At 36.3% G+C, this 72,089-nt stretch overlaps 1 protein-coding gene, 1 long non-coding RNA gene and 1 pseudogene across 8 annotated transcripts; 1 reads left to right on the top strand and 2 right to left on the bottom strand.

Annotated features, from left to right (window-relative positions):
• Positions 1-13,204: 13,204 nt before the first annotated feature.
• On the bottom strand, positions 13,205-13,962 carry LOC125173003 (60S ribosomal protein L17-like; annotated as a pseudogene).
• Positions 13,963-24,539: 10,577 nt separating this feature from the next.
• On the bottom strand, positions 24,540-62,699 carry ODF2L (outer dense fiber of sperm tails 2 like). Of its 7 annotated transcripts, none has more exons than XM_047872007.1 (17): positions 62,491-62,688; positions 56,653-56,815; positions 53,766-53,898; positions 52,991-53,116; positions 51,252-51,311; positions 51,056-51,127; positions 50,199-50,315; positions 46,441-46,626; positions 43,856-43,965; positions 42,301-42,436; positions 37,086-37,196; positions 34,969-35,073; positions 32,526-32,684; positions 30,998-31,083; positions 30,753-30,915; positions 27,850-27,975; positions 24,542-25,419 (listed from the first exon to the last, which is right to left on the bottom strand). In XM_047872007.1, the coding sequence occupies exons 2-17, from the start codon at positions 56,763-56,765 to the stop codon at positions 25,291-25,293; spliced, it is 1,932 nt and encodes a 643-aa protein (XP_047727963.1). In that variant the 5' UTR covers positions 56,766-56,815; positions 62,491-62,688; the 3' UTR covers positions 24,542-25,290. The 7 variants fall into 7 exon arrangements, with proteins under 7 accessions (XP_047727969.1, XP_047727966.1, XP_047727963.1 ...); XM_047872008.1 differs by having other exon boundaries at positions 32,556-32,684; XM_047872013.1 differs by lacking the exon at positions 56,653-56,815 and having other exon boundaries at positions 24,540-25,419; positions 62,491-62,699.
• Positions 62,700-62,780: 81 nt separating this feature from the next.
• LOC125173136 (uncharacterized) lies at positions 62,781-68,384 on the top strand. Its single transcript, XR_007154935.1, has 4 exons — positions 62,781-63,185; positions 65,026-65,240; positions 66,774-66,862; positions 67,431-68,384. It is a non-coding gene; the product is annotated as an uncharacterized LOC125173136 (long non-coding RNA).
• Positions 68,385-72,089: the final 3,705 nt, after the last annotated feature.

The following is a 72,089-nucleotide window of genomic DNA, read 5'->3' as shown; positions in this document are numbered from 1 at the left end:
TGCATTCTGAAAACACCATGAAATGCCAACATAGCATTTTTGTACTTCAAAAAAATGTCTTCAACTTTTATGCCAAACTTGACTTGAAAATTGAAGCTGTTAAAAATACACACTTAATTTAGTAGCTTTTAATTCACAGGGCTTTTTCATGGGTGGGGTTGCAAAGTGGTAAGTTGAATTTTGCCACAGAGGAATATACTGCCTCTGTACAAGTCAGACTTTTTACTAAGAATAGACTTGTGGGATGCAGGATAATTAAAAAGTGCTTGGCATAATTGAAGTTCTGGTGAGGAAATGATTAAAGTCATGGCCTTGCATGTTGGGTGTATACAAACTACTTTAAAACTTGGATACTGGAATGTATGGCCTTAAAAGGATTGCATTAAGATGAAAAACATAAAATGCCACTGATAAACCATACTTTCATTTTTAAATAGAACTGAAATCACTAAAATTATATATTGATTTTTACATGAATAGTGAAACTTGCTACACCTATTATAATATAGAAAAATGTCTTTTTTTTTTAAAAGGGTAGTATGCTTTTACTTAAAATAGACAATGGAAAATAAATTACAGAAAAATGTTTACTTGGCCGTTTCAGCATTAACTAACATTTTCAGTGTTATTCAGTATCTCTAGCTTTGTGGGTCACTAAAATTTAAAAGCATTTAAAATTAATTCCTGTTATTTATGAAAGAACCAGATACTGTTTCTTTTTTGGACTAAATTACTTAAAGAATCAGGCTTTTTTTTTTTTTTTAATGGTTGAGCATTACGAATAGGCAACTATTAGCAGTGGTTACTTTGGGGAGTGGAATCCAGAGTAAGAAGCAGCTGAAGTAATACTTTTTAACATCATATTCCTTAGTACCATTGGAATCTGCTTTTAAATAAACACTATTACCACCATAATTAAGTTATTAATGATAAAATTAAGTTGAAAACCTTATTGAATCAAAATCACTTAAGAAACTGAAAAATAAGTCATGAAAAAAGAATTGCCTTGACTGAAACTTAAAAAATACCTTCACATATGATATGAACAAGTTTCAAAATAGACTGGACCTAGATCAGGAATTATCATCTTAAGATCATACAGGAAAACTAAAATGATAACATTTTGTTTTGTGTTATAGTATTTTTAAAAATCTATCCTAAAAATCAAGAAACCTCATATTCCTTATTAAATATCAGTTGACCTGTTAACAAAAAGAAAGACCAACTTTTTCATAGTCATTTTGAGGTCTCAAAACATGCTTTAATTACCAGTTTCAGGGTTCCCAGGTTAGGTGTGAACCCCATGAAATAAGTTAAAAATAAAAAAATATAAATTTAAATGATTGTTTTACATATGGCCACAACATTAGTTTTTATTTTAAAGTAATATTTATAGTGCACTATTATAAGACCAACAAGTGGTTTTATTATCAGCCTAAATTATCTTTTTTTTTAATATATGAAATTTATTGTCAGATTGGTTTCCATACAACACCCAATGCTCATCCCAAAAGGTGCCCTCCTCAATACCCATCACCCACCCTCCCCTCCCTCCCACCCCCAATCAACCCTCAGTTTGTTCTCAGTTTTTAACAGTCTCTTATGCTTGGCTCTCTCCCACTCTAACCTCTTTTTTTTTTTTCCTTCCCCTCCCCCATGGGTTTCTGTTAAGTTTCTCAGGATCCACATAAGAGTGAAACCATGTGGTATCTGTCTTTCTCTGTATGGCTTATTTCACTTAGCATCACACTCTCCAGTTCCATCCACGTTGCTACAAAAGGCCATATTTCATTTTTTCTCATTGCCACATAGTATTCCACTGTGTATATAAACCACAATTTCTTTATCCATTCATCAGTTTGTGGACATTTAGGCTCTTTCCATAATTTGGCTATTGTTGAGAGTGCTGCTATAAACATTGGGGTACAAGTGCCCCTATGCATCAGTACTCCTGTATCCCTTGGATAAATTCCTAGCAGTGCTATTGCTGGGTCATAGGGTAGGTCTATTTTTAATTTTCTGAGGAACCTCCACACTGCTTTCCAGAGCGGCTGCACCAATTTGCATTCCCACCAACAGTGCAAGAGGGTTCCCATTTCTCCACATCCTCTCCAGCATCTATAGTCTCCTGATTTGTTCATTTTGGCCACTCTGACTGGCGTGAGGTGATATCTGAGTGTGGTTTTGATTTGTATTTCCCTGATAAGGAGCGACGCTGAACATCTTTTCATGTGCCTGTTGGCCATCCGGATGTCTTCTTTAGAGAAGTGTCTATTCATGTTTTCTGCCCATTTCTTCACTGGGTTATTTGTTTTTCAGGTGTGGAGTTTGGTGAGCTCTTCATAGATTTTGGATACTAGCCCTTTGTCTGATATGTCATTTGCGAATATCTTTTCCCATTCCGTTGGTTGCCTTTTAGTTTTGTTGGTTGTTTCCTTTGCTGTGCAGAAGCTTTTATCTTCATAAGGTCCCAGTAATTCACTTTTGCTTTTAATTCCCTTGCCTTTGGGGATGTGTCGAGTAAGAGATTGCTACAGCTGAGGTCAGAGAGGTCTTTTCCTGCTGTCTCCTCTAAGGTTTTGATGGTTTCCTGTCTCACATTTAGGTCCTTTTTCCATTTTGAGTTTATTTTTGTGAATGGTGTGAGAAAGTGGTCTAGTTTCAACCTTCTGCATGTTGCTGTCCAGTTCTCCCAGCACCATTTGTTAAAGAGGCTGTCTTTTTTCCATTGGATGTTCTTTCCTGCTTTGTCAAAGATGAGTTGGCCATACGTTTGTGGGTCTAGTTCTGGGGTTTCTATTCTATTCCATTGGTCTATGTGTCTGTTTTGGTGCCAATACCATGCTGTCTTGATGATGACAGCTTTGTAGTAGAAGCTAAAGTCTGGGATTGTGATGCCTCCTGCTTTGGTCTTCTTCTTCAAAATTCCTTTGGCTATTCAGGGCCTTTTGTGGTTCCATATGAATTTTAGGATTGCTTGTTCTAGTTTCGAGAAGAATGCTGGTGCAATTTTGATTGGGATTGCATTGAATGTGTAGATAGCTTTGGGTAGTTTTGACATTTTGACAATATTTATTCTTCGAATCCATGAGCAGGGAATGTCTTTCCATTTCTTTAAATCTTCTTCAATTACCTTCATAAGTTTTCTATAGTTTTCAGCATACAGATCTTTTACATCTTTGGTTAGATTTATTCCTGGGTATTTTATGCTTCTTGGTGCAATTGTGAATGGGATCAGTTTCTTTATTTGTCTTTCTGTTGCTTCATTGTTAGTGTATAAGAATGCAACTGATTTCTGTACATTGATTTTGTATCCTGCAACTTTGTTGAATTCATGTATCAGTTCTAGCAGACTTTTGGTGGAGTCTATCGGATTTTCCATGTATAATATCATGTCATCTGCAAAAAGCAAAAGCTTAACTTCATCTTTGCCAATTTTGATGCCTTTGATTTCCTTTTGTTGTCTGATTGCTGATGCTAGAACTTCCAGCACTATGTTAAACAACAGCGGTGAGAGTGGGCATCCCTGCCGTGTTCCTGATCTCAGAGAAAAAGCTCTCAGTTTTTCCCCGTTGAGGATGATGTTAGCTGTGGGCTTTTCATAAATGGCTTTTATGATCTTTAAGTATGTTCCTTCTATCCCGACTTTCTCAAGGGTTTTTATTAAGAAAGGGTGCTGGATTTTGTCAAAGGCCTTTTCTGCATCGATTGACAGGATCATATGGTTCTTCTGTTTTTTTTTGTTAATGTGATGTATCACGTTGATTGATTTGCGAATGTTGAACCAGCCCTGCATCCCAGGAATGAATCCCACTTGGTCATGGTGAATAATTCTTTTTATATGCCATTGAATTCGATTTGCTAGTATCTTATTGAGAATTTTTGCATCCATATTCATCAGGGATATTGGCCTGTAGTACCCTTTTTTTACTGGGTCTGTGTCTAGTTTAGGAACCAAAGTAATACTGGCTTCATAGAATGAGTCTGGAAGTTTTCCTTCCCTTTCTATTTCTTGGAATAGCTTGAGAAGGATAGGTATTATCTCTGCTTTAAACGTCTGGTAGAACTCCCCTGGGAAGCCATCTGGTCCTGGACTCTTATTTGTTGGGAGATTTTTGATAACCGATTCAATTTCTTCGCTGGTTATGGGTCTGTTCAAGCTTTCTATTTCCTCCTGTTGAGTTTTGGAAGCGTGTGAGTGTTTAGGAATTTGTCCATTTCTTCCAGGTTGTCCAGTTTCTTGGCATATAATTTTTCATAGTATTCCCTGATAATTGCTTGTATCTCTGAGGGATTGGTTGTAATAATTCCATTTTCATTCATGATTTTATCTATTTGGGTCATCTCCCTTTTCTTTTTGAGAAGTCTGGCTAGAGGTTTGTCAATTTTGTTTATTTTTCAAAAAACCAACTCTTGGTTTCGTTGATCTGCTCTACCGTTTTTTTAGATTCTATATTGTTTATTTCTGCTCTGATCTTTATTATTTCTCTTCTTCTGCTGGGTTTAGGCTGCCTTTGCTGTTCTGCTTCTAGTTCCTTTAGGTGTGCTGTTAGATTTTGTATTTGGGATTTTTCTTGTTTCTTGAGCTAGGCCTGGATTGCAATGTATTTTCCTCTCAGGACTGCCTTCGCTGCGTCCCAAAGTGTTTGGATTGTTGTATTTTCATTTTCGTGTGTTTCCATATATTTTTTAATTTCTTCTCTAATTGCCTGGTTGACCCACTCATTCGTTAGTAGGGTGTTCTTTAACCTCCATGCTTTTGGAGGTTTTCCAGACTTTTTCCTGTGGTTGATTTCAAGCTTCATAGCATTGTGGTCTGAAAGTATGCGTGGTATAATTTCAATTCTTGTAAACTTATGAAGGGCTGTTTTGTGACCCAGTATATGATCGATCTTGGAGAATGTTCCATGTGCACTCGAGAAGAAAGTATATTCTGTTGCTTTGGGATGCAGCGTTCTAAATATATATGTCAAGTCCATCTGATCCAATGTCTCATTCAGGGCCCTTGTTTCTTTATTGACCGTGTGTCTAGATGATCTATCCATTTCTGTAAGTGGGGTGTTAAAGTCCCCTGCAATTACCACATTCTTATCAATAAGGTTGCTTATGTTTATGAGTAATTGTTTTATATATTTGGGGGCTCCGGTATTCACCGCACAGACATTTATAATTGTTAGCTCTTCCTGATGGATAGACCCTGTAACTATTATATAATGCCCTTCTTCATCTCTTGTTACAGCCTTTAATTTAAAGTCTAGTTTGTCTGATATAAGTATGGCTACTCCAGCTTTCTTTTGGCTTCCAGTAGCATGATAAATAGTTCTCCATCCCCTCACTCTCAATCTAAAGGTGTCCTCAGGTCTAAAATGAGTCTCTTGTAGACAGCAAATAGATGGGTCTTGTTTTTTTATCCATTCTGATACCCTATGTCTTTTGGTTGGCGCATTTAATCCATTTACATTCAGTGTTATTATAGGAAGATACGGGTTTAGAGTCATTGTGATGTCTGTATGTTTTATGCTTGTAGTGTTGTCTCTGGTACTTTGTCTCACAGGGTCCCCCTTAGGATCTCTTGTAGGGCTGGTTTAGTGGTGACAAATTCCTTCAGTTTTTGTTTGTTTGGGAAGACCTTTATCTCTCCTTCTATTCTAAATGACAGACTTGCTGGATAAAGGATTCTCGGCTGCATATTTTTTCTCTTTAGCACACTGAAGATCTCGTGCCAATTCTTTCTGGCCTGCCAAGTTTCAAAAGAGAGATCAGTCACGAGTTTTATAGGTCTCCCTTTATATGTGAGGGCACGTTTACCCCTTGCTGCTTTCAGAATTTTCTCTTTATCCTTGTATTTTGCCAGTTTCACTATGATATGTCGTGCAGAAGATCGATTCAAGTTACGTCTGAAGGGAGTTCTCTGTGCCTCTTGGATTTCAATGCCTTTTTCCTTCCCCAGTTCAGGGAAGTTCTCAGCTATAATTTCTTCAAGTACCCCTTCAGCACCTTTCCCTCTCTCTCCTCCTCTGGGATACCAATTATGCGTATATTATTTCTTTTTAGTGTATCACTTAGTTCTCTAATTTTCCCCTCATACTCCTGGATTTTTTTATCTCTCTTTCTCTCAGCTTCCTCTTTTTCCATAACTTTATCTTCTAGTTCACCTATTCTCTCCTCTGCCTCTTCAATCCGAGCTGTCGTCGTTTCCATTTTGTTTTGCATTTCGTTTAAAGCTCTTTTCAGCTCCTCGTGACTGTTCCTTAGTCCCTTGATCTCTGTAGCAAGAGATTCTCTGCTGTCCTGTATACTGTTTTCAAGCCCAGCGATTAATTTTATGACTATTATTCTAAATTCACTTTCTGTTATATTATTTAAATCCTTTTTGATCAGCTCATTAGCTGTTGTTATTTCCTGGAGATTCTTCTGAGGGGAGTTCTTCCGCTTGGTCATTTTGGATAGTCCCTGGCGTGGTGAGGACCTGCAGGGCACTTCCCCTGTGCTGTGGTGTATAACTGGAGTTGGTGGGCGGGGCCGCAGTCCGACCTGATGTCTGCCCCCAGCCCACCGCTGGGGCCACAGTCAGACTGGTGTGTGCCTTCTCTTCCCCTCTCCTAGGGGCGGGATTCACTGTGGGGTGGCGTGGCCCGTCTGGGCCACTTGCACCCTGACAGGCTTGTGATGCTGGGGATCTGGTGTATTAGCTGGGGTGGGTAGGCAAGGTGCACGGGGGCAGGAGGGGCAGGCTTAGCTCGCTTCTCCTTAGGTGATCCACTTCAGGAGGGGCCCTGTGGCAGCGGGAGGGAGGGAGTCAGATCCGCTGCCGGAGGTTTGGCTCCGCAGAAGCACAGAGTTGGGTGTTTGCGTGGAGCGAGCAAGTTCCCTGGCAGGAACTGGTTCCCTTTGGGATTTTGGTTGGGGGATGGGCGGGGGAGATGGCGCTGGCGAGCGCCTTTGTTCCCCACCAAACTGAGCTCTGTCGTCCGGGGCTCAGCAGCTCTCCCTCCCTTTGTCCTCCAGCCTTCCCGCTTTCCGAGCAGCGCTGTTAACTTATGACCTCCCAGACACTAAGTCGCACTTGCTGTCGGAACACAGTCTGTCAGGCCCCTCCACTTTTGCCAGCCAGACTCAGGGGCTCTGCTTGGCCAGCGAGCCGCCCCTCCACCCCGGCTCCCTCCCGCCAGTCCGTGGAGCACGCACGCCTCTCCGTCCTTCCTACTGAAACGCCCAGAGTCTAAGAGACCCCCAAAAATGAACCACCAGAGTCCAGAGTCAAAGCTAAGCAGCAAGGGTCATTTATTGCAGGTTCGAACCAGGACCTCTGCGCCCCCGTTGCCGGTGATGCCAAGAGGCCCTGAGAGAGGTTTTTACACCCCTTTTATAGACAGGTACAAACAAGTCATGGGGAAATCAGGAATTTTCCACAGTTACAGAGCTGCGATTGGTTGGTGTTTAAAGTTGGACACTTAACAGTATTCGATTGGTTCCTGCCTTTAGATCAGACCACAACTGGGGGTACGGGTATCACAATGATTGATCAGGAATACACGGATGTGCCAAGCAACAATGATTGATCAGGAGTACACGGATGTGCCAAGTAACAATGGTTGATCAAGAATATACGGATGTGCCAGGCAATAATGATTGATCAGGAATACATGGGCATGCCAAGCAATTGTACAGAAGCGGAACAAGCTGGTTAAGCTTGGTTAGGTTTCAGTTTCCCATAACTTAAGCTTTTAAGTTTCAATTTTCTCAGGCCTCTCACTACCCTCTTCCGTGGGCCTCTCGTCTGTGGTTGGCTCCGGAGACTCCGTTCTGCTAATCCTCTGGCAGTTTTCTGGGTTATTTAGGCAGGTGTAGATGGAATCTAAGTGATCAGCAGGACGCGCGGTGAGCCCAGCGTCCTCCTACGCCGCCATCTTCCCTCTCTCCTCGCCAAAATAATTTCTCCAGAGTAATTAACAGGCGTTATCTACCCAAGGAATGGAACAAATAGGAAGTTCAGGTTCTAAGGAGCTGCCTTGTTTGTGCCAGTAGCCCCACACTAGCTCTTTATTAATTGCACCACCTGGGATGCTGATAGCGAACTGAGCTTTGGAACATTTCAGGCCTGGCATGGAATGCAGTTTTTACACAAGTGTCTTGTGGTTCACAAATCCGATTTCGCAGCTTATCTTCCGTTAGATGAAAGTGTTTACGGTGTGTCTGGAGCTGGAGTAAGTTCCTGCGGGTGCCCAAGAGCAGGGCCCTCCTCTCTCCTCTCATTAATTTGCTGATGCCTAACTGCACTGACGCAGCGGTGAGATACCGGGGAGAGAGCCAGACTAAATTATCCTATACTAAATTATTAAGGACTGGGAAGGGGAGAGGACAGAAAAAGTAGCAAACTCCTATCTCCATGAAAAGGCATTGAAACAAAAACAGTGAAAGAGGCACAAATTATCAGGCAAATATGAAGAAAAGGTGTGTAAAGGTAGCAATACTTACACTATCCAATTATAATTCAAGACAAAAAGGCATAGAAAATGAAGCCTATTTAAGTAGTATAATTTATAATACATCAGCTTTGTGACTACCCACAAAAGATTAAAAAGTGAATGGCCTAAAACCATCACTCCTTTTAAAAGGAGTAGATAATAATATGCAAATAATAGCATCAAATTTTGTAGAATAAAAATAATACATGTAGGAGGACAAATGATCAGAAACACACATGCAGTGGGAGACTTTAACGTACATCAGCAATAATATATGACAGATAAAACAGACAAAATAAGGAAAATTTACAAAATTTAGAAAAGTCATAATGAATAAATGCAGAATAACAGAATTAGAAAATCACCATTTTAAGATTCCCTAGTGAAAATAATGGATCTTGGCAATGATTATCAATGGCTGCCTAAAAGCTTTTGGTAAAAGTTGACATAATTCTTTTTAATGAATGAAGCAGTCTGATATCACTTGAATCCACAGATCCATTTTAATGGTAATAATGGTAGGAAAACCAGACATTACATTACTCTTAATGTGATGCAATTGAAAGAGTTTACAGTATCCACCTATGACGTATTCTTGCCAAAAAGATTTAAAACTGAATTCAGTCAAGATTTTAGACCTAACTACTGGTTTACAGAAAATATAGAAGATGCAGAAACATATTAAATAATGCCATCAGGATGTAATCAGCCAAATAGACTATAAGAAACTCTGTGAGGCAAATCATCCAATTTATTCTGTAAATAAATGTCATGAAAGGGGAACTATTAGATATTCAAGAGACATGTCTAACCAAATACAGTGTGTGAATTCTGTTTGGATCCTGATATGAATAAGTCATTTGTAAAAAGACATTTTAAACACAAATTATACTCAATAAAATTACAGTGTTAGCTATTAATATTGTTAATTACAATCTTATACTGCCTATTTAAAAAGGCAAGAGTATCGATTGGAATACTAACAGAATTAATTAGTAATATAACTAGAAGATAAAAATGATACTTTTCATATATACTATTAATCACTAATAAGAAGGTAACAATTCTTGATCTATACAAAAAAAATCCAAAATTCTTAGAAATAATTTTACAATGAAATATGTGTAAGCAGTTGGAAAACTGTAAAACTTATACTGATAGATACAAATGCCTAAATTAATTGAGAAACGGGGTTATTTATACCTTCTCCTGTTGCCTTAATAATCATTAAACATTAAATGTGCTTTAATGCATCTTACAGTATACCTTGGTTCCTTATACTCTTATTAATCTACTAATTAATAATGTATGCCAGTTAACTTTATTATTTGTTTATTATAGTAAAAATGTCTCTTTTTACTTAGGAATCCCAAAATCATGAACTGAAGTATATAGTTACAGAATGATCTCATTATTAGCAGTTAAACAGAGAATCGTAATTGGATCCTTTGCCTTTAACAATTTGGGGTTTGCTAATTCATTTGTAAACTTTGTAGGACTGGGAAGTTACTGTAGCCCATAAAGTTTCATTCTTTTTCTGCTATGTTCCATTTATAAGGCTTCTACCACCAGCAGCAACCTGATAACTCTAAACCAGTTTAGGGAATATTGCTGTCCTCACCATTCCAGTATTCTTAGTATTTACAGTGATTACATTGTCCATATAATGTAATTGTGGCAGGAATTAATGCCATCACCATAGGCCATTGTTCTCTCTACATATTTACCATACCATAAAAGGACATCAAATTGAACCAATCAAACTTTAATGTGGGAATACATTCTAATAAGGCATCATTCCTCAGCTAAGTATCACAGTAAATTCTCAACATATTCCTGGTTCAACTATTTATAAATTAAACAAAACATTTGTTTGTGAAGTAGACCTAAGTTTACATTTTTATAAACCAAAAGATTTTCTAAGAACTGCAGAGGATCTTTATTTATCAACTGTAAAATACTAAGCTATCCAAAGACTTAGAATTTAAAGAGTTAAGAAAATAACAAATAAACAAAAACTCAACCATACATGTCATTTTGTTTCAGTCATTTTCCCATTGCAAATAATAACTTTATCTCAGCTATTACAAAACCAACTATACTGCACTCCTTACAATGGAAATTCTGTGTTCTTCTGGATGAGGAAAATCTGTAATACAGAGAAAGAACAGAAGAGAAACAGGTGGCAAACAGGCGAATAAGTTGCTAATTTATGTTTCCAATTAAAGGCTATTAGTAGTCTAGGTGAGCCATGGAATAGAGACACAGAATGAGGAAGGGTACAGGGATTCTGGCACACCTACATATCATCCCAGATCCAAAAGGCATCTAGAGTTAGTACTAGTTCTCTGACAAGGGGTGTGAGAAAGTATTCACAGAGTCTTTCATAAGAGAAAGACCAGAAAAAATGAATGAATTTATTAAGGCAAAGGGTCTCAACCAGTGCCACACATAGGTTGCAAATGTGAAAGTATTGATCTCAACTTGTAAAGTGGAGTGATCTGGCCAAGACCTATACTGGCAAGAGCTCTGGGCCAGAAATTTCTAGCTATTAACATCCTCCTCTATTTACTATAGTTTGACGTTTAAAAAATATTATTTTCCATATGTGTCATGGTTTGGAAAAGGTTAGGAAGCTCTGTTGTGTGGGAAGAAAATAGATCTTAATCATCTTTGTATGTTCAGTATATGGTAGCTATGTTTTGTGAGGGAGCAGTTACCAATGCTGGACATGGCTAGAAACTGGGAATTCAACCTTGTCCCCTGGGAGAAGACTGCTTCTGGGGGTCATAGAAAGCAGCAGAGCTTTAGTGGTTTGTGGAAAATGGGGGGCAAAGGGGTGGAGACTGAAGGGTGGCAAATAGACAGCATGTTTCCTCATCAAGCAATTTCTTGAATTCTGAAGACTGTGTGGGGTAACTGGCTAAAATCTTAACCTGAAAACCTGTGAACAGAGCAGAATTACCTGCAGTCATCAGTGCTTAAGAGGAAAACACCCTCACAGTCTCAGTTCAAATTCCAAAACAGATATGCCACTGGAAAAGGGATGACCAGAGGTCATTACCTGATTGGATTAAAGTAACCAGCCCATCCTCACTTAATCTGCTTAAAGAAAAAAGGTAGACCCTCTCTGGCAAAAAAATTAGTCATCTTTAATGTCTACAGCTCTTTAATAGAAAGAAATTTGGAATAAAACATATTTTATATAGAAGAAAAATCAAAGGAGAGAAAAAGGATAAAACAAGTAGTCCTAAGAGGGAAGTATATAGCAACACAGGCGTACCTTAAAAAGCAAGAAAAATCTCAAATAAACAACCTAACCTTACAACTAAAGAAACTATAAAAAAAAACAACAAATGAAGACTAAAGCCAACACAAGGAAGGATATAGTAAAGATTAGAGCAGAAATAAATGATTAAGAAACTAAAAATAAATCCGAACAATAGACCAGGTCAATGAACCAGAAGCTGGCTCTTTAAAAATAATAAAGTTGATAAACCTCTACCTAAACTCATAAAAACAGAAAGAAAGAAAGAAAGAAAGAAAGAAAGAAAGAAAGGGACTCAAATAAAATCCGAAATAAAAGAGAACAGACAACTGAAACCATAGAAACACAAACAACCAAAACCAAAGAGATAAAATTGTAAGAGAATATGATGAAAAACTGTATGTGAACAAATTAGACAACCTGGAAGAAATGGATAAATTCCTAGAAACATATAAACTACCAAAAGTGAAACAGGAAGAAATAGAAAACTCGAACAGACCAATAACCAGCAAAGGAATTGAATAATCAAAAAACTCCCAACAGACAAAAGTCCAGGGCCAGATGGCTTCACAGGTGAATCCTACCAAACATTTAAAGAGTTGATACCTATTCTTCTTTTATTTATTTATTTATTTATTTATTTATTTATTTATTTTTATTGAGAGAGAGCATGCGAGCATGTTGGGGGCGGGGAGGCAGAGAGAGAGAGAGAGAGAGAGAGAGAGGGAGAGAGAGAATCCCAAGCAGGCTCTACACTGTCAGTACAGAGCCTGATGTGGGACTTGATCTCACTAACCATGAGATCATGACATAAGCCAAAGTCGAGGGTCGGATGCTTAACCGACTGAGCCCCCCAGGTGTCCCAACCCATACCAAACTATTCCAAAAACTAGAAGAGGAAGGAGAACTTTCAAACTCATTCTGTGAGGCCAGCATTACCCTGATATGAAAACCAGATAAAAACTCCACTAAAAAAGAGAACTATAGACCAATATCCCTGATAAACATAGATGCAAAAATTCTCAATAAAATACTACCTAACCAAATGCAACAATATATTTTAAAAAATCATTCACCGCAATCAAATGGGATTTATTCCTGTGTTGCAAATGTGGTTCAATATTCACAAATCAATCAATGTGATATATCACATCAATAAAACAAAGAATAAGAACCATATGATTATCTCAATTGATAATCATTTTCTGTTATGCAGAAAAAGCACTTGACAAAGTACAACATCCAATCATGATAACAACCCTTAACAAAGTAGTTTTAGAAGGAACTACCTCAGCATAATAAAGGTCACTTTGAAAAACCCACAGCTAATATCATACTCAATGGGGAAAAACTGAGACCTGTTCTTTTATGGTCAGGAACAAGACAGGGATGTCCACTCTCACCACTATTTTTTTGCTTTGTTTCGTTTTCTGTTTTTACTTTTATTTGCATGTATTTTATGCAGAATTTACTCCTGGGCCATCAGTTTTCGTTTCTTCAGTTTCTTCTGGGATATCTTTTTCTTCTGTGCAACCTCCTCTTCTGGTTTAGGAACAATCTGCTCTTTTTCAGTAAAGATCATCTCAATGTGGCAGGGAGAACTCATGTATGGGTTAATCTGACCTTGAGCCCTGTAGATTCTACGCCGCATTTTTGGGGCTTTGTTCACCTGGATGTGCTCAATGACCGGGAATCTACATCTAAACCCTTAAGTTCAGCATTACTCTCTGCATTTTTAAACATGTGCAGTAAATATTCAGCACTTCTTTTTGGGCCACAGACCCTGTGTCCTGCCCCACTGTTTGGCCTGGGCACACCTACCAACTCCACCATTGTAGCATCAGAATGGCACACATTGATTCTGCGAAGTGACATTTTCAGATACTTGGTGGCTTTTTGGATATGCATACCCTTGATGGCCTGGGCAGTTTCCCATGTGTTCTTAAAGTGAACACAAAAATTTGAACCTCTTGATTTGCATGATTTTGTCGGGTTTTCTGGGTCAAGTGAATAGTGAACCATTTTCAGAGATCACCTCAGGCTGCTTAAGGAAAGAGCTCTCACTACTATTTTTTAACATAGTACTGGAAGTCCTAGCTGCAGCATATCAGAAAACAAAAAGAAATAAAAGGCATCCAAAATGGCAAGGAAAAATGAGACTTTCACTGTTTTTAGATGACATCATACTCTATACAGAAAATCTGAAAGACTCCATCAAAAAATTGTTTGAACTATGCATGAATTCAGTAAGTCACAGGATATAAAATCAATGTACAGGAATCTGTTGGCATTTCTACACACCAATAATGAAGCAGCAGAAAGAGAAATTAAGGACTCAATCCCATTTACAATTGTATCAAAAACAATAATATACCTAGGAATAAAACTAACCAGAGGTGAAAGATCTGTATTCTGAAAACTATGATACACTGATGAAAAAAATTAAAAATGACATGAAGAAATGGAGAGACATTCCATGGTCATGGAATGGAAGAACAAACATTGTTAATGTCAAAACTACCTAAAGCAACATACACATTTTGTTAATTTTTTGTTTTAATTTATTTATTTTGGAGAGAGAGAGAGAGAGAGAGAAAGACAGAGTATGAGTCAGGGAGGGGAAGACAGAGAGGGAGACACAGAATCTGAAGCAGGCTCCAGGCTCTGAGCTGTCAGCACAGAGCCCAATGCAGGGCTCAAACTCACAAACTGTGAGATCATGACCTGAGCCAAAGTCAGACGCCCAACCGACTGAGCCATCCAGGCACCCCAAGCAACATACACATTTAATGCAACCCCTATCAAAATACCAACAGTTTTTTTCACATAGCTATAGCAAACAATCCTCAAATTTGTATGGCACCACAAAAGACACTGAATAGCCAAAGCAATCTTGAAAAAGAAAAGCAAAGCTGAAAGCATCACAATTCCAGAGTTCAAGTTATATCACAATGAAATCTGTAGTGATCAAAACAGTATGGTACTGGCACAAAAATAGACCTATAGGTCAATGGAACAGAATAGAAAACCCAGAAAGGAACCCACAAGTACATGGTCAATTAATCTTCAACAAAGCAGGAAAAAATGTCCAGTTGGAAAAAGTCTCTTCAACAAATAGTACTGGGAAAATTGGACAGCTACATGAAAAAGAATGAAACTGGACCATTTTCTTACAGAATACACAAAAATAAACTCAAAATGGATTAAGGACATAAATCTGAGACCTGAAGCCATGAAACTCCTAGAAGTCAGCACAGGCAATAATTTCTCTGACATCAGCTATAACAACATCTCTCTAGATATGTCTTTTGAATCAAGACAAACAAAAGCAAAAATAAACTATTGGGACTACACCAAAATTAAAAGCTTCTGCACAGCAAAGGAAACAGTCAATAAAACTAAAAGATAACCTACTAAATGGGAGAAGATACTTGCAAATGACCTACCCAGTAAAGGCTAAACCCCCAAAATATATAAGTAAGTTCTACAACTCAACACCAAGAAAACCCAAATAATCCAATTAAGAAAGGGCAGAAGACATTAACAGACATTTCTTCAATGAAGAAATATAGATGACCAACAGACACATGAAAGGATGCTCAACATCACTGATCATCAGGGAAATACAAATCAAAACTACAATGAGATATCACCTCACACCTGTCAGAATGGCTAAAATCAACAACACAAGAAACAACAGGTGTTGGCGAAAATGTAGAGAAAGGGGAACCCTCTTGCACCATTTGTGGGAATGCAAACTGGCGCAGCCACTCTGGAAAACAGTATGGAGGTTTCTCAAAAAATTAAAAATAGAATTACTATACGATACAGTAATTCCACTACTGGATTTACCCAAAGAATAGGAAAACACTAATTCAAAGGGAAACACGCACCCCTATGTTTACAGTAGCATTATTTACAATGGCCAAAATATGGAAGCAACCCAAGTGTCCATCAGTTGATGAATGGATAAAGATGTGATATACACATACAATGGAATATTATTCAGCCATAAAAAAGAATGAAATCTGTCCATTTGCAATGACATGGATAGAACTAGAGAGTATAATGCTAAGTGAAGTCAGTCAGAGGAAGAATTATATTATACCATATAATTTCACTCGTAAATCAAATTTAAGAAACAAAACAAATGAGCAAAGGGGAAAAAAAACAGAGAGGGAGGCAAACCAAGAAATAGATTCTTAACTATAGAGAACAAATTGAAGGAAGTGGGTGGGGGAATGGTGAAATAGGTGATGGGGATTAAGGAATGCATTTGTTGAGATGAACACTGGGTGTTGTATGGAAGTGTTCAATAACTATTATTGTACAACTGAAACTGGTATTACACTGTATGTTAACTAACTAGAATCTAAATAAAACCTTGAAAAAAGGAGAGAGAAAATGTCATAGAAATATTAGGGAAAAAATGGATCGAATAGAAAAAGAAAAAAGACCATTAAATATAATTATGTTAAAAATTAAATATAAATAGGCTAAAATATATAAATGAGGATTGTCAAACTGAAAAGGCTGCAAGCAAACAAACAGAATATATTTTGTGGTTTACAAAATAAAATATAAAGCTATAGAAAGGTTGGGAATAATAGGATGGAAAAAGATATACAGTTGACCCTTGAATAGCATGCAGGTTAGGGGCAGTGACCCCCTGCACAGTCCAAAATTCATGTATAATTTTTGACTCCCCCAAATCTTAACTATAGCCTACTGTTGACTGAAAGCCTTACCAATAATGTAAATAGTCAACACATATTTTGTATGTCATATGTATTATGTATAATATAATGTATTTGTACAATAAAATAGGCAAAAGAAAATATTAAGAAAATCATAAGGAAGAGAAAATACATTTACAGTACTTTATTTATTGAAAAAAAAAAATACCTGTGGACCCATGCAGTTCAAGCTTATGTTGTTCAAGGGTCAACTGTCTATGCAAACACTAACCACTGAAAGCTGGCATACCTATACTAATATCAGACAACATACTTTAAGGCAAGAAGCATTATTAGAGATAAAGACATTTAATAATGATAAAAGGAGTCAACTCATAGGAAAACATCCCAATTCTAAATCTGTATGCAACAAACATAGGTCAAAATAGATACAGGAAACACTGACAGAATTAAAATGAGGAATAGAAAAATATACAATAATTATGGGAGATTTTTATATACCTTTACTCTTCACAAATTTAATATTATTCAGGGAGATAGAGAAAACTGCCCGCCTGCCTTAGGACACTGCCCCCATAACTAAAACTGACAAGAATGTTTTTAAGGAAAAAAAAAAAAATAACAGACCAAGCTCTCACATGAACAGAGAGGTAAAAATCATGAACAAAATATTAGCAAATTAGTTTAATCCAGCAATATACAAAAAAGATAATATAGGAAGAACAAATGGTTTTTTTTCAGAAGTGCAAAGATGGTTTAATATTTGAAATCAATTAATCTAATTAACACTATTAACCAAAAAGAGGAAATCATATAGTTATTTTGAAAAATATATTAAAATAGCAATTCATAAAATCCAATATTCATTCACATAATTAAAACCCTTAGCAAACTATGAATAGAAAGGCATTTCTTAATCTGATAATCTATCTACAATAACCCACAGAAAACAGCATACTTAATGAATTAGTGAAAGCTATTCCCCAAGATTTCAAAGAAGAAAATAGTATCTGCTGTCATTATCTCTATTTAAAATTGTATAGGAAGTCCTATCCAGTGTACTAAGGAAGAAAGATAAGAGAAAGGCATATGATTAGAAAGCAGAAATATGAGTCTTTATTTGTAAATGATACGATTGTATACAAAAAAAATCCAAAAGAACATATAAACTATTAGAATTAAATTTCATCAATATGAATGAATGAATATAAGGTAAGCATATAAAAATGAACTGTTGCTATGTCACAACATATATATAAAAATAAAATTTAAAAAATAATACTATGGATAGGAAGATCAAAAAATCAAATACCTAGGCCTAAAAAAAATATGGGCAAGGCATTTAATTGAAACTATAAAACATTACTGAGAGATTTTTCTAAAAATTCGAAGGGAAAGGATATACAATATTCTCAAATAGTAAAGATGGGGGCGCTGGGTGACTCACTTGGTTAAGGATCTGATTCTTGATTTCAGCTCAGGTCAGGATCTCACGTTTCAGGAGATCAATGCCCCATCTTGGGGTCCATGCTGAGCATGGAGTCTGCTTGGGATTATCTCTCCCTCACTCTCTGCCTCTCCCCGCCTCTCTCTCCCTCTCTCTCAAAATAAATAAACAAACACTACAAAAACTCAGAATGAAGAAAGTAAAAAAATAACTCACTAAGAAGTCAAAAATATTTTATATGTCTATCTCCAACAAAGATTTGAATCCAGAATTCATTGTATACTAACTACAACCTAACTTGACTTTTTTTTTTAAAAGAATGGTTGACATCTACTCATTTTTTTTAAGTTTATTATTTATTTTGAGAGAGAGACAGAGAGAGAGAGAGCATGCATGCGTGAGTGTGGGAGGGTCAGAGAGAGAGGGAGAGAAGGAAACCCTGGTTTCACACTGTTAGCGCAGAGCCCCATGCAACGCTCGATGCCACAAACCATGAGATCACGACCTGAGCCAAAATCAAGAGTTGGATGCTTAACTGACTGAGCCACCCAGATGCCTCCTAACTTGACTTTTAACAAGATAAAAAAATTTAAAATCGGGCCACCTGGCTGGCTCAGTTGGAAAAGCATGTGACTCTTAATCTCAGAGATGTGAGTTCAAGCCCCACTTGGGTGTAGAGATTATTTAAACTAAAAAAAAATTAATGCAAATGAATAGCAAATAAATAGACATGTAGGAAAATAAACAGCTTCAGGTATTACTTGAACTGACATCAACTAAATATTAGAAACAAAAGTATAGCACTTCTAAAATTATGAACAAATATTAATATTTACGATTTCAAAACTCCTTGTAATTTTCAGAGCATGTTCACATTCCCACTTTACAGTTTTAACTAAAATTGAAAGATGGCTTGACAACATTGCTGTTCATTTGAATGTCGAATGACAAGATTTAAGTGTTCTTACTAGGTGCCAGGCATTGGCTAAGCAATAGAGTGGCACAACAGAAATAGTTCCTGCCAGCATCTAATTATTACCTTAGAATAAATGCCTAAGTTGCAAATTACTGTAGCAAATGGCATAAACAATTGTGTTTCAAGAACTGGGAAATTTTTCATGGCATTTGATACTATAATTCATATCTAGGCATTTATCCTAAAGTAAGAATTAGATGCATGATGAAATTCACTGCAGAAGAGTTTGTAACAAAGAAAACATGCAAACAACATAACTATCCAACAGTGGAGCAATAATTAATATATTATGGTATCTCCAGAGATAAATGGAACAGTAAGTCCCATGAGTACCATGTGAGAATTCTCATTTTACCCCATCTTTTCAAAACTAGGAATAACCTTTTTAAAATTACTGTAGGGAAAGATGAGATTTGTTTTCATTTACATTTCTTTATGACTAAATCTGAACATCCTGTAAACATATTTGTTGGCCATTGGTATTTCTTATGACTTGTCTGTTTTTATCCTTTGGCCATTTTATCTGATGGACATTTGCATTTTATTAATTTGTAAGACCCATTTATATGTTGAGCAGGAAAAAGAAAAGTACAGAAATCTTTGTGTCTACTATATTCTCAAGGGTTAGGCTTGGTGTTTTAATAGGAGTCAACTCATTTAAAATTAAAATTCTTATCTCTTATTTTAACTTTATGAACACTATCAGAAAGGCTAAAATAGAATTCTCAATAAGCCAAGTTCAAAATACTAAAACTCAAGTTAGGCTCTTGGCATGGAAATGAAAATGTATGAAGTTTTAAAGAATTAACTGTGCTCATCTGTAGAAATAAAACAAAATATTTTAAATATAAAAAAGTTTTAGATAGTATTCAGGTGACATTCAAGAAGTTTTAGTTACCATTAATTACACAAATGAAATTATCATTCTAATATGCCTTACCATATTAGATTCAGATGCCCTTTCTATTCTGTTCTTTAAAAAAAATAGATTTTTTTTAAGTGATAAAGCTTTAAGTGACTTTAAGCTTAAGTGATAAAGCTTAAAGTGACTTTAAGCTTGCAAAAAGTGGTCACAGTTTGTAATTAAAATATTTATTTAAAATAACATATGACAGCAAGAGGCACCTGGGTGGCTTAGTCAGTTGAGCGTCTTACTCTTGGTTTCAGCTCAGGTCATATCCCAGGGTCGTGGGATTAACCCCGCTCCAGGCTCCACGTTAAACTTGGGAGTCTGTGTAAGACTCTCTCTCTCTCCCTCTGCCCCTCTCCCTGGCTTGCACACGCTGTCTCTCTAAAATAAAAATAAAATAAAATAAAGTATGACAGCTATTCACAGTTTTAATTTTTCTGGTTTAAAGCTTAGTGTGTTGTCAATATTAACTCTATCTAACAACAAACGATATGGAGCGCTTATAACAGTCCTTCTTCCCTCTAACCCCACCCCAAGCCATGCCAAAGAAAGAAGCAAGATACTTAATTTTTTAATATGCCTGAACTTTCCAATTTTAAGAAAATCTTAAATTTTAAGGAAAATATTTTTTATTTATTTTTAATATTTTCTTCTCTTGTGGAAGTGTTATTGAAAAGCACCACAACAGTTGTAATGTTAAATAAATCAAAAACAGTAAGTTATACCTAGCACTTAAGCAACTATCCAAATTCAGTAGTATCAGAAGAAAAGAAGACAACATATGGGATTTTTATTAATTTTTATTTAAAAAAAAAAATTCCTCTTCAAACTACCTGAAGCAACCTATTCCACCTCCCTGACTTACTCCCAACTCCCTCCCATTCGCCACTGTAGCCTATGGGACACACATGTGATTATAAATAAGGTCTGCATCCTGAGTCTCTTCAGACTCCACCTGCACATGAAAGGAAACCTGCCGCCTCACCCAGGAAACTGCTTCCCCTGCAGACTGCAGGAGAGAATGCTATTCACTCTTCTGGACCCTGTAATTTCCATACCTTTCCATACCCCTCCTCCTACCTTGAAGTTCAGAAGTAATGGCAGTATCACCATCCCTCCACCTACCTATCCATCCAACAAATATGTACTTAGTGTACAAATATGTACTTAGATTTAACAACCTTTAAAATCCAGTGAGACAAATGCAAAATGACCAAACAAATAAAAAATTGCCAATTATGAAAGAAAAGAGTAGGAAGCTATATGAGAAAATGAAGGGGATCTAGTCAGGCCAAAGTAGGAGAAAGAGTATTTCAAAAGAAAAAAAAGGAGTGAAGTTGGTCTTCGGGGAAATCAAGTGCAACTGGACATAGAGGGTGAGGAGGAGAGTGCTGGAGAGGGTGAGGAAGTGGGTAGAGCCTTGAGGCCATGGACATGAGGGCCAGAACATGCAAGACCTTAAGGGTCAGGTTGAGGACTTTGGATTTTATTCTAAATGCAACCAAAACCACCAGGAGAGTCTTAAAACATCCACTCCTTATCACAGTGACCTACTCATCTGCCCACATTTAACCGGGATGCTTGCTCTTCAGCTCTACCCCAATCCCTTCCGCGTTCTAGATGGCTTCAACGTCTATGCCTTCTCAGTTACACAGCATCCTGTGCTCCGGTGACCTCCACTCCACCTCAAGCAAACTTCTCCCTTTTTCCTTGTCCCAAACTATTCCACCTATGAAAATCCAATTCCAGTATTTCATTCTCAGACCAGTCCTACTCTTCCACTCCCTAGCATGCCTGTCCTCCAACCTTCAAAATTTTTTATTTGATTAGCCAAAAATTGAAAGTAGTTCAATCTCATTGGAATAGTGAAAACTTATTACTATTTCCTCCATCCCTACCAAGGCATGTAGGCTTCTCTACACCTTCCTCCATGCTCATACCAACATATGTGAACTCATTCACAAATAAAGATGCTTGATTATGGAAAGTGAATCATACCAAATACATAATTCTGTCACTCTTAAGGTTAAACATTTTATAAAAATAAAAGCTATGAACAAATCTCAAGCCAGCAGATACAGATCGAATCCATTATTCAAGTTGCCTTACACTACTGTAGGTGCACACACCGCCGGTGGTTCCCCTCCAAAGGGAACTTTCGCTTGTTGTCTGGTGCAACTTGCTAAGCCCTGAACACCTTGAAGTGGGCTCTTCTGTGGAGCAACGTGCTTCCAGTGTTGGTAGTTGAGGAGAACTGATGCTCGTGACTGAAAACATCTGGGAGAAGAATGGTTTTTCACAGCCCTTCAGCAGAGGGTAGCAGGTCTCAGGCCATAAGAACTGAAGCCATCCACCTTTCACCACCTGCTTTGCCACTGCCCAAGAAATGTGCATGGTGGCCTGCTGGCAGGTATTGAGGGAACCACCACCATGAGTAGGCGAGGAAAATTAAAACTCACTTATGGGGTTTGGAAAGAAAGATGGCCAGCAGGACAGAAACTTGAGATTCCTTCTGTAGTAGAACCAATGGAAGAAACAGATGAGAATTTTAATGAAAATATAATGGAATTACAGCACAAAAAACAAAAAAACAAAACCCAGTACTTTCAGGAACTAAAAAACATGATTAATTAGAAATTCAATATCCAACAAAAAGAGAATGACTGCCCTTGAGAACCACATTAGTGGTCAGAAAAGTCAGGTGGAAATACCTCACAAGAAACCCTGTGACAGACCCTGAGGGAAAAGGCAAGTCGTGCGGAGATCAGATCCAGGAGACAAAACAAGGAGGAGGAAAGGAACATGTGGAGAGGTAATAATCACATAAATAATGGAAAACAACTTTTAGCATTCAAGAAAGTCTTGAGTCCCTGAATATCAAGGATAAAGAGGAAACCCTGCTAGGCTGTCAGCACTGTGGGACAAGGACCTTGTGGGATGGTGGAAAGCTGGAAGTAGAGGTGCTGCTTAGGGACACCAGGGCACTGACTCCAGGCCTCCCTAATGCTGGGTTTGGTTCACACACCAGTAGAGCCCAACGTCTATACTTAATGCATCACATGGAAACATTAAGCACAAAGACTGCTAATGTTCTTCTAGGGTCTGGCAAGCTTCCTGTTGTCTTTTGTCACTAGCATCTTAGGACCAGCCTCAGAGACTCCACAGTAGTCATTTCCTTCCACAGTCTATCTGAAACATTGCAAGTGCTACTGTTTTTTTTTTTTGTTTTTTTTTTTTTTACTTATTTTTGAGAGAGCGAGAGAGAGAGCATGCAAGAGCATTGGCGGGGAGGGACAGAGGGGGGAGAAAGAAGATCCCAAGCAGGCTCCGCACTGTCAGCACAGAGCCTGATGCAGGGCTCAAATTCACAAACTCCGAGATCATGACCTCAGCTGAAATCAAGAGTTGGATGCTTACTTGACTGAGCCACCCAGGCGCCCCTGTAGGTACTAATTTTTAAATGTTATATGCCCAAACTACTTTGGTAAAAATTAGAAGTATAATAAAAAGAAAATATTCATAGATAAGGTAAATGCATGATTGTTAAAAGAAACCCTTACTTTTATTTATGACATGTATATGAAGGTAGTATGGTCATAGTTAAGGGCAGAGACTCTGGATGCCTACCACTTACTAGCTCTGTGATCTTGGGCAAGAAACCTTTTTGTGTTTTGGTTTCCTGAAAAATAAATGGAGTCAATAGCACCTACGTGTTAAATGTAAAGATTCAATGAGCTAGTACATGCTCGGCACCGGGAGCTTTGTCTGGCACATAGCAAACACTCGGTGAACAACAGCCGTGCTGCTGCTGCCACCATTGCTTGCGACAGGAAAACAGCACTGTACGTAGAACTTTAACTTCAGAATCAGAAGAGTTGAGCTCAGCTGCCAACTTTAAAAGTTAAGAGTTTTATACCACAGCCACAGTAGTTAATCCTTCTATGCTTACATTTTTTTCAAATGTAAAACAGGAATATGAATACTTTTCTCTTTCAACATCCATCTGTCTATCCACAAACATCACCTGAGCATTTACTATACACCAGCTATTGTCTAGTGGCTGGAATAAAAATCTGAATAAGAGCCCACAGTCTAGTGAGCTCGTAGTCTAGTGAACCATACTCAGGAACCTTAGTTTCCTTTCATGTGAGCATTTCTTAAAGCTCCCTTTGCTTTAGGAGGTGAAGAAAGGACCACAAAGGGTAAGTATGCGTTTTAGCAAAAGTACTATGATTTAAAAAAAAAAAAAAAGGCAACTTTAATGTTGTTAGTAATTGTTGGGCAAAAAATGTGGCCAGGTCCTGAAATTACTGTGTTGTGGTATTTTAAGAAAAATACTATCGAGCAGTTGGGTCATTGGCAAGTAACCCCTGTAGACCATATGGCAGTCTTAGGACTGAGGGAGACCGGAGAAAAGCAGAATCGCATTTCTGATCAGAGAAGAGGATAAAACATCTCGGGGAGACTCCTCTGTCCAGAGGCTGGACCATGTAGTAGACAATTTGCCTCTCTGAATGACCTTTTCAGACATGAGTGTCCTTTGAATAAACAGCTCTCAAGCCATTGTCTGAGAGGAGCTACTATTACTGGATTCCTTGTTGACTACATCGGTCCCCTTTGAGAGCGTCCTGCCTTGGCATATAGAGTGGGGGATAAAAGTGGGAACAAGCTCTTGGTATCTCTTCTATGTCATCACAATAATAAAGACCTTATCCTAAAGCTTCCTGGCATTAAGAGTGCTTATTTTGATCATCCCAAGGGAACTGTCTATAGGAAGGGGTGGGACAAGTTGTTCCCCTGTAATCTTTTAGTAAACTCAGGGGGCTTTAGAATGTTTACACTGATAACACCAGACAATCACTAATAAAAAATGAAACACAAAAGAGACTGAATTCACAGGAGAGCCCAAATGCCCATTCTTTATAAAGAAACAGTGCGGGACAACATGTTTTCATCTGTCACCATCAGTTGGCATTTAATAGCTATAATTTAAAATTCTATATTAAAAGCCTCACAGAAATTAGAATCGCATCATACTTGAAACAGTATTAAGTACATTGAGACATTTGGAATCTTTAGAAAGTATGTAATTATACCATTTTTAAAAATTAATATCCAGAATATTTTCCTTGATTATATATATATAGCGCCACAATGTAAAACAAACTATATGGGTTATTCAAAATCATGTATTTGGCTCATAATCGGCCTAGCTTTATTACAAATTCACTTAAATGGTGGCTATAAACAAGATTCTGGTTTCTTTTGTGTACGTGAAAAACATTCTAAAAACCAGTATCATTTAAATAGGTATTAAATTAAACTAGAGCTAAGTGGAAATTATCTGGCAAAAAGGAATACTGACATCTATATCTTAAAGTTGCAATTGGATAATAAATTATATTTTAAAAATGTACATAAAAACTCTACTACTCCCACCCATAAATTAAAGTTTATTTATTACCCAATCATGTTTTAGACTTAAAGTAAAATCCTATCGCTTATAGAAAATAAATCCAACAATTTATCCAAACATTGTTACATAAGAAGTTTTAAGAAACTGTAAATAATTCTTAATACTCTCATTTTGATTCTCCGACTTTTCAAGACTATGTTGTATTTCTTTCAAACATACTTCCTGGTGTTGTGCTTTCTAAATAAAAGAAGAAACAAACATAATCAATTATGGCATTCATATCAAAGGATCAATTAATAATGACATTCATATCAAAGGAGAGTCACAATGTAAAATTTATATATACAGTAATTAAATACACAATTTTAATTTTGAAGAGAGAATTCTAACATCTGATATGTTCATTATTCACTTATCTTAGAGCTCACTTTTCTTTAAAATTCAGCATGACTAAAGTACATACATGGTTGATCTTTACTGTGATACTATTTTATTGAAACTATCATAATTAATTTTCACTACCTTTAACATGACCTATTTTAATAGTAGTTTTTGCCATTTTCTCTGCCTAAAAATTTCTATTTTATACCATAAGACTTCTGCTGCCTTAAAAATTCCAGTTTTTATAATATGAACATTTTTAGAAATCTAAAAAAATAAAAAGAATTCTAAATACTATAGGTGTTCTTTATTTGAGGAAACAATTCAAAGCCCAATATATTTTTAAAAATATTCAGCTGCACACAAATTCCCAAATCGATCTGTTTACTGAAAATACTTCAGATAGATAAGTTGCAGATACCATCTAGCTTCCAACTAAAATGTACACACCTTCAAAAGAGAAAGAAATCTTTGCATTCCTTCCTATCAGGTATTCAATGATACCTGATACCTTCTGAAACTGAGTAATGCCCTTTGGGAGAGGGAAGTGGCATGGGATGAAACAATGTGTGAGGATGGGCTACACAAAATCATAGAATGAATATAGTGAATCTTTGCGGAACATCCGTTTTACTCAACAGTTTGGAGGGGAAAATATTAATATGAACACACTTATATTGTAGGGTAGAATGTGAAACGTTTGCGGATTATAGGATAATGCATTAGACTCCAGAGACATTCAGGCTTCAGGAAGGATGGCCTGGGTTAAGGGGGTGGGGCCATGCCTGGGTCTGCATATCCACTCTGCCCCAGGTGAAGCACTTGGGCAGGAAATCTGAAGAAGCCTGCTACCCTGGGCGGGGTGCTGTGGAAGACACCAGGATATAATCAACTATGGGACAGGCTCTCAGGGTGCTTCCAATTCAACTGGAGCTAAGATATGTATATAAAATAAATACTGACCTGCCCACGGAACTGTCCCCTGAAAGGACGAAATACATAGACTCATTTTTCAGTAATGTCTAAACCAATGTTTAGAATTCTAGATTTTTACTCCTGTAAAAATTATCAGATTTAACAGAACCTCAGATCTTAAACTTCTTTCTTTTGGAAGCTTTAACCAAGTACTGGGAAATTGTAGAGAAACCCAACTTATCTTACTATTTTTTTTAGAACTTTAATCACACATATTTTATAGTATCAAAAATTCTGATGGTGGGAAAAACATTAAAAAATCAATCTATAGATCTCGCGGTCCAGGAGTTCGAGCCCCACGTCAGGCTCTGGGCTGATGGCTCAGAGCCTGGAGCCAGTTTCCGATTCTGTGTCTTCCTCTCTCTCTGCCCCTCCCCCGTTCATGCTCTGTCTCTCTCTGTCCCAAAAATAAATAAACGTTGAAAAAAAAATTAAAAAAAAAATCAATCTATAAATAAAAGAGATTTAGAATAAAGGGAAGGCCCATGCTACATTAAAACTGAGAAACGTTTGTTCTGATTGAATTGCCATGGCACTTTTGATGGTGATAAAATGAAACTAAAATTGCATGCCAAAAATCATTTAACTTTTGAATCTTTCACGTTTTCAACTTTTAGACACTTGGGAATACAAAAATAGTTTTCGTGGTGTCTCCGGCTCCCAGAAAAGATAAAGCATCATCATTTTCTATGTAACCAAGTAGATAGTTTTCAAGTAATTTAGTCACGACTAGTGCTAGCTCTCATAGTGCCTTATGCCAACTGACTACTTTCATGAATATTTAGGAAAAGACATTAGAAGATTAATTAAACACGGCCAATTTGGTATTCTCATTTCATGGCTGAGTGGCTCAAAGCACCCGTCTCATATGCAGATATAACAATACTGAATATTTACTTAACACAAACTCATCACCTTCTAAAATATAATATTCATTACTCAAGACAGATATCAAAATCTAACTCATAATAGTTTAAATTGTGTGTCTTAAAAAAATGAAAAATTCATACCAGAAATTCCTAAGTAGATTATATCTGTAACTTTCATTAAACAGTCGTCATGCAAAAGTAATATGCAGGAAAGGGCCTGATGAGACTTGGGGAAATGCAATAGAAGCTACCAAGGATGCAGTATAATAATTCTTTGGCATAATCATGACATCTTAAATTTTTATGATTTATATAATTTGTTATTTTTAATATTACCAGTAAAGCAATCCCCTCACTTCATACTTTAACTAAACTATACAGTAAGAATGTTAAATGCTAATTTACTTTTTATGAAAATATATTAAGCCCTACAAATACTTACACTGTTCATTTTGCAAACAAGTTGACTTTGTTCTTCATTTTTCTTTCTAAGCTCAGTTTCCAGATCTAATATTTTAATCTGTAAAGCCCTCTCTCTAGATGACATTTTCTCTATTTCTTCAGAAACCTATAATTTTCATTAAGAGAGTAAAATAACTAAATATGCTTTCTTTAAAGTATGACTTAAACACTTGACATAGTTATACTATACCTCTTTTTTCTGAACAGATATTAACTGTATATTAGCTTAATTAGAAAATGTCTAAAGATGTTCCATCTTGAAAAAATACATATAGCGTAAGTATGTTTATTTCTCTTTGCAGTTAAGAATATCTGCAAAATTAGCTTGAGATGGAAGAAGTATACACATTCGCACTCCTCTGTGACTTGGGTAGGTGTTTTTCCCAATACTGTATTTTTTTAACCTACTGAGGCCAACTTGCCAGTTGCCATCCTACTGTATGGATATTCACCGTGGGGTCTAGAGTGCTGACAGAGCATAGAAGGTTCTCATCCAGTGCTACTCACAGATTGGATGGATGAGATTGGGACAGAGCAGGAGATGTATACATGTCACTCACACACAAGAAAGTGTTTTTTCATTCATTCACTTACAAAGTGGTCTGAATTTGAGTTTTCCATTTCTACGATGGTTTATTTTAGCAGAAAGTCTAGCTGAGCTATGTTCATCCAATGATTCAGATATGTGGGAGCCTTTCTGCAAGAATTCTGGGTTGGAGCCAGAAGAGTAAGAGTGGAGGCAGGGCTAGTTCAGGAGTAAGGAGCTAGTGGGAAGGACTGTCCTCTAACTATATTCCTACTGTAAATTTAGTTCTAAGTTATTGTAAAGTAATTTACAAAAATTTCTTTTGCACAAATTCCAAAGGTGATTGTGAGTGAGGGATGCTCGCAGGATGTAAAGCTGTAGGAGAAAGAGCCCTTGACAATGTCCTCAGTGTGGACAATGGTGACAGGGCAGTGCTGGCACCCTCACCTGGCAGGAACTAGAGACAGCCCCATGTTCCAGTGCAGCAGGAGAGAAAGGAGAACGTAGACACATCTCTGGGGAACTCTCAACACTTCTGAGAAGGAATCTGAGAACACCTACCATTTCTGAAGTCTACCTAGGCTGAACCCAGGATAAAGGCATTTATTTTCCTTTCAAAGGTTGATGGGGCTGAGAAATCTGGATTACATTCCTACCGTTGGCAATACATTTTGCTACCTAGTTTTTATTCAATGTTGTGCCTTTCAAAGTCAATTTAAATTGGTTTCCCACAATTAAAAAAAATCTAGATAGATAGATAGATGACACTTGCAATGTATGAGCCACACTTCAAGGACATCAGATTTTATCTAACTTATGTGGAATTGCCATTCACAAGTTCGTGAAAGACATGGGTGGAAAAGAGTTTAGAGGGAAAGATTCAGAATTTGGTAGTGGACATGTTAAGGTTGAGATGTTAAGTAGAGATGTCAAGTAAGTAGCAGAAAATCTGAGTCTAGATTTCAGGGGAGAGAGAAACCTGGGGAAGAGATACACATTTGAGAGTCATCATGGTAAAGAGGATCTCTTTTTAGCACCATTTAATCTGATGAGGAAACACATCATCCCCATTTACTAATTAGGAAACTAGAAGTTTAGAGAAGTGACTCACTCTGGGTCAGGGTGTAATGCCACCCTGAATTCAAACCCAGTCAGAGCCAGAATTCAAACCTAGTGCCTGTTGGAATCCAAAGACCACTTTATGCCCTTTCAAGATTACATTTTCAAATCATTTGATAAATGTATTTTTTCCTTAAGACCCTCCTGAATCATTTCCCAATGCCCCCAGTTAAACTAACGACATCCTCTGGTGTACCTTGCACCCTCCCTCTGTTGTAGCACCTACATGCTGGATGACGTTTGTCTGCTTGCCTATTATCTCCCTATTGGACTATGAGTGTCCTGAGAGCTGGGGCGAGGTCTGTTGGAGATGGTAAAAAAGACATGACCTCCAGGTAACCCATGAGCTGGACCTGGGCAATTGGAGGTTCCCCACCTTCTCCCCTGTCCTTGAGGTATGTGTTTTGCTTTCCTTTCCTGCTCCCAGTAGCTGCTCCAGGTAAATAGCCTTGAGAATGAAATGTGACGTTGAGATTTTCTGGTCTGGGTACATGACTGAACCTAGTTAAAGGGCTTCTTTATAAACTTAAGAGTCTGTCAGGTGGCTGTGGAAATCTACTCATCTTGTGGCTGTCCAAGACAACTCTCATGTTCCCTTGCTTATTAAACCTGCCATTTTCCAACCAGGAATGGTGCATCTCTTTCTACGGTCTCTCTCTGCCCTCCACATGTGGGTTTCTGATTACACCAGGGAAAATGCTGATGAGCTTGGGAACTAACAAGGTCTTATTCATCTTTGCATCTCGAATACTAGCAGAGTGCCCAACACACAGTAAGATATTTATTAAATGCGAACCAAATGGATTTAACTGGAATTCAATTTTTCTTTAATTCTTGTATGTATTTATGCAATAATATTAGGCAAAAAGAAAAGGGAGTGGAGCTTTACACCTCACCAGATCCTAACCAAAATGTTCGATAATTTGCACAACTGCTTTTTATTCAAAAAAACAAAACAAAAACAAAAAGGAGAGGGGAATTCTTTCCATGTTTTCCATCTCTGCCCTCTACCCTGCCACATCATCATTCACCTAGTGAAGTAATTCTGTACCAGTAATACAGCTGTTTAGCTCCAAAAGGGAAAAGTAGGTAAAAAACAAAAATGTAATTGCTCTCTTCACCCTGTCATCAGGATAAAAACAATAACTGTAGGTTTGGTAAGATGAGATATTGTCTGTTTAAAAAGACGACTCTTCGGTAAACTAATTAAAAAGTTTCTAAATAAAGGCCATCTGTACCTTTTGTCTTCCTTCTTCTAAAGCAGCTTCCAGCTGTCTGGCCAATGCTGTATGTTCTGCAGATTTCTCTTCAAACTTAAGATTGCTGTGCTTAAGACATTCTTCTTGGTTTGCCAGTTTCTTTTCAAGCTCTTTATTTTCTGCATCCATCTGTTCTAATTTTCTTTTTGCAGAAAACATATATTTTAAAATTATAGTGTATAGAGAAAAATGTAACACCAATTTTAAGTCAATTTAATACTTACTGTTTAAGGTTTTCACACTTCAACTGAATAAGATAATTTTCCTCTTCCAAAGAAAGCTTTTTTAGAAGATTATGATTTCCATCAACCTAAAAGAAGGGGGGAAAAAGTTTTCTTGGTTATTTTCTTTATAAGCAACTTCCAAAGAAATCTATGTACTTTAGTGTTAGAATAATCATTAAAGAAACAAGAAGGCCTAAATATTATTATTACTCCTACACAGAGACTCAAAGAAATAATTACATTTTTAAAACATAAGTTCTTAAATTCCCGATTAAGTTTTTTTTTAAAAAAGAACTATGCTGTCTCATAGGAAATCATCTACTAGAAGGTTTTTTCTGAAAGATGGCAATTAAAACATTCTGAACAATGCTTTGTTGAAAAAGGATGTTTATTTTATTAAGTAAATTTGAAGACTAAAAATCATTAATCTCCTATTGTTGCATATTTAGAGTTACTCTTACAGTTTCCTGCTTCATCTCAAGATAGTGAATGATAATTGAACATCTATGAAGTTAACTATGAGTGAAAACTGTATTTGTGAGAAGCAAAGTAAAATGAACAAATCAACTGAAGACAACTTGTTCATGCCAAGACCAAATACTCTTCCCATTGCTTCAAAAGCTATACTTATTTTAAGAAGCCTTGAAAATAATTTTTTTCTCATAATTTAATTTATAATTTGGGTTATCTATGTAGATTTGGCATTCTCCTACAAAAATCTCTTCTCGGGAATTGAAATTTAGCAAAGTTTTATTTGCATGTTTTTTTTAAAAACAGGATGCATTTCAAAATTAAAATCCCGGTTACATTTGGAAGATAGACAGGGAGTTGTTTTTGCAAATAAACAAAAAGACTTGCTACCTCCTTGCATATACTTCTTTGAAAGAGTAATTAATTAAAAAAATATTTGTAAGAGCTTACTCTGTGCTAGGTATTGAATTAGAAGATGGTATGTGGATTCTCTCTCTCCCTCTCTCTCTTCCCATGCCCTGCTCATGAGCATACTGTCTCTCAAAATAAATTAAAAAAAAAAAAAAAAGGAGATGGCTATGTGGTGACTAACAGGGCATCGATGATCCCTGTTCTGATGGGAGTAAAAAAAATAATAATAATTGAGAATAATCCAAATGAATTTGATGCACAATTCTAATGAAAATAAATTCTAATTTTTGTACAGTAAATTATGATAATTTGGCTTATCATGATATCAAAAAGATATATGTAAACATAGTATTGCTCCTCTCATGCTATTACTGTGTTCTCAAATGTCTAAATACAGATTTATACAAATAAAATGAGCTATTTTAGTTACCAATTTTCCACGATAAAATACTATAAGAATAGGTTGCAAAATATTACAGCATCTGCAATAAACTGATAAATTGACTTAAATGGGAGTTAAAAAAAACAAAAAAGCAAAACAAATCAACCCCTGACATGAGTGCCCTCAACTGGTGAAATCACTCCAGAGTATTCCTTTAACGTATCTAGAAGACAGCAAAATGACAGCAAAATGACAGCCGGACACCTGGCCCTGAAGCTCCCTAACGGTGTGCACCTTGTCCGCAAATCTCTCCCTGTAGTGCTGCACACTCTCCTGACACTCGTGAAGCCTCCGCTCCGCCGCCGTCACCGAATCGCGGACGTGCTCTAACTCCTTCAGATGAGACTCCGTCTGGCCTCTCATCTGAGTTGGAGCATTAGGGAAATAAGTGCAAGGTCACACATTCAGCATTAATGTCTTCACTACCTTACATACTACATATGCTCGTAATACAATGAGTATTTTAGGTATAATGGTTTTAAACAAAATGATTCAACCAAATAAATACGAATAAACATGAACTTGGACTCTGCCAACTAAGAACCTAAAACTCAAAAGCGGGCTGCAATTTAGTTTGCAAAAAGTCTGTTGAGTAACTAATATAACACTGTATGTTAATTATACTGGGATTAAAATTTAAAAAGTAGTTGAAAATAAGTTTGTTGAGTAAATGCATATAATATTAGCCTGCAGGGAGAATGTTTAACATACTGAGGAAAGCAAACTTCCTGAATCCTGTAATTTATACTCAGGCATAGTTATTACTAGTAAAGCTAGTGTGGTAGTTTTCTACTACCCAGCCATCAGTCTAAAGTAATCGTCACTCTCTGTCATTCAGTCTTGTAACTCAGATCTTTTAGTCAGAACAGCCTTGCTGCACTCATCTTCGTTCAGGTTGGTGGGGTTTACTATATATTATTTCTAGTTAGCTAATGTCATCAGTACTCAGTAGACCGTAACTTCATCCTTAGTGTTACTATGAGCAAGTCTCCCTAATTTTATCTACATTCATCCCTTTGGCTAGTGCGGTACCTCACTGTGGCATTTTTGTGGAAATGTGACAAGAAGCAAACCTAAGAAATGCTTACATGGCTAATTAAGAAAAAATAACAAGACATATGGCATTTAGGATGTTTATAGGAAGGAAAAAACAAGAGCCAGACTCTGTCCCTGAGACAGGGAACACGTAGAGCTACGGTGCATCACCTGGCACTCTTGATCACAAAAGGTCAAGCAAGAACAAAGTGTACCTCTGGGTCCCCAAACATCTAAGAGCCCATGAGAAAACCATGAGAGTCAACAGTGAAAAGGAAAAATCTCATCTTAAAAAATGACTTTTCTAGGGGCACCTGGGTGGCTCAGTCAGTTAGTGTCTGACTCTTGATTTCGGCTCAGGTCATGATCTCACATTTCATGGGTTCAAGCCCCATGTCAGGCTCTGTGCCAACAGTGCACATCCTGCTTGGGATTCTCACTGTCTCTCTCTCTCTGCCCCTCCCCTCCTTGTGTTCCCTCTCTCTCTCAAAAGTAAATAAACTTAAAAAAAAAAATGAATGGAAATTTCTTAAAAAAAAAAAAAAAAAAGACTTCTGGTTTAATACCAGTTAGAAGACATTGTGACCTCGTGGTATCTGAAAATTACAGGCTTCTGCCCCATCAGCCTTTTGAACAGGTTTTTTTAATAGGCTTTTTATTTACAGTGCTGCTTAGCAAAAGAGACCTTTGCAGTGGTATGTCTCATGAGAAAAAGAGACCAGAACACATGAAATGCTAGACATGCTGCTAAAAATAGATGAAAAGTAATTCTAAGAAAGTAATCAGTTGCATGTTAGGTGGGCTATCTTTATCTCTGTTTAACCAGCAGAATGCCCACTCTGGCTGACCTCTTCTTCACACTCATGCCTCACTCAGACATCTCGATCCCAAATGTGGGGGCAACCCAGAGATAGTCACCTTATTATACTCAGTTGGAAGTGACTGGTAACATCCCATGATCTCTCCAGCTAGGAGTCAGTGTCCTAGGACTTCCACTGCTTCCTTACCAAAACAACATGACAAGACCCAAAGAGGGATGAGGTTTCATTTAAAAAGTTAAAAATATTCGCAAAAACATCCTAACTTGCCAACACTGGCCTTCCCCTCATTCTGTTGCAATGGGGTGACAACGGGAAATGATGCTGTTTTTTTAATATTATTTTTCCTCCAAATATTCTCTGCATTTACCAGAGAATATTTACTTTGCTTTTTAGACACAAAAGATTTAGTACCAGAAACAAAAAGGTGGGATTAAAAACGAGAGATATTCAAGTTTGCATATTTATGGTTGAGGAAACTGAGGGATTAAGTGATAACCATTTTTTTTTGAGCTATGTTAAGTCTGCTCTTGTATCAGAAAAATTAAACATTTATGCTGTTTTCAAAATATTAAGGAAAAAGTAAAAAGATAAAAAAAAAAACTCATACAAACATTTCAAGCCTGGAAGAAACATTATCTCTTTAGAAAACAAACTCCTACAGAGATTTAAGACAGATAATTCCTAGGTCTAAACTAGAGAAAACAACCACAATGAAAGAATAGGTATAGTACTCATAAAGTACAAAACATATGAATAAAATATTATTTTATTGCTTAAAACATCAAACTCACCTTCTCTAACTTTTTATTTTTGTTTTTTGTTATTAGGTTATTTTCATGGAGCAAATTTTCACATCTGCTTTTCACCATTTCAGCTGCTTCTTGCAACTTTTGTATCTGAAAATAGAGTAACATATTTTATTATTAAGACCACAATGTAAGGGCACCTGGGTGGCTCAGTCTGACTCTTTGTTTTCGGATCAGGTCATGATCTCAAGGTTCGTGAGTTTGAGCCCTGCATCAGGCTTTATGTTCATTGCATGGAGCCTACTTTGGATCTTCTGTCTCCCTCTTTCTGGCCCTCCCCTGATCATGATCTGTCTCTCAAAAATAAATAAATGTTAAAAAAAAAAAAAAAGACTATAATGTAAAATAAAAAGCAAATCATTATTTCCCTATCAATACCCTCAGTATCTTTATCTAATGTTATTCCTGCTTTAATATAAGAATAGATCAGTGCTCTATTCCAAACTACAATCCTTTTATGACTTATCTGTCTTTTCCCATCAATACTTCTAGTCTCTCCCCTTAAGACTGAATATTAGAGAGATCTATACTTGCAGGTCAGTGAACTTTAAGGAGAACTAAAAAAAATAATAAAAAAAAATCTGAAGACTAAGGAGTAATTGAAATATGCTGACATGTATGTCCACATGCATATTTATTTGGGAAGAGTCAGATTTATTACAACAAAATAAAATGCGTTTTTCTTTTTTTTTAAAAAAAAAGAACATTTGATCCAAACTATACCAATTATTTTACACTCCAAAATTTAAAAATGCTCAAAAAAAAAAAGAAAATCTAAGCACTTCATACAAAGCCCAGAGCCTAGAACATGCACAGTATTCTTGCTGAGCGATTAAGCCAAACACACAGCTGGAGGATACAGATGTCATTCTCCATAATGTGTCCCGCAGTCCACTATGGCCTCCATCTTACCTCTGGTCTGGTAAGCTCCACATGACTGCAATATATATTCTTTAAGTTTATTTTTATTTATTTTGAGAGAGAGAGAGTGCAGGGGAGGGGTAGACAGAGAGGGAGAGGGAGAGAATCCTAAGGAGGCTCCATGCTATCACCGTGCAGCTCAACACAGGACTTGAACTCATGAACTCTGAGATCATGATTTGAGCTGAAACCAAGAGTCAGAAACTCAACCAACTGAATCACCCAGGAGCCCCATGACTACAATATTCTAACTGGATGTCTCAACTTTATTTTCCCATCTAAACCATCCAGATGTACTTCCTTCCTACCTATCTACACAATGCCCTGCTTAAGCTTTTACCTTTAGTTCATTATTCTTTAATTAAAATGCTCTCTCATCCAGTAAAATCAAGCTCTTTATTGACTAGTCTGTTACCATTGTTCAAGGACCTGCATAAGTCCCATCTTCTCATACATATTTTCTTGAATACTACATTTCCAAAACATAAGGTTTTCTATAAATCGCCACTGAACACATGCTGTATTCCATATATATTTTCATATGTTCTTTTCCAGGTCTTTCATGTGACTAAATCAGAATTTTACTTTTTTTATTGGGAAAGAGGGAGTGCTGAGCTTTAATGACCCTAGAAGGGAGTCATTATTCTACATCAATACCATGACATATATAAGATGACAAATAAATATAACTAAGTTTAACAAGATTGTACCTAAGGTTTACATTACACCAATGTAATTAATTTTAAATTGACTTTTAATTTTTTTTAATGTTTATTTATTTTTGAGAGAGACAGAGCACGAGCATGGGAGGGGCAGAGAGAGAGAGGGAGACACAGAATCCAAAGCAGGCTCCAGGCTTTGAGCTGTCAGCACAGAGCCCGACACAGGGCTCGAACTCACAAACTATGAGAATATGACCTGAGCCAAAGCCGGGTACTTAACCGACTGAGCAACCCACGTGCCCCTAGATCTACTTTTAGGAATACCCAGTATATACACAGTCAATGTATGAATCAGGAATCAGCAGAATCATCTACTTATAAAAATATACGAGGCGTTAAGAAATAGATGGGACATATATTCTATCACAAAATAATAGCTCCACCTTAATTTAGATCATTAAAAATGCAGTGTTTTAAACTGTCTACAAAATTTAACATTAAAATGAATGCAATAGTCACCTGAGTTTTATATACTTCAATAAGGGCTTTCTGTTGTTTTTCTACTTCTTGCAATTCTAAGAGTTCATTTTCAACAGAAACAACCTCATCCTTCAAAGCAGCAAGAGTAGTCTAGCAAAGAATATATAAATAGATTTTATAAATCATTAGAATTCACTTATACTCTGGTGCTACAGGGTTATAAAAACATAACTCATTTATCAACAAAGTTAATAACATAATTATCTTTATTGCATAAAATTACCATTTAAATTTAAGAAGTTTAAAAAGCTAGTAATAATGAATAACTATAATAAGACTTATGTAAGACATATATTTTTAAAACTTTTAAAATTTCCTGACAAAGAAAGACTTGGAAAATAGAAAGACCATGTTCTTTGATGGGAAGACTCAATACTAGTGACATATCAGTTTTTTCAAAACAGTAACACTTTAAGTGTAATTTCAACCAAAAATACAACAGTTGGGAGGAGGGGGAATATAACAAAATTAATTTTAAAATTCATATGGAAAAATAAATGGGAAAGACTAATACAATTCTGAAAGAAATACTAAGGTAGAGAATCTCAGTACTTACTAGATATTAGGATGTATAAAGAACTAAAATTTTTAAGTTTACTGTGTGTGTATGTGTATGTAAATATACATATACATATATAGATAATATATATATATTTAATTTTAGAATTTAAAAGTCAATGGAAAAGACAAAGAAAAATACACCAAAATTATATTTAGTATATGATAAAGGTTGAATTTTTAAGTCAATGAGAAAAATGTGGATCACTAAATAATGGTAATAAGACAACTGTTTAATTATTAGAAAGAAAATAGATTAACTATTTAACTCCACCCAATATTATTTTTTGTATTTATTTTTACAAAATATATTTATATACTTACTTAAAATAAAGCTTTAAAATTTTTCACAGAAGATACAGCTAAAATTTTGATTTTAGGATAGCAAAACCCCTACTAAGCATAGAATCAAAAAAAGATATCAAGCATTCTAAGGGTTTGGGATTTTACCTTCCAAGTTTACAAGTTAGCCTGGAACAGTTTCATGGATGCTAGCAAAGGATGTGAGACTCCTGGGTCAGAGACACAAAACTTCATTGCAGCAATAGCAGTAGCCAGATGCCAGATTTGCGGTAGCTTCCTAAGCCCCAGCTCCCACGGGGCAACACTGTGAGGGCCAGATGACACTCACACCTTTCAGGGGAGGCACTACAGAGGCGCAGCCCTGAGTTTAGGGAACCCAGATCTCTCATAACAGGCAGTAAGCATGTCTGCCCTTTGGTAAGGAAAACATTGCTATCTCCAAGGATGTCCATTATACAAACATCCTTGAAAAGATAGTCTGGATCTCAAGCAGTCAGTCCTTTCTACTTGTAAGATATGCAGAAATGTGATAGACTCAACAGAAGCCATAAAAGAAAAAAAATATGTATACATACATATGTGTAAATGCATCTCCCTGAACCTCATTGCCCCCTCAAAAAATTTAAGAGGCAAAGAAAATGTAAAAGAGAATAACAAATTATGACAAAAGATTAATACCTGAGTTCTTACATGTTAATTGGAAAAAAGACCTAAAGGATAATGAGTAGGTAATTCATAAAGGCAGAAATGTAAATGACCAATAAATACATGAAAAAACATATTTACTGGTCATTAAAACATACTCTGGGCAGTGGATATTCTTCTATTAATGAAGAAAAGAAACAAAAAATCCCTTCCTTCATGGGGCTCACATACCCCATGTATAGAAAGACAAAAACAAGGGATAGATGAACGCAAAACAAGAACATGAAGTAAAACACACCCTACATGAACTGTGGATGGGCCAGGGAGGTCTCCAGGAGGGACTTTTGTGCAAAACTGAAAGTGTGGGTCTTTGAGGGGAGGGAATTCCCATAGAGCAAGGCAACGGTGGGAGAAGCCCTGGCCAGTCAGGGAAAAACTGTAAGAAGGTCAATGTGGCAGGAAGGGAGAAACCAAAGGGGATAGTGGAAAGATGAGGCCCGAGAAGTAATGGATAGCCAGGTGGAATAATGCTTTGTAGGTATTTATTAACCAGGTATCACTGGAGGGTTTGGGTGGAGCAGTGGCATGGTGCGACTTACATTTTTATGGGAACGACTCTACTGCTGCACTGTAATCTGAGTGCAGGTGCAAGGGTGGAAATAAAGAGGCGTTGGGAAGTCACTGTAACTGTGAGACATGCTGGTGGCTTAAACCAGGACAGTAGCAGTGGTGCTGGGGAGAGATGGTCAAATCCTAGATCTAGCTGTAGTAGATCTGCTGACAGACGGGAAGCAGATGGGAGAGAAAGGAGTCAAGGATGACACCAGGTAAAAGAAGGGTGATTGCTGTTACCTGAGATGAGGACAACTGTAGGATGAGCTATTTGGGGGAATACAGAAGCTCTATTTTTGTTGTTGTTGTTGTTGATTTTCCAGAGGGGTGGGGGGGATGGGCAGAGAGAGAGGGAAACAGAGGATCTGAAGCAGGTCCTGCACTGAAAGCAGACAGCCCGATGCAGGGCTCAAACTCACGAACTGTGACATCATGACCTGAGTGGAAGTCTGACACGTAAGGGCTGAGCCACCCAGGTGCCCCTACAGGAATTCTATTTTAAACATGCTAACTTTGAGACACCTATTAAATACCCAAGTGGAAATTTCAAGTAGGCAGTAGAATACTTGTCTGGAATTCGGGGGCAAGGTCTAGGCTAGAGATATAAATTTGAGAGCCCCCAGGATATACCTGGTACTTAAAGCCCCAGCACTAGATGAGATCATCTATCAAATTTGGAGAGATCTCTTTTAAAATTGTCTAGTACTGGAAAAAATATAGGGACCTAATTATGATGGGTAATTTGGAAATATATAACACCAACACTAAAAATGAGCCTTCCTTTTGACCATATAATTACAATTCTATCCTAAATGTATCCTAAGAAAACAGATATGCAAAAAGACTCCAGGAAACTGTCCACATTTTTATTTATAGCAGCAAAACACTGGAAGTGGTCCAAAATCCCCAAAACTATATGCTAAAATAGTAACTTTAGTTTCAGTTATGAGATCACAAGAGATTTTTAAATGTTTCCCTTTATGCGTTTCTGTTTTTCCAACTCTTTATAATGAACAAATAGAACTTATAACCATCCAAATAAACTCTTGCAATTTCAAGGGAAGAGGTCACTGGGTCTTGAAAGCAATATCAGCTCAATTTTTTTTTTCATTTGAAACATTAAATCTAAAATTATTCTGGTCACTAAAAGTAACAAAATACAACATCTAGGCAATTTTGCATTGCAAATAACATATGCCAAACACACCTAAACTTCTTTCCTTAAACAAAACCCAGAGAATAATCAATTAAACATACATGTTTGCAAATTATTCATAGGATGTAAGATGTAAATTTTAACCCAATGATTTTTATACCAGGAAATTTAAAATTAATTCCATTTACCACGTGATTAAAAATTAGATTCATAATGGATGAAATATTGATTATGCTAATCCTTTCTCTCCGAAGGCTATCAAGGAAATTAAGGAAATAAACATAATAAATAAAATTGTTTCCTCTTCCAAGAAAAAACATTTTAAACATTCATTCAATAAATATTGAGACCTCAGTGTATGTCACACCTTCCCTGGGCATTCTGGGCACACAAAGATGGGAGTTGATAAAGAGAGATTCATCCTAATTGAAAAGACTGTGGGGGAAGTAGCATTTGAGCTGAACTAAGGCAGTTCTGAGATATCACCAGGAAAAATAATTGCAAACTGGAAATACAGTAAAACTATAGGAATAGATAGAGGAAAACATGAATGAAATGCAGAAAATAATGAGTATTCATATTTGGCTAGAGCCCAGGGTAACCAGAAGACTATATTCCCCAGTCTCCCCTGCACCTAGTTGGGGCCATGTACCTGAATAAGTAGAAGGTAGAGTGGTACAGAACTTACAGGAATTCTCCCTGAGAAGAAGTGAAACAGGAGATGAAAAAAAGGGGGGGAAATAATTCATCTTTTCCCCCTTGCATCCTTCTGCTCAAAACTTGGCTATAATGACTGGCGCTTCAGCAGTCATTTTGGATCATGAGGGTCATAACCTAGGAATGGCAATGGGGGAGAGCTAAAAAGAGGCTAGGTTCTCTGATGCCATATCAGCTTTGAGCTGCCAACTCTGGCCTTCTTTTACATAAAGAGATTCTTTTCTGGTTCTATTTACTATCCTCCAAAAATTGTATAAAAAAACTGAAAAGGATGCCGTCATCTTTAATCAAGTCTCATCTGGTTACATGTATCTCTAATTGAGAACTCAAACGTTTTTTTCTCAGTATAAAAAAAACTTCTCCATTTTTCTCTGGTACACATACAAACCAATCACCCCTTGGATTTGATTAAGTTGGAAAATTCTTTCTGGTTATGAAGCAGCCAAGAACATACTTTCTGGTTTCAAACAAACCAGGCCTGAGGTTACATCCTATCGTAACCATGACACCTAGAAAAAAATCTTACACATTAAAGTTAATGTAATTTTGGATGATTCAACAGATAAAATTGGAGAACAAATAGTTTTTTAAAAAGTTGAAACAGTTGTTCAACCTCACAAGTCTTATTTAATATTGCTGAAAACAACTTTAACACATATCTGTGTATACAACTATAAACACAAATCTATACACAAGTATGTGTCTACATGTGTATGTACAGATATATAGAATATATATATATCTATGATATATATATAGAATATATCTATGATATATATAGAATATATATATATCTATGATATATATCTATGATATGAATATATAGTTTTATAAGTTGCATATTATAATGATACTCTAATACCCTGACAAACATAAAAGACAAAATGAGGGGCGCCTGGGTGGCGCAGTCGGTTAAGCGTCCAACTTCAGCCAGGTCACGATCTCGCGGTCCGTGAGTTCGAGCCCCGCGTCGGGCTCTGGGCTGATGGCTCAGAGCCTGGAGCCTGTTTCCGATTCTGTGTCTCCCTCTCTCTCTGCCCCTCCCCCGTTCATGCTCTGTCTCTCTCTGTCCCAAAAATAAAAATAAAATAATAAAGACAAAATGACATAACAGCACTATCCTAAGCATGCTGTTATTTCCAGCTACTTCTACTATGTTGTCATTAGACAATATATACACATACACACAGGAACACATATTACCTTTAATTTTGTATTCTCAAGATTCAGAGTTTCATTTTCATACTCAACTGAGTGAAGTTTTCTAAGAATTTCTTCACATGAATTTTTACCAACGTCTTCTACTTTCTTCAGGTCTTCCAAGAGATTAGTAATTTGCCTTTGTGAGATAAATGATATATTTCATAAAATTCACAGAAACTTTCATTTAAATAATGCTTTTTAAGTGTGCTTATGAAATTATTTTGGTAGGGTGCACTGTTTCAAAAGTTAATACAAGCCATGGACCAAGGTAAACAGGAAGCAGTTATCTATCAGGTTACTACCTGAGTAACACTGATTAGCAATTATTACCCATTGATGAAGCCAATGAGAAATTACACAACGTTCTCTTCACTATTCAATAAAATGTCTAAACTGTCATCCAAAGGTAGTCTGTCTGTCTCTCATTCACACACATGCACATACATATACACAATCTCAGGGACAAAGTTAAATAAAAGGCTCAAGTGAGGCAATACTTCACCTTTAGATGCAAATGATACATGCTAGTTTACAATGATAAAACTGAAGAGAACATACAGAAGATAAAACATTTAAAAACAGATAATCAGGGTTCATTATTGTTAATCAGTAATAAATTTGAATAAAAGATATGCATTTTGAATCACTGATTTTTCTTTGTTACATAATTCAGGCACTTAAAGGAACAACAACTTTTAGGACTTTGAAACCATTTATGTTTTTATTGTAAACTCCGTTATGTATTTTTATACATTCTTGCTCAGTAGAGAAATATTACTTCCATTTTAAGACAAAGCAGTGTTAACATTTACTGCAAATAATAGATGACACATACTCCAATACTAAATGTTAACCTACAAAGTTCAAAATGTGAACACCAATGCACTTTTTTTTAATGTTTATTTTATTTATTTTTGAGAAACAGAGAGAGAGCGTGCACAAGCAGAAAAGGGGCAGAAAGAGAAGGAGACAGAGAATCCTAAGCAGGCACTGCACTATCAGTACAGAGCCAGATGTGGAGCTCAAACTCCCAAACCATGAGATCATGACCTGAGCCAAAATCAAGTGTCAGACGCTTAACCGACTGAGCCACCCAGGCCCCCTAGCCAATGCACTTTTTAATGGGTAATCATTTTATTGCATTTTTGTAATAGAATAAGAAAAGTTTACAGAATTATAAATAGCAAGAATATCAAATCATACGGACAACCTTTACCACATGTAACCCAGAAGAACCAAAATGCAAACCACTTAAAAGAGGAAAGAACTAGGGGCACCTGGGTGGCGCAGTCGGTTAAGCGTCCGACTTCAGCCAGGTCACGATCTCGCGGTCCGTGAGTTCGAGCCCCGCGTCGGGCTCTGGGCTGATGGCTCAGAGCCTGGAGCCTGCTTCCGAATCTGTGTCTCCCTCTCTCTCTACCCCTCCCCCGTTCATGTTCTGTCTCTCTCTGTCCCAAAAATAATTAAAAACATTGAAAAAAAATTAAAAAAAAAAAAGAGGAAAGAACTAAAAACACTTATTAAACACTAAAGAGTTTCTAAATTTTTTTCTTACTTTTTCATTGTTTCAATCTGAACTTCCAATTCAGTTTTTTCTATTACAATTTTCTCATAATGACTTTTCCAGGCATTGGAAGCTGAAATTGTTTCGGACAGCTTGGCTTCCTAAAAAATACATCAAGTACTTATCTTGTAATTAAATAACACTTTGGTTTTGTGCAGAGCCCTAAACATAAATACAACATAAACAAGGAAATGCTCATCTTATAAAGGATGGAACTCTTGATACAGAAAATTTTAGAGTACAACTCCGAACATAGGAAGCTTTTAAAGTAAACGTTGATAGTATATTTAATTAGTATTGCTTTATATGCGCACAGTGGTAGTTCTAACACATTTTAAGGATGTTAATATAACTATTTTCAAACAATGTTTCATAATTAATGAGGATAATTTCCTTCCTATTTCCTGAACTTTCATTTTGCATTCTATGTATAGAAGATGTTGACAACCACATAAGCATCAGAGGAGAAAGAAGTCCTCAATGGTAAATACAGAAACTCTCTGCAATTTCACAATTCCACAGCATTTAGTAATGCTTATTATGGATAAATAAATGCCTTATTTCTCATTGCTATGATGATGTCAAGCTGTTTTGTAGAGGTCACTCCCATTGGCCTTCAGATACTGTTACTGTTAGCAAAGAGATGAAAATTATAGTGATGGCTTTATCCATTTTGAATGTGAGCTCCCAGACGTAGATTTTTGTCTGTTTCATTCATTGCTAGGGCCTTGAATAGGGCCTGCCATAAAGAAGACTCTCAATAAATAGCTGTCAAATGAATCTACCCTTTACAAACCCACCTAGTGAGCTACAGTCTTTGTGCCCCTTGCCCACATTCTATAGAACAAACTCAATAGGAAGACAACAGCGCCAATAATTATTAATCAGAAGATCCAGAAGAAGCAATGATAGCCACTGATATTTATTGGGGGCTTTTTTCCTTACTTCCATCATTCAACTACTTTTTTGGCTTACGCTTTTTTTATAGTAATATTGTTGATACACTGAATAAAGCCTAGTATTCTGCTTTCATATTTTATGTAAAAAGAATTTTAGGTTGCACTATGAAGTTTAAGTTGGACTGTGTGTGTGTGTGTGTGTGTGTGTGTGAAGTGTAAGTTGGATAATATTCTATAACATAAAGATTCTTAGAAATTGTACCCGTAAAATAAATGCTATGAAGAAAATTTAAGACATGATACGATAGTTGGGGGACTACTTTAAACAGAGTGGTCAAGGAAGGCCCCTCTGAAGAGATGTCAATTACAAAGATAACTGAATGATTAAAAAAAGAACCAGCTATTGTGAACCCGAGAAGAACATTACAGCCAGAGATAACAGCAAACAACAAATCTCTATGCATTAGAGGAATAGAAAGTAGGCCAATATGGCAAAAAATGTAGGACCACCAGGCAGTGTGCTTTGACATGTATTTTCTCACTTATTCCTCCCTACGGTGATATGAGATAATAATATTGCCCATCTCCTATTTTATAGTTAAGGAAACGGAAGGTTAGAGAGGTTGGGTGCCTTACCCAAAGTCACAAGGTTCACAAGTGGAAGAGCCCTCCTATACTGTGATCTGGAGCAGGAGCGACATGATGCTATTTAAATAGGAAAACCCCGAGGATGTGAAGGGCTTGATTGGCTTTCACCACTCAATAACACTTCAGGTATTCAACTAAGTCTTATAACCTTCTGGATTTTGAACTTATTCCTCAATTCTTTTTGTCTAGATAAATTCTTCTGAATGTAGATCATCTTAAATGTTAACACCTGAGCTTATAAAATATTAAGCTGCTTTGTTTACACAGAGTTTATACAAGTCTGCTTTCAATTCTAAAAGATCCTAATGCTATAAGCCTTAACATAAGTTCTTACGAGGTCCAATACCAGTGAGACTTTAAAAAGAGTAAATATTTTATTAACTGCTAATTGAAGAAATATAATAATTCATCAAAAACAACAAAGTACGAAGTCCAATTTTCAACTTTGTACTACACCCAAAGATAACTTTCACATGGTGTGTTTACGTCAACAAATGGTTTTAAGTGCATTACAGAGTTCAAATGAAGTGAATTGCTGAATACAGTCATATGGTTTAATAACATAAATCAGCATTTCCCAAACTGGTGTTCCTTAGAACCCATTCCAAGAGTTGTTTTGTGGGTAAAACAAGAGTTCTGTGGTTAATAAGTGGTGAGAAACTATGAGTTCAATACTCCTCGTTATTGTTTTACTTTACTGAAGGCCTACTCAGGGCCTTTAATATGCTAATGTATACTGTCCGCTTCCAAGGGGGAATATGTATGAAGCATTACCCTTAATTTGCATTAGATGCTTTGGGACACATTTAATATATCCTTTAATAAAGTTCCCAAGGAAAGACTGATAAATTTCAATATGAAAATGTCACATTTTATATAATCTTTCAAAATAAAGACTAAAACAACAGAGTAAAGTTTTTCTAGTGTCAGTAGCATTAAGAGAAGAATAAGATTTATATTAAGCATTATGACATTAACTACATAAACTAAGTACATAGGACAGTAAACAAAGAATGTATATATACTTACCCGATCTCTAATTTGGGAAGTAAGGTTTTCCATGTCTCCAGTAAAGTGTTTAAGCCTTTGTTTGTAAATTTTAGACGCCTTTTTTAGAGCTATAGTTTTTTGCCTACTTGATTCTTTCATTGCTACAGCTTCATGCTTATTCTTTCTCAGTTCTAAGTTCCATTCAGTTATCTTGGTTTCTAAGCTCTAAAAAAATATATATTAGTAATATTTAAATTATTTTGGAACTCGATCTTTATGTAACATTATAAACATATATAATCTTCCATGGATTTTATCAAAAGGATTAATCATAGGATTAATAACAAGCATAACAGTAAAGAAAGGTAGTTTTACCATTGTTTATTTGTAACCAGTTGTAGAATGATAATTTAAAATATATAAGCCTACAGAAAACTAATCCTATTCTTATTAAAGGTACTAATATTGGTGATTATGGCACAAGCATTTTCTTAAAACTTTCGTAACTAACTAGAACTTTCAAAAATTTCACATCTAGAATATTATACATAGTACTAATTATGAAAATCAAAAAAACATAATTGAGCTGGAGACAATTCAAACAAGATACACAAAGCTTAAAGGAATCAGTAGCTCCCTACACACATTAGGACTCTTTAGTTGCAATGATAAAGGCTTAAAGGACATATGATCAAAATCCACAGACCACAAAAGATACAGATGAGATAAGCACAGGCTTACTTAGCAAATTTTAATTTACTAGAATTAGGGGGAATGCCTTGACACTTCAAAGAATTACATCAAGGGCAATAAAAGCGTTCCTTTATCTAGTAACTTTGTGGGAGTTATTAATCCAAGACTAAAGAGGCTTAGAAAGGTAAATAACTATCAGATCCATAAGAATTAGTAAGAGTAAAAAGACATCTGAGGGGCTGAGGGATGTGTTTCTGTCCATTGACTTTAATGGTGTTAATTGGCATCACAGTTTCCTTACATATCTCTTGGTGGCATAACTAGAGACAGAATATTAGGATGGATGGATGATGGATACGATTTAGTATAACTCTCATGCTTTTATTTCAAATTATTTTAAGACTTTGTATTTAAAGTATTTGAATACTAAATATCTAAGAATTTAGAGACTTAAGATTTTAATACTTTGACATTTTTTCAAAGTTGCATAATACTGAAAAAATAGTTAAATTATTACAGAATTTAGGTTTCAGTGTAACATGTTTTGGACAATCATTTTAATAAAAAAAAATCAAAGGAGTCACAGTAAAAGACTGGGTTTTCTATTCAACTCCATGATCAATAAAAACTATGCTTAACTTCCACTAAAATTGAGATTAAGAAGTACAACTTGGGGTGCCTGTGTGGCTCAGTCAGTTAAGCATCTAACTTCGGCTCAGGTCATGATCTCACGGTTCATGGGTTTGAGCCTCATGTCGGGCTCTGTGCTGCCAGCTCGGAGCCTGGAGCCTGCTTCAGATTCTGTGTGTGTGTGTCTCTCTCTCTGCCCCTCTCCCCCGGCTCACGGTCTGTCTCTCTTTCTCAAAAATAAATTAAAAATTAAAACAAAATAATAATAAATAAATAAATACATCTTAAATAAGATTTAAAGACTTGTTTTCTTTGAAAAGTGAACTAGGTAGATTATGAAAAGTAGCAAAACACTCTTAAACAGTCTTTAGAAATGTATTTAAACTAAAAACAAAAAAATCCCATGAAATGTTTTCATAAGTAGTTGGAGGAAAACAAGAATAAAAGCAGTCCAAGTCTACTGAAGACTCCACAGGAAATACAGCTGTCTTCCTCTAAGAAACCACAGGGTGTCACCATCACACCACAAATAATTGCTACACTTTCAGTAGTAAACCATTTTCAACACCAAAGGTGAATTTTTTTTTTTTTTTTTGGAATAAGGTTCTAGCCAGGACATTCTCACTAGACTTATCCTATCTCACATTTGATCACTATTAGGGAGTATACCAAACTACCAAATTATTTTTATAGTTTCAAAATAAATAACTCCTCACAGTCTTTTGACAAATGAACAGAAACATAAAGTCAACTACTTGTCTTTCCCTATTTCCAAAGTAGTATACATGCTGCACATTATAAAGATAATTATTCTGTGTCTTATAAATTGTGAAAATATTCTATATCTAATTGTTATATAAAGATCCAGAAAGAACTGGGTTCAAAGTATCTTTGGGATAGTTCTCACAGAACTAAAATACAATTAAAAAATTTTTTAAAGACCTACATAACAAACTGACTCAACTGAGTCAAAACTAAAATACTAAATAACTGAAATTTATGTTACCAAAGTGAGCTCATTATCTTTGAATTCGAAAAAGAACCTTGTGAAACCTAATGGAAGAATTCAACTCTGATCCCCCAATTAATGCCTTAAATTCCAAAACTGTGTTAGAGGAAATGTAGAAAAATCAGTAACCTAATGCAACCTCTTTTAATTATTTCTAAACAGCGGTATTTTTGTAAAGGAATTTAAACTCAGAGTATTGAGAGAATGTCACAGCAAAATCTTAAGATTTTAGTCTTATATTCGCTCTCTAAATTATCATATAAAAATTGCTAACATTAACTTTAAAAAATCATTTAATATTCCATTTTTAAATTGAAGAAACATATTTTCAAAAACTTCCCCAACTGCTCTTTGAGGACCGAATTAAAACTTGTGAGATAAAGTGTGATAGATGCTTATCTGAGGTGTCAGACCACATGCATGCTATTGTAAATACCATAACAGAGGAAGGCAATATCAACTGCCGCTCATCTGGGATGCCCTAGAACACCACGCAAAGGACAAAGGGGATCCATGTGGGAAAGTGCTCAAAAGAACATGTAGGAGGACAAAGGACAAAATTCGCATTCCGCATAAGCCTGCTTAATGTCCCTTTACTGGGCAAAAGCTTTTCCTCCTTGAAGAAAAAAACCCCAAAACATCCCAAGTGAAGTCTTGAAACATGCCACAAGTTGCAAACACCTGCAAAAGCAAACAAATTTAACACAGATGTGCTCACATTCAATACGGGCTATCTTTGCACACTTTCCTGAAAATGAGAACACTGTGTCTTTTCCTTCAGCAAAAAATAATGACAATAGATCCAGTTAGCTTGTGTCATATCACAGAACCTCAAATTCTTCTTTCAAAATGCCTGTGAGGTTTCCAAAAGAATATTTAAACCAGAAACTGAGTTTAAACCAAAAAGTTCCCCTTGATTACACTGCTAAAAAACTGCATAACAAGAATGCTACTCAGTTTTCTAAATACCAAAGCTGGGTCAACTGATTTTAAAGTTGTTGCCATTAATGACAAAAACAAAAATAATAAACGTTTACTGACTGCCTACTAATGTGAGAGTATATATTTATGTGTGGATGTAGAAAATAGATAGAATTCTATATACCAAAACATTAACAATGGTTTGGGTATTTTTAAGTTATTTTAATTTTCTCCTTTGTATATTACAAATTTTCCACAATAAACATAAATTAACTATATAATGGGAAAGATTTTTAAAGATATTCAAGCTCTAGAAATCCTTCCTAGACTGGTACTAAAGAGAGAGAGCATTTTTATATTGGGATTTGGAATCACATCTTTGGATGAGCCATAAATCTTAAGATTTGCCTCAAATATGTATTTCCCATGGCAACACTTAGATTGAATTTTTCCCAAACCACCAAATTCCAGAACTAAGGAAAGGCTTTATAGTTGTTCATTAATTTTATCACTTAAACTATAAAAGTGAATGAATATTTATAACCTTTATATATTCTTTTAATTTATCATTCTCTGCTTCCTTTTTACGAATTTGGAGCTGTAGTCGTTCATGTACTACTTTTACTGATTGTGAAAAACGGTTTGCTTTCAAAGCATTTGCCTATAACAGAGAAAACAAACAAAAAAAAATGTGTTACTTCTCAAAAATCTTTAACTTTATCCATGCTTAGACATGATCTAAAAAGTTAATAAAAAGCAAAGTACCACTGTAAATTAACCCTGATCTCCCCCATTATAAATATATTTTATATAAACTATGGGGCTATTTAATCCTCCCCCCTTTTATTTAATGGTTCCTGATAATCTCCTTTTGAAAAGTCCTATCTATCCTACGTAAATTATATCTAAAATGCTTCTACAGGGGCACCTGGGTGGCTCAGTTGGTTAAGCGTCCGACTCTTGATTTCGGCTCAGGTCATGACCTTATAGTTGTGAGATCAAGCCCCATATTGAGATCAAGCTTCACATTGAGAGTTGAGAGTGGAGCTTCCTTCAGATTCTCTCTCTCTCAAAATAAACAAACATTTAAAACTAAATAAATAAAATGCTCCTACAAACACCAAAATTCCTCAGTTTATACTAAAATTGAAATACAATACAAATTTATGCATAGTTCCTAATATATAGTGATTTATGCCAATTAATCTGACCTAAGTATCATAAAAATCTTTAAAAAAGAAACTGAAAAAAAAAGATATTTCATAAAAACTTGTAAAATATCCAAATAATCTAAAAACATTTCTGGGTCTATTTTTGAGGATATGGTCGCCAGAATGGAAAGAGGGAAAAGAGGGAGTCAATACTGAGAAAAATGATAAATTAAGCTCAGAATCTGCTTACCTTTTCATTCTGAAACAAACAAGAAAGTTCTTGAATATAGGTCTCCTTTTCAAGTAGCTTCTTCTTAAGATTCTTCAGCAAATATAATGTAAGAGTTAGAAATATCACAATTTGGATAATGTTGACTAATTTTAAAAAAACAAGCAGCACATACATAAAAAATGCCAGAGTAGACACAAAGTGTAAAAAGACTTACAGTATTTTCATTTTCATTATCAGTTAGCTTCTCTAACATGCTGGATAAACTGTCCTCTACCTATAAAAAAAAAATATATTATAAATCAGTGCTCACAAACATATTTCTCTACATATAAAAGTACAAAGAAGAATAAGCATCACTAAAGAAATTAATATGGGCAACTTTTATGCACAGTTTAGATTTTTTAAAAGGTCATCAGATGGATTTTTGCCTGAGTGTTCCAAATCATTTTGTGTCCACAATTTATGAAATTAATTATATACCTAATTTCTAAATAACACCTCAGACAGTAGAAGCCAATGACATAAAAACCACAAAAATCTGGGGTGCCTGGGTGGTTCAGTCAGTTAAGTCTCCAACTTCAGCTCAGGTTATGATCTCACTGTGGGTTCAAGCCCCGTGTCAGGCTCTGTGCTGACAGCTCAGAGCCTGGAGCCTGCTTCGGATTCTGTGTCTCCCTCTCTCTCTCTGCCCCTCCCCTGCTCACACTCTGTCTCTCTCTCTCAAAGAAATAAACATTTTTTAAAAATCTTATACACAAAGACACTCATGGTGCTGTTTACAAATAGGTTAAAAAATATCAGCAAACTTAATTCTATCAAGAATTTTTTTTTAAAGAATTACAGCACATCAGTAAAAGAATTCTAAGTAGACATTTTAAATGAGAACATAGGAAAATGTTTATTTATTTTAAGGGTCATATTCCTGCTTGAGAAGGTAAAAAAGCTATGAATTTCTTTCACCCAAAGACACTTATACCATGTACAAATAATGCAAAATTGTACACATACTTTCAGAGGGCTCATGGACTGCATAGAGCCCACTCTTGGACTCTGTAAAGGTACACAGTGGATTGCCTGGCATACAAATATTTTCATTTCTGTTGGGTATATACCACTTGTAAGTGAATGTTCACAGCAGTTTTATGCATTACAGCCAAAAAGCAGAAGCAACCCAAACGTCCATTAATCGAGAAACAGACAAATAAAAATGGTATAGCCATACAATGAAATATTATTCAGCAATAAAAAGGAAGCGCTGACATGTGCTACAACATGGGTGAACCTTGAAGACTGTATTAAATGAAAGGCAGTTATGAACAACCACATATTATAGGCTTCTATTTATGTGAAATGTCCAGAATCAGTAAATTCATAAAAACAGAAAGTAGCTATTAGGGTAAGGAGGGGCTGGTGGGGGTGGGAGATAGACGTGGTGATGAAAACGCTCTCACAGTGTGGTAACTGCTACACAATTCTGTGAATACACTACAAATCACTGAATTGTACACTTTAAAAGGGTGAACTGTATGGTATGTGAATTATCTCTCAGCAAACTGTTACCCTCAAAAAATAAAAGAATATATAAACACAGTGGTACAAAGTAGCTTAAATTCTAAGAAAATTTTACTGTAATCAGCTGAAATGAAATATAACAAGTGAAAAATTTTGAGATAGAAGATACAAGATATTTTCTATAAAAACATGCTGCTTTCATGTAGAACAATTTGTGAAATACTAAGAGTCAGGGTTAGTTTAATGATTGCCATTTCAAACAAAAATGCAGGAATTCTTTCCATTTCAAATATACCAAATTTGAAGTTTCAAATCCTAAAACAAGTATTTAGGATATAGGCCAATGAAAAGTATGCTCATAATTTAATTTCTACAGTTTCAGAAATAGTAAACCCATCAAGTGAGAAACAAATCTATTAAATTAGTGCTTAGGGTCCTTACTTGTTGGTATTCTGTCTTTCTAAGAAGATGTTCTAAAGCTTGTTTTACATGTTTAAAAGTGTCTAATTCTTTTGTTAATTTTTCCTTCTGTTTAGCAATCTTCAAATTGAATGCAAAAAGATTAGCCTGACAAAATATAAGAACCGCATACACATTTTAAGATACAGTATTAAGACACTCTAAAATACAATGTTGCTATTATCAAATAATAGTTTTTTCTAGTAACAAAATCATTTTTGCACATAGTAAATTTTTCCAAGTTTATTAATAGTAAATAGGATTGTACATCATACATTAAAGTAATGAAATCAAAATAGGGCTTAAGCCCTAAAGTATTTCAGGCATTTATTTTAATAAAACTAATAGAATACAGTCTATTTTTTGTCTCTAATTCACAATTTAGTACACTGAAATTAGAGAATACAGGTTTCTATTCCCTATAACACTATAGAAAACAGATCTGTTCATCTCTCAGAATATTTTAGTTTACATTCACTCTTGGAAAAGTTGACTCTCTAGTTCAAATTCAGGTAAGTCAAGCACCAAGGTATACATTTTCTAGCTTAGCTTCTTATCAAAGGCGTGCCTGAATTATCTTTGAAGGAAAGAATTGCAGTTAATGACATAGGAATAAAGAAGAATGATAAACCTGCAATTTTTTATATCAAATACCAGCATATGAGCATAACTACGTTAATAAGGGACCACAGGTAATGCATTCTGAGTATTATGCTAGCTTTCCATTTTATAAGATGTTCACAAGTCAAGTACTCACATTCTCAAAACTAATCTCTTCATCGGTATCCTTAAATAATGGCAAAAATAATTCTACAGAACAGGTTGCCAATTCAGCTTCCTTAAATGTTGCTTCCAGTTCAGTCTTTTCATTTAGGATGTCCTGCTTTCCACTAGATGTGTACAAATAAAATTTAAGTTAAATCTGTCACATATTTATGCAAATATAGCACAGCTTGACTAAATATTACAGTTCTACAAACTGCTCTCCAAAATGTAACAGTAAATTGTCACTCAAAATGTATGGAATTTTTCCTATACTCCCCTATTTTTCTATACCTAATATACACAGTTTTTAAAACACTGAGATATGTGAAACACAAAACCACCAACAGCAATGTTTCACTGTGCTACCTGATAATTATTGAACATCTCTTTTCTAGTTTGTAAAATGACTTGCGAGAATGTGTATGTCTTTTTTACTTCCCTTCCTTCTCCCTACTCTAAACCCAAAAGATGTGCTTTACTCCCAAACTGTTTCTTTTAATTTACTGTTCAAAAAAAAAAAAAACTCCAAAGAGTAAATAAGGTAACCAAATGAAACACAAAAAAACTGAGCTCTCCAGATCTCAAAAACTCCTTCACACTTGACTTTATAAAGATCACCATTCAAAACAAAACTGTTAACATTTGCCTTCTTGATTGCATAGGTATTACTGTGCATCACTGTAAGAAACGTTTCTTTGGTCACATTTTACACCCTGAAATCAGGATGCTTCTTGTAATCTTTGTTAGTCGAGAGGCAGTCCTGAGCAGTCTTTCCTGCACATGCCCAGAACTTACAGAATAGATGGCCAGTGCTTTCAAGAACACATGCCAGAGATGGGATGCATACTTTTTAACCCCTAAGAATGCAGGGTCATAGAGGGATTGAAGGAGCTGGTGAAGCAAGAATGCTTAGCAACATTCCAGAAGCAAGACTCCAATACAGGCTTGCTAGATAGCATAATTAAGAGCCCAACACCAATAAATTTTATTTCAGTTAAAGATGCTCCTGGGGCGCCTGGGTGGCGCAGTCGGTTAAGCGTCCGACTTCAGCCAGGTCACGATCTGGCGGTCCGTGAGTTCGAGCCCCGCGTAGGGCTCTGGGCTGATGGCTCAGAGCCTGGAGCCTGTTTCCGACTCTGTGTCTCCCTCTCTCTCTGCCCCTCCCCCATTCATGCTCTGTCTCTCTCTGTCCCCAAAATAAATAAACGTTGAAAAAAAAAAAATTAAAAAAAAAAAAAGATGCTTCTAAGAAATGCCATATGACCAATACTCTCAATAGCAAGGAAAACTCTGAGTCAAAAAGTGACTCAGAAGAGTTGGATTTTGAGTATAAAAAAAAAATTTTAAGAATACCATACATTTCGGGGCGCCTGGGTGGCGCAGTCGGTTAAGCGTCCGACTTCAGCCAGGTCACGATCTCGCGGTCCGTGAGTTCGAGCCCCGCGTCAGGCTCTGGGCTGATGGCTCGGAGCCTGGAGCCTGTTTCCGATTCTGTGTCTCCCTCTCTCTCTGCCCCTCCCCCGTTCATGCTCTGTCTCTCTCTGTCCCAAAAATAAATAAACGTTGAAAAAAAAAAATTAAAAAAAAAAAAGAATACCATACATTTCATTTTTATATAAGCACAGAGTTACTTGAAGTAAAAAAAAAAAATCTAAGTTTGAAGGAGTTTTTTCAAGATCTATAAATAAAATTCCATGTGATAAGAAAACATTGTGTCTTTCTTTAATATGCAGCTTTTTTGTTTCTTTACAAAACATAACACAATGGCTCATCAACAACTGAGGCATCTTAGAGGCTACATCAGAAAGCAGATTGCGTTCTTAAGCACTGGGCCTAAGAGGTTAGTTATAAATGACAATTGTCCATTATTAAAACCCATGGGCAGGGGCGCCTGGGTGGCGCAGTTGGTTAAGCGTCCGACTTCAGCCAGGTCACGATCTCGTGGTCCGTGAGTTCGAGCCCCGCGTCGGGCTCTGGGCTGATGGCTCAGAGCCTGGAGCCTGTTTCCAACTCTGTGTCTCCCTCTCTCTCTGCCCCTCCCCCGTTCATGCTCTGTCTCTCTCTGCCCCAAAAATAAATAAACGTTGAAAAAAAAATTAAAAAAAAAAAAAAACCCATGGGCAGAAGAAAGTCAAGAATGGTTATATATGACCAAATATCATCGTCATTTAAAACAAGCTAAACTAGAGGCTGGATTATATTAGCAATAGTCACAATAATGGTGTTTTAAGACTGTCATTTTGGTGAGCAATGAATCATACAAATAACAAGTATATTCCCTGCTCTAAAGAAGATAGCAAAATATGACAGGTATTTGTTATATGGCAATGTTCCAAATGACAGTGAATTGATACTCATCAACTACATTTCCAATGTTCCACAGTATTTATACTTTCATTTACCTTAGCTATAATAATTCTCAATAGGTAAGGTTTTCATTTTCATTCATTAAGATTCCAAAAAACCAGCCAAATTCTGCCAAATGAGTACATTTGTGACGAGGTTAATTAAATACATGAATTGCTAGATTTGAAGAAGATACTCTTGGAAGAACGCTGTATTTGATTCAAATAATTTACCCTACAGACAAAACATGAAACCCTGAAATCAGAAAATTAGATATCCCCTGCTAGCATGGAGAATACCAGCTGAGGGGCACCTGGGTGGCTCAGTCAGTTATGCGTCCGACTTTGGCTCAGGTCATTATCTGGCGGTCCGTGAGTTCACGCCCCACGTTGGGCTCTGTGCTGACAGCTCAGGGCCTGGAGCCTGCTTCCAATTCTGTGTCTCCCTCTCTCTCTCTGCCCCTCCCCTGCTTGCGCTCTGTCTCTCTCAAAAATAAACAAACCTTAAAAAAATTAAAAAGAAAAAAAAAATACCAGCTGAGATGACTTTCACTGGCAGGCTGCAATAAACGTTCATTCTCTGGGGTACTTTTAAAATGAGGACACAGTTTTTCTGAATGACTTCCATCAATTGCAGATTTCTCCATAAATTTGGTAAATGGATTTATAAGTGGCGTCCACAACAACTTCTCATAAGCTGAAAGTTATGAAATATTTTAGTCATTAAACATCATTTCAGTAGACTCTTTTTTCTGTCATTACCCTGTAAAATAAAAATCCTAAACAAGTATAAAGAGTAATATTTCACAGACAAAATAGAAATTATAACTGCTACTCATTGTGATACTAATTCAAAAAGTATCAAAATTCCATTGCACAACCATTCAACAATTGCCAGTCCCCACACACATTTTCCAAAAGGCCTGTTATTTTCTACATAACAAGAATGTAGAAATTTTTATTAATCTATTTCTTGAGTATTATAATATTTTAATTCAGTCAAACTAGAAAACAAATATAAAAACTATGGTTAACTCTGGTCCTCAGTTTCATTGTATCTACCCAATAGGAAATGTAGGTCATTTATGCCTAGAATAGCAGAAATTTAATATACTTTTAAAGTATTTGGCAACAATAGACACAAGGAAGATTAAGTTATTCTTTTGAAAGTAGATCTTTCAAAATTAAATTTATTCCTATCTCCCAGCTCAATCTAGGATATTCTTTAGTGATAATAGATGACAATACTTCTAAGTTTTACTAAACAACTGTTTTCACTCAAACTTAGAGATGTCATTTTAAGTTTATTTATTTATTTAAGTTTATTTATTTATTTTGAGAGAGAGAGAGAACAAGTGGAGGAGGGGCAGGGAGAAAGAGAGGGAGAGACACAATCCCAAGTAGGCTCTGTGCTGTCAGTGCAGAGCCCAATATGGGGCTCAATCTCATAAACCCTCAGATCATAACCTGAGCCAAAATCAAGAGTTGGACCCTTAACCAACTGACCCACCCAAGCACCCCAGATGTCATATTTTTAAATATGAATACTCATGAATATCTTCAGAACTGTTCCATTTTAAGTAATGTTAGTGCTTTAGCAATCATTAAAGCTGTGTTTTCATAACTCCATTATATGATCATGTGTCTCCCTGACTTCATCTGTCTCCCTGATCATGTGTCTCCCTGACTTCATCTGTCTCCCTGATCATGTGACTCCCTGACTTAAATCAAATGTTATATTTAAGATTTTGTGCATGTTTTCAGAAATATGTTACCTCTTTGTAATTTATTTTTATAAATCGGCATTATACAATACATATGTTCAAGAAATTTCAATACTTTGGGTAGATGTGAAGAAATTATAGGTTGAAAATTACTCATAATAAAAAAAAAAGAAAATTACTCATAATATTTCCAAATTACAGACACTTCTAAAGTGTTTGTAAAAATGTATCTACTTTTGTCTGAAGTTTCTATTTATCACCGAGACAAATATTTAGGATATAGGCCAATGAAAAGCATGCTCGTATTTTTGAAATACCAGCAACTCATGTACGAGTAGAACTGCTAACTAACTTCCCGATAGTCCCAGATGATCTACTTAAATGCTGCGAACATGAAACATCTGTTAGTAGGCATAATGATATTGTGAGCTATCTGAAGTCTAGAAGAATTTAAAAATATAAGATACACAAAATCAAATGAAAAGCCAAACCTAACAGTGAAGAAGACTATGATCTGGATAAGGCACTGCAATCAGTAGTACTATCATGTACTGAGTTGTTTGGTTCCAATAGCTACCCCACTCACAGAGGAACTGGTCTTTACCTTTTAGCCATTCGCTTGTTTAGAATTTGTCTCTCTGCACATTGGCATCTCAAGAAAGAATACTTTATTCATATTTGAATCCTCAGCACCTACAAGCCTTATAACAGCAAAGCAATAATTGAAGGAGAGAAGACTCAAGGTTTAGAGCAGTTAATGTGATGAATCAAGACAGTTGCTTTTTAGTTATTCACCTCACTGATCCATCTTTTTAGGGATCATTAAAAGAAAAATGTTTCCTATATTTGGAATAAAAGTTCAAAAATTAATGTAAGAGGATTAGGGGTCTTCAATTTGTAGACATATTTTAAAAGATTCAGTTTGGCATCAGTATTTTAAAAGTAAGTTCTCACTTGGCTTTGTGGGTTATTGGTAGCTACTTACACAATTTTTCTAAAGTTTTATCATAAGATGAAATCATACAACATTTTTCTGCTTCACCTATTAAAAAAAAGTAACCATGTCTTACCTTAAAGAATAAACAAAGTTAACACATTGTAAAAAAGAGATTTTAGAATGACTTTTAGCCCAACATTCAAAAAAAATGTTACCTTCATTACTGATTCTTCAAAACATAAAGAACTGTGTAAGTCTCAGACATTTCCATAGAAATGATCAACAATGATATTCTTACAACGTAGAAGTATTTTCTAGGATAAAAATTGTTCAAAGGTTCCAAGGCATTCCGCTATTTTTGTGTTGTGACAGTATTATCATAACCAAAACCATATGAGTGCCGAAAAACAATGTAATAATTTTCTTTAGCATAGAAAGTCCCACCTTTATAAAAGTGCTATCATTTTAGTGGACCAAACGTATTCTTGTATGGAAAAGCAGATGTTTCACAAGAAAACGCTTTCAATTATGTGAAATGTACTGCCAAATGACAAATACATTATACTTCTGTACAACTTGGTGGTGAGACAAAGACATACTCTGCACACATATTTAATAATCAAAGCCCCAAAGATTACCAATTTAAATATATTTTAATGTTTAAAGAATTGAATTTCCTATACAAGGATGAATTTACCAGCCCCCTCTCAAAAGGGCATGTACTTAAAGCTTTTTCCAGGTGTGGTCATGGTTTATGCTGACCCAGCTACACTCACTAAACTATGTTCCATTTTGGCCAACAACCAGCATTTGAGGAATGGCTGTTCAGGGACTGTAATGCTGGCCACGGTCAGAGAAAAGAAAGATCCCAGTTCATGACCTTCCTTAGCATCTAGATTGCTCTAAGTAAGCAAACCAGCTGCAGACAAGTATGTATTTAAAACTATCTCTCTGGAGAAAAGCGTAAGAATCTCACAGATTTGAATTTGTTTTGCCAAACATTAATTCTTGGAAAACCAGCTCCCATTGGCCTCAAACAAAAGCACACAGCTCCTATTGAAAAATTCACTGAAATAGTCAGAAAAGAACACAAAGTAGATATAGGAATGCTGCTCGTTTTTCTCACTATATCTACACACTAGTCAAAGTTCACTAGAGAAGAAATTGTAGAGTCCGCAGAACAAATATGAGTGCGGCAAAAAGGAAGAGAAAAGGCATTCTAGGTAGAAGGTGAAGTACAAGCAAGAGGAAGGAATCATGAGGGGACATGATTTGTAAGCACAAGTGACAAAGGATGAGACTGGACACACTGACAGTGGTCACTGTATGCCAAGCTCAAGAGCTTGAATTTTTTCCTAAGCGTTAAGACAGACATGAAATCATTTTAAGCAGGGTAATAACAGACCAGAAGTACCTCTTTAAAAGGTAAACCCAGTGGTATTTTGGAGAATGGACCACGTATATGGAGGGGGAGAAACGTAGAAGCAATGAAACTGGTTACTAGGGTCTCAGAGAAATGAAATTCCAACATTCATTTCCTAGAAAAAATTTTGAAGAAATCAAAAGTTGTTTCCACTGGTGATAAGAACATGAGAAACAATGAAGGAATTAGAATTAGAATAGCAAGAGATCAGTACAGACCAAATATAACACCTCATTTACCCACAACCATCTGGATTGTTCCACATATCCGTTCCAGAAAATGACAGCTTATCCCTTTAAATACCACAATTAACCTACTATTTAAAGAAAATCTTCTGGAAGTATTACTTCTTTTTCAAACAGAGTACAAGTAGCCTAAATGCAAGTTAACCACTCCTTAATGACTCAGAGGCAGCATATTAAAATGAAAGAATACTGGGCCAGACTCACCCGTTCTTAGTCTTGGGAGACACCTGACATGGACACCTCTTAGCCACAGTGAGCATTAGTTTTCTCTTCTACAAAATGAGAATAACCTTTGCCAGCCAAAGCTGTGGGGAAGTTTGAACAGATGAAGTAACACTTACAGGTGGGGGTTTTGTTTGTTTGAATGTTTTTTTAAATGTAGGGTCCCTTTGGCTCACTATTGTGGCTGCTTTTCCCACCAGGTCTTCTTTTTAAATTTTTTTCATCTTGGGGAGCCTGGGTGGCTTAGTCGGTTAAACGTCCGACTTCAGCTCAGGTCATGATCTCACAGTTCGTGGGCTCGAGCCCCACATCGGGCTCTGTTCTGACAGCTCGGAGCCTGGAGCCTGTTTCAGATTCTGTGTCTCCCTCTCTCTCTCTGCCCCTACCCTGTTCATGCTCTATCTCTGTCTCAAAAATAAAAAATAAACAGTAAAAAAAAATTTTTTTTAAATAAATTTTTTTCATCTTAAAAAAAATCATCCTGAGTCAATCACCATTCCTTAAATCACTTGTAGGCCTGAGTTATCTGTATAAAACCAACTTTTCAAAACAGAATCATTACAACTCTTCAAGGTAGTCATAATTTGAGTACTACTAAACCAGATCCCAAGGGGGAACAATGGACTTGCAAAAGAACTGAGCCCAGGGGGTAGATGTTATATCAACCTCATTGTTGTGCTCAGTTCCTTGGGTCTCATTCATTTGTACAATATAAACAAAGCCATTTGTACAATATAAACAAAGCATATGAGAATACCTTTGGGGTTTTGGTGATACAAAAAGTATATTATTTATACACATAAACTGTGAAAGTAGAAGAAAAAGAGAAGCAGAAAATGGTCCCTAGCTGTTAAAGAATTACAAACATGAACATGACATGCTTATTGTAAGCGTAAGGAAATCAAACTAATTTTAAGACAGGTTTTCTGCGATTTGTTCCTTTAACTAAGTGGTGTTTAAAAGTACTCCAAGAACCTCATTCATTCCAAAACACCTGAAGCCTTACTATGAGTGATAGGGAAACTTTGTCTCCGAAATAGACTTTATCCCAAATACCAGCCCCACTGTGGCTATGGTTTTCTCAATCAACAGCAAGCACTCCTTACTGACTATACTCAAAACCTGGCATTGGTTTAATCTCCTTTATTACAACCACTCCAAAGTGATTATTATTACCCTCATTTTCCAGATAAGGAAACTGAACCTAGGAACGTTAAGTGGTCGGTCCCCAAGGCCACACATTTTAAGAGGTTTCCTAAGGAGTCTGGAAACCTAGAAGGAACCTGGAGGACTTAATTTCCGAGGCTTCCTGGAGTATTCTTCACTTAGGTGCCCCAGGGCCTACTACAGTCTGGTATATTATATAGTGGTCGCTTAAAAGCCAGCCAAAAGAGTAAGAGAGCCGGCCGGGTATGGGCTTAGTTCTGGATAAAACCATCGACTAAAACTTGCCCCTCTGTCCCAAGGATCACACCCTCCCTAGGAGTACGAGCCTCGCTGCCTTTTTCCCAGCCCAGGCAGTCAAGCCTGGGGCAAGTGGCAGGTATGGGCAGAAAGGAGCTGAGTCTAGCGAGAGACTTTCACTTCCGGGACCCACCACAGCCCCGGCCACCAGAATCCAGAAAAGGTGCCCGGGGTAACCACAAAAAAGCGGTCCAAGCCCAAGCTTCCCCCTCCCCAAAGCGTGCCTACGCCCCCACCCCTGCGTCAGCACGCCCCCGTGACGTCAGCCCGCCGCCGCTCCGCCATGGAAGGAAGGGGTCCGAAGGAGCTGGCAAGATGAAGCTCAGGGAACGTTAGTGGAAATCACGGCCAGCGTACCTGTGCTCTCCAGCCCTGGGTCGGCTAGGAGAGAGCGGGACGCAGGGGGAAGTGCAGTAGGTGAAAGCTAGAAAAGAAGTCAAAGGACGCGAGGTGGCAAGTAGGCGAATTCCTAGAACCGCTTGCGTGGAAGAGTGCCCATCCAGGTGCAACTGGACGAAAACGGAGCTAGTAACCATCAAGTAGCTTCTCTGGCAACGGCTGCCCCGCCCCTTCCGCCGAGCCGCAGCCGGCGCAGCCAATTGGCTGGGCTCGGGAAAGCAAGCTCCGGCGTCTGTTGCTATTGGTGGGAGTGAGGGAGGGGGGCTGGGGAGAGGCGCTTTGTCATTCAGTTGCTGCCCTGGGTCAGATTTTCCCGCTCGCCGCCCAAACCCTTTGTTTTACGAAGAGGCAGCACTTGTGTGTAGTTACCAAAAATCTTAACTGAGTTCAACCTAGAAAGGGAAAAAGGCCGACTGGTTCCGAATTTTTCTGACACTCGGCCTGGAAGTGCTCTGCTTTTGCTTTTTAAAGAGATTTGAAGAAGCCAAAGCAACCGCGACTATAAGAAACTTAGTTTTAAATTAAATATATGGTACTGCCGTTTAGCTGAAATCCTTCCCCAGGGCTCTTTTATTCTCCTGTTAAATGTGGGAGCCAGACCGTGATCTCCAAGGCGCCTTTCAGATCTCCGATCTCTGACCTACAGCCAACTGGTATGATTTATAAACTCCTGAAGAAGCAAGGCGAGATTTAAATTGAAAAGTAAAAACTCTCCACCTCAACTTAATGCTCATGTTAAGAATTACACACCATCATATGAAGTACACAAATAGAGAACTATCAACTGAGCAATTTAACCATGACAAGGCATACCTCGTTATTGGTTTTACTGAAGAATCTTTTCCATTGATGATTACAGCAAAGCTTTTTTTCCCCCAGTGCTGAACGTCCAGCAAAAAGTTAATGATAGTTAAAAGTTCATAACTGTTCCATATGTGCAAATGCTAAAAAGCACTGAGGACTGGATCCATCTCTTACTGATGGGTCATGATCTCTGTCAAGTCATCTACTCTAGTCTGGGCCAGTTTCCCATTCTTTAAAAAAAAGGAGGTAGTTGGACATGTGGAATTGGGGCAAAGAACGTAATTTTGAGGGTCTTTCCAGCACTTACCTAGGATTCTAGCTAACCTTGCTAGCCTGTCATAATAAGAAAAATAATTGTACACAGAAGTTAGACTTCTTTTATTAAAAATACTTATTTTAGGGGCACCTGGGTGGCGCAGTCGGTTAAGCTTCTGACTTCAGCCAGGTCACGATCTCGAGGTCTGGGAGTTCGAGCCCCGCGTCAGGCTCTGGGCTGATGGCTCAGAGCCTGGAGCCTGTTTCCGATTCTGTGTCTCCCTCTCTCTCTGCCCCTCCCCCGTTCATGCTCTGTCTCTCTCTGTCCCAAAAAAAATAAATAAACGTTGAAAAACAAAATACTTATTTTAATTAAATTGCATTGGTATTAGACGTGACCACCTTTATTAGCCATTCAAAGGGAGAAACATTCACAAAAATCTCAAGATGATTACATTAGACTCAAATTGACTATTTTAACCAAACTGTCCAGGTAAATATGGTATCCTTCATCCTCTAATCTGTTCTAATCTAAGTTTGAAATCTGTCAGATAGTGAATTTTGGGGTAGAAAGATCCCTTATTTTATATAATTTAAATGGAAAAAAAATTTCATTCCAGCGCAACCTAAACTGCCAATCAATTTCCCCAAATATCATTAAATACCGACTACCTATGAAATAATCCATCAAGGATTTCTTCATAATTTAAAGTAGAGGCCAGCATACTTTCTCTGTAAAAGGCCACATAGTAAATATTTTAGGTTTTGTGAATTATACAGTCTCTGTCATACTTTACTCTGCCAATGATGCATAAAAGATGTCATTGGGGATATATAAATACATGGTTTCTCTGTGTTGCAGTAAAACTTTATTTACAAAAATAGATACCAGGATAGATTTGGCCCAAAGGACATTGTGTTCAGACCTCTAATATAAAGCATTTAAAACATCAAGTATGTCATAAACATTAAACTCATTAGTGTGTGCAGGATGCAACTATGCAATATTGGAGAAGTAATTTTGTTTTCCTTCCTCTTGGGAAGAAATATATAACGTAAAAATAGCAAACAGTGAAATATTAAAGACACTTGATAAATACAAATAAAACTTAGCAAAATAAAAAAGCCATTTAAAAACAGTTTGGTTGTGTAATAAATTATTTTCATAGGGTTTATCCTCCACTCTGAATCGCATTCTTTCCAACATGTTTTGGTTTTCTTTTGCTATTTTAATGAACTTAGTGGTTTAAAATAACCACCATGTGGCAACAGCTGGTGTCTCTCATCCAGTTGCAACCAGACTGCTGCTGAGGCTGGAATATCCAAGATTATTTATGTTTGGTGACTTGGTGGGTTCAATTGGGAGGCTAAGGCCTCTTGTACTGTATCCCTGTGGCTCTGCATGTGGCCAACTTGAGCTTTTATTCATGGCAGGTGCATCCCAAGAGTGAGTGTCCTAGGCAACAAAGGAAGAAGCTGCAGATCTAAGGCCACACAAGTTACACAGAACCACTTCTGCTGCAGTTTTCTATCTAAAATATATCAGAGAACCAGCCAAAATACAAGGGAAAGAGTAAAAGATTCTGCCTCTTTTAGGACAGTGTCAAAGTCACATCAATGGAAAGAATTTACTACACACGGCATCTAAGGTATGTGCTATTTCCTGATCATCAAGTTCTATCAGCACAGTATCCTAAATGTAGTAGACTAAAGTGATACCCACAAGTTGATGAAATGATCATGGTCCCTGCACACTAAAGTAGGACAGAGAACTAGAGAACTAACATAGCCCTTATGTAAGGCAATAAATTCTCTGACATTCTCTCACTTCCAGATAAAACCAAACAACTTCCTCTGTTCTGTGCATATTAGGATGAGTAAAAGACATTTGCCAGAGTGATACCTGTATGCTAGGTATTAGAAATTGTGTTTATTCCGGGCACCTAGGTGGCTCGGTCAGTTAAGCGTCCAATTTGGCTTAGGTGATGATCTATGGTTCATGAGTTCAAGGCCCGGGTCAAGCTCTGTGCTGACAGCTCAGAGCCTGGAGCCTGCTCCCCATTCTGTGTCTCACTTTCTCTCTCTGCCCCTCCCCTGTTCTCTCTCTCTCTCTCTCTCTCTCTCTCTTAAAAATAAATATTGGGGCACCTGGGTGGCTCAGTCAGTTAAGCATCCAACTTCAGTTCAGGTCATGATCTTACAGTTTGTGGGTTCGAGCCCCATGACCAGTTCTGTGCTGACAGCTCCAAACCTGGAGCCTGCTTCGGACTCTGTGTCTCCCTCTCTCTCTGCTTCTCTCTCTCTCTCTCTCTCTCTCTCTCTCTCTCTCTCTCTCTCAAAAATAAACATTAGAAAAAGAATTTAAAAAAATAAAAAATAAACATTAAAAAATAAAAAAATAAAAAAGAAGTTGTGGTTAGTCACCTGATAAAAAGACTGCATATAGATCCACATTTTAGATGACCCATTCGTCTTCTACCCAGACTGAATAGAAGGTTAAATGGGAATGTGGTGAGAATCACCACTCAAGCATCTTTAAAGTCTTTGATGGTGGCAATAATCACTAGAATTCCCCTAGAAATATGGTATGGATTTTGGTTTACTTTCTTGGTAGAAAAGGGCCATTTGAGGGCCTACTAATTCGCCTTCTGATTATAATAGCCATGAATGAAGAAGCAACGCCAAGATGTTGTAAATATGAAGTTCAGGTCTCTTTTCATCAGATCTAGCAATTTTTCATTTCAAGTATAGGGACACCATAATCAATCACCCACTGCTAAAGATCCCTCCTAGTCTAACAACTATGGTTACTGTTCTGGCCCTGCTTCCTATAATGGTAACCATAGCTATCTCATCCCTGATGGTTAAGTGCTGCCACTTGGCGTCTGCCACTTTGAGAGCCTGTTATTTCCCTTAGGGAATTAGGGATCCTATTTAATTGCAGCATCTCCTAACTTCATCCCTGGGCTCAGAGGACAGCAATATTTTCTCTCCCTCACAATATATTCTCAATGCATTAGTGAAGAGAAGGTCTTCCAGGCCTTTTTAGGACACAATTGGCGATAGGTGACTGGGTCACACATGATAAATCCATTCCAATCATTCTATCTCCTTAAGTCTTCTAACTCAATCTTCTAAAATATACCATGAGATTTCTAGCATCTCAACTGAATTTAATGCAGGCCACCATTGGACCCACGTTTCAACCAACCAAGCAAACCTTTAACCACTCCCAGATGCTTAGGCAAGCATGATGAATCCATGGTCTTTGGTAAGTATATCCACACTGATAATTTCGATCTCTTCAAAAATTAAATTCCTTCATCACTAGTCTAACACTCTCAAGATTCATTATCATATTCCATAGGTTTCTGCCAATCTAAATAAGCAAAATCTTGCACATTTTTTTTTTCTATGAAAGACTTCTCCCAGGTCAGACTTTTTACTCGTGCCCTGGAATATATTGAGATCTAACTCTGTAGATCTATAGATCTAATAATACTGGCATCTAGTAGGTAGAGGTCAGGGATGCTGCTAAACATTCTACAATGCACAGAACAGCCCCTACAACAAAAACTTATTCAGTCCAAATGTTAACAGTGCTAACATTAATCAATCCTGCCCCCACATAGAGGCCACTAGCAACTTATGGCTACTGAACATTTAAAATGTGAGTAGTCTTGAGACATGTTTATAAGTGCAAAACATGATTTTGCATATGAAAAAAGAATAAAATATCTTCATTTTTATAATAATCATTTGTTGAAATGATAATATTTTGGGTATGTTGACTTAAATAAGATATATTATTAAAATTTAAATTTTGTTCTTTTTTACAGCTTTTAAGTTTGCTACTAAAAAATTAAAAATTATGTATATGGCTCACATTGTATTTCTACTGGATGGTACTGGTCTAGAGATATAAAGAAGTGATAGCAGTGAATTATGGGGAGAATCAGGTACTCTTCACAAGGTTAATTCCTCAGATGAAGTAATTTCTGAATTTTCAAAGAAGACAAGACCAGCTTTATAAGATAGAGAAGGAAGACTTCTTCAGACAGCAAAGAGCTCTTTAGGGTCTATCAAGATGATAGAATTATCTAAGTACACTCTAACAGGTTATTACAATTCTCAAGATCCAACTTCTCAATCAATGTCTTAATTTTTTACCTAAAAGACCTAGTGAGTCTGTTTATTCAACTTACCTTGGAGTTCAGTCTTTGACAGCATTAATAATTGATTTGGATGTGTCATCCTAGCAACCCATAGAGATATATTTCTAAGGAAATCATAGAAGCTCTCTGGACCTCTGAGCTTGTAACATTTTTAAGCATCTTAGTGCATTATAAACAGCAAAACCACCCCTCAATCTTTGTATTCTTCATTTCTGCCATTCCCATGAAAGACTTCCATCAGTAACTACTTAATTCCTGAAGCCTACAGGCCACTTTTAAATTCATGTTTAATTTAAATTCAATAAAGTGTGCAGATATTAAGTGTTCAGAATATGAGTTTTGACAATTATACACACCCATGAAGCCACTACCTAAAACAAAATCTAGAACATTTACATGAACCCAGTAAGTTTATTTGCATTTCTTTCCAGTCCATTAACCAAAACTACCTTCACCCCCATCACACATGCATACTCTAAGACAACCACTTTCTAACTTCTGCAATTAGATGTTAATTTGCTCATTCTTGATTTTCATATACATGCAATCATACAATACATATTCCTTTGCATCTGTCTCCTTTCACTCAATACATATGTTTTTTTAGATTCATTTATGTTGTTGCCTATTTTGGTAGTTTGTTCCTTTTTATTACGAAGTAGTAGTATTCAGTTATTTGAATATATCACAATTTGTTTATCAACTCTGTTGACAGGTATTTAGTTATTTGCAGTTTGGGATTATCATGAATAAGGCTGCTATGGATATTCTTATGAAAGGTAGTTTATGAATATACACTTTCATTTTCTTATCTAGGAGTAGAATTGCTGGGTCATGGGATATATACACATGTAACTTTACAAAAAAATGCTATATCTATCTCAAAAATCATTGTACCAGCAGTGTTTGAGGGGTTCAGATGCTTTAATCCTTGCCAACATTTATTATAGCCACTTTTTTTGGTTAATTTTAGCTGTTCTAGTAGGTGTGAAGTGACATTCATTATAGATTATTTGCATTTCTCTGATAACTAATGATGTTGAGCACCATTTTAATAGTTATGAACCATATGTATATGTTTTATGAAGTGTTATTTTCCCCAATTTTTTATTGGGTTGTCCTTTTATTATTGATTTGTAGGTGTTCTTTATGTTTTCTGAAAAAAATCTTTCGTGAAATATATATAATGAATATTTTCTCCCACTTTGTACCCTGACTATTCATTTTCTTAATGATACCTTTAAGTGAGCAAAAATTTTAAATTTTGATACAATCTAATATATCAACACTTTTCCTTTTATATTTTTGTGCTTTACAACTCTATATTTGTGAATATATTATATTTTTTCTAGACCTTTTATGATTCTAAGCTTTTATATTTAAATGTATGATCCATTCTGCATCACTTTTTTATAAGGAATGAAGCAGGTGTCAAGGTTTACTTGATTTTATACAGTTGTTCTACCATGATTTATTTGAAAGGCTTTCTCTTCCACATTGAATTAACTTCTTGCTTTTCCTGAAAATGATTAGACCATTCATGTGTGGGTCTACTGGACCTTCCATCCTATCCATCCAGTAATGGATAATCAAAACATATGCCAACATCATATTCTCTTGACTACTGTAGTTTTATTTAAGTTTTACAATTAGGTTGACTTCATTTACCGTAAGGTAGGTTGTCCACAGGGTAAGTTAAACAAGGACTGAACAAAGTCTTGGGGAAGAAAAGGCATCACTTATACTAAAGAGAAAGTGAGTGTCTTAGTTCAGGCAGCTATGACGAAAGAACTACTAACTGGGTGGCTTAAACAACAGAAGGCTATTGCTCATGGTTGTGGAGTCAGAGAAGTCCAAGATCAAGATGCCAGCCAATTCAATTCCTGGTGACCTCCTCCTGGTTTTCAAATGGATACCCTTTTGCTGTATGTTCACATATGAGAGAGGGAGGGAGAAAGCGAGAGAGAGAAAGAGAGAAAAAGAGTGCTCCCACGTCTCTTCTTGTAAGGGCACTACTCCCAAGAGAAAAGCTCTACCTTCATGACCTTAATTACCTCTCAGAGGCCCCACCTTCAAATATCATCACAATGGGGATACAAATTTGGGGCGAATATAAACATTTAGTCTATAGGAGTGGGCAACATATTACCTGTTGTTGAAAGAGGTCCTTACCAGAAGCCACTGAGACAGGCAACTACTCCAGTTCTGCACTAACTAAGCCATTATAGTTTGGGCTGGACATAAATGTGGGGTGAGGTTGATATGAGTTGTTATAATAACAGTGGCTACAGCAAGGGCTTTGAAAACAAACCAACCTATATTAATGTTTTCTAGCTACAAGTCTTGGGCAAGTTACTCTACTTCTCTAAGCTGTGGTTTTCTAAAAAAAAAAAAAAAAAGAATAGTTCTTCCTGATAGGGCTGTTGTGATGATTGAGGTCATATTTGTAGAGCACATAGCCCTGTCTCGTTAAATCATAGGTGTCCTATAGGTGGTAGATATTAGTAAACAATGGTTGTTTTAAGGTGTAAAGCACATGATATAAAATCAAGAATTCTATCTCTTTTTTTAAGACATTTTTAAAAAAGAAGTTTTAGGTTCATAGCTAAATTGAAAGGAACACTCAAAGATATGATATATATATTCCCTGTCCACACACATACATAACCTCCTCCATTATCAACATCTCTCACCAGATGGAAAATTTTTTACAATTGATGAAGCTAAATTGACACATCATTATCACCCAGAGTATATAGTTTACATTAGGATTCATTCTTGGTGTTGTATATTCTATGAGTTTGGACAAATGCATAATGACATTATAATGCATAATTACAGTATCATAAGAGTATTCTCACTGCCCTAAAAATTTCCTGTGCTCTGCCTTTTCATCTCTCCCTTCCTGCAAATCCTTAGCAACCACTGATCTTACTGTCTCCATAGTTTTGCCTTTCCCAGCATGTCATATAATTGAAATCATACAGTATGTGTCCTTTTCATATAGGTTTCTTTTAGTTTATAATATGCATTTAAATTTTCTCCATGTTTTTCATGGTTTGACATCTCATTCCATTGTCTGGATGCACCATAGTTTATTTTTCCATTTACCTACTGAAGAACATCCCAGTTGCTTCCAAGTTTTGGCAATTATGAATAAAGCTGCTATAAACATCCACATAGAGGTTTTAATGTAAACATATGTTTTCAATTCCTTTAGGTAAATACCAAGGAGTGAGACTGCTAGATCTGATTATCTCTTTTCATCCAGATATTTTCCACAGAGTTTGAGGCCTCAGACATGAGTCTTTTAAAAAAAAAAAAAAACTGTAGTAGCATAAGTGAATCTACTTTTCCTTCTCAACTATAAATGATTCCAGTAATTACCATAATTTGCAAAAATCCAGAGTGTTTGACTAGTTAAATAAGGACTTTCAAATTCAGCCCAAGTTGTAGCATATGTTCAATATTTACTATCACTATAACTATTTCATGTATGGAACATTTAATATATCATATAGACAATTTTAAAATCAAAATAATTTGTTTTAATATCATAGAGAAAATAACATTGCTTATCCTTATATTCTAAGCTCAGTATTCTATCCTGCAGACATTATCATTTCTTTGGCTGACCAAGGGAAAATGATGCATGAGTGCGAAATTTCCTTCTTAAAATATATTATTATTTGGCTCTGATTAGGTTTTAAAAGCTTTAAGAATAAATCTAAGCAATTTAGGTCTCATGGCATAAAGATGTTACGTGGTCATAGAGAGTAGAGACACTATTTTATTATTCTTGTATTGTTTGAAAATCTATGAATATAACTAGAAGTTTATTTAAGAATTAGTTAACTATTTAAAGAACACACATAATTGCATAGCAAAGAAGAGCATCAATAACATAAAAATGCAGCCTAGTGAATGAGAAAAGATATTTGTAAATGATATAGCCAATAAGGGGTTAGTATTCAAAATATTCAAAAAATTCAAATAATGTACAACTTGACACCAAAAACCAAACAATCTGATTTAAAAATGGGCAAAATAACTGACTAGACATATTTTTAAAGAAGACATACAGATGGCCAATAGACACATGAAGAAATGTTCAACACCACTAATCATCAGGGAAATGCAAATCAAAACCATGATGAGGTATCACCTCACACTAGTCAGAATGTCTAATATCAAAAGGCGAGAAATAACAAGTGTTGGAAAGGATGTGGAAAAAAGAGAGCCCTCATACACTTTTGGTGGAAATGTAAACTGGTGCAACCACTGTGTAAAACATTACGGAAGTTTCTCAAAAAATTAAAAATG

The sequence above is a fragment of the Prionailurus viverrinus genome, chromosome C1, assembly GCF_022837055.1.
Source record: "Prionailurus viverrinus isolate Anna chromosome C1, UM_Priviv_1.0, whole genome shotgun sequence".
In the NCBI taxonomy this organism is placed as follows: Eukaryota; Metazoa; Chordata; class Mammalia; order Carnivora; family Felidae; genus Prionailurus; species Prionailurus viverrinus.
The sequence above is the reverse complement of the archived record's forward strand: the minus strand, read 5'-3'. Positions and strand labels throughout refer to the sequence as shown.

What these genes read in the sequence shown, in the direction of transcription:
- ODF2L (XM_047872013.1), bottom strand. Translation starts at nt 62,669, where the DNA reads ATGGTTACTAGCTCCGTTTTCGTCCAGTTGCACCTGGATGGGCACTCT. An exon ending in GAAAGACAGAATACCAACAA is followed by an intron (nt 51,312 to 52,990) that starts GTAAGGACCCTA and finishes TTTTTTTTATAG; the next exon opens with GTAGAGGACAGTTTATCCAG. An exon ending in AAAATAAAAAGTTAGAGAAG is followed by an intron (nt 32,685 to 34,968) that starts GTGAGTTTGATG and finishes GCTCCAACTCAG; the next exon opens with ATGAGAGGCCAGACGGAGTC.